At 29.1% G+C, this 72,089-nt stretch overlaps 1 protein-coding gene and 1 pseudogene across 3 annotated transcripts; one reads left to right on the top strand and one right to left on the bottom strand.

Moving 5' to 3' along the window:
* Positions 1–21,605: 21,605 nt before the first annotated feature.
* Positions 21,606–42,420, top strand: LOC111299833 (transcription factor TGA1-like). Of its 3 annotated transcripts, none has more exons than XM_089747801.1 (9): positions 21,606–21,885; positions 24,378–24,546; positions 24,642–24,716; positions 25,498–25,557; positions 25,647–25,724; positions 25,815–25,878; positions 39,813–40,084; positions 41,103–41,330; positions 41,878–42,420. In XM_089747801.1, the coding sequence occupies exons 2-9, from the start codon at positions 24,388–24,390 to the stop codon at positions 42,028–42,030; spliced, it is 1,089 nt and encodes a 362-aa protein (XP_089603927.1). In that variant the 5' UTR covers positions 21,606–21,885; positions 24,378–24,387; the 3' UTR covers positions 42,031–42,420. The 3 variants fall into 3 exon arrangements, with proteins under 3 accessions (XP_089603927.1, XP_089603925.1, XP_089603926.1); XM_089747799.1 differs by lacking the exon at positions 21,606–21,885 and adding an exon at positions 22,252–23,393 and having other exon boundaries at positions 39,792–40,084; XM_089747800.1 differs by lacking the exon at positions 21,606–21,885 and adding an exon at positions 22,257–23,393.
* A 5,784-nt stretch (positions 42,421–48,204) lies between these two features.
* Positions 48,205–56,883, bottom strand: LOC111299834 (alanine--glyoxylate aminotransferase 2 homolog 1, mitochondrial-like; annotated as a pseudogene).
* Between the last annotated feature and the right edge of the window lie 15,206 nt (positions 56,884–72,089).

The following is a 72,089-nucleotide window of genomic DNA, read 5'->3' on the forward strand; positions in this document are numbered from 1 at the left end:
ACAATTCAGTGTGGGAACAAATCGAAGTCAATCATAGACAAACTCATCCCTAGGTTAGTAACTTTTAAAGTCTCGACTCTTTTCTCGTATAAGGATGATAAAGCTGTACCCTAGAGATATGGTTGTGACATTGTAGTTCAGGGGCAAAAAGAAGATATCTCCAAAGCTAACGCTTTCAATATAACTAGTGTAGGAGGCATTACCTGAAGTGGGAGGTGCTACACTCTAGAAATGTTAGAGAAGGCTAGAAAGAAAAAGGCTAAAGAAAGAGAAAGATAGAATAATCTTGAAGTAAAACTTGAAGAAGATCGTCTGAAGCTAGTATCAGAAAAAGAGGTTTATGAATTCTTGAAGCTGGTAAAACATAGTGAGTATTCAGTTGTGGAACAGTTGAATAAAATGCCAGCTCAAATCTCATTATTATCACTGTTGTTGAACTCAAAGCCACACCGAAACACCCTGTTGAAAGTGTTGAATTAGGCATACGTGGCACATAATGTATCTGTTGAATATGTGAACCACATGGCTGGAAATCTAGTCATGCCAAATCATATTTCATTCAGCGATGATGAGATTCCCTTGGAGGAAAAAGGAAATGCCAAGGCTCTGCATATCACAGTCAAGTGCAAGAGCCATATCATAGCTAAGGTCCTTATCGATAATGGTTTTGCTATCAATGTCATGCCTATGTCAACTTTGGCAAGGCTACCCATTGATTACTCTCATATGAAGGACAGTCAGATGATTATGAGAGCCTTTGATGGGACCAGAAGAGAAGTCTTAGGGGATATCGAGATGCCCTTACAAATTGGGCCATGCACTTTCAATGTAAAGTTTCAAGTGATGGATATCTCTCCATCCTACAGCTGTCTATTGAGAAGACCATAGATTCATATGACAGGAACTGTACCCTCTACCTTGCATCGAAAGATCAAGTTTAATGTAAAAGGTCAACTAGTAGTGGTAGTTGGAGAGGAAGACATGCTAGTGACCCAACCATTGAACACTTCATATGTAGAGGCTGTCGAAAAAGCATTGGAATGCTCCTATCGATCTTTTAAATTAGTTAATTCTGTAGGTAAAAGATTTTAAAATCAACTTTTTTCAAGGATAGTGATGAGCTAGGTCATCAACAAGGGCTGGTATCTAGGACTAGGGCTGGACAAGAACTTACAGAGAATAAAAAAACCTCCGACGATGATAGATAATAGTAACAGGGTAGGCCTAGGCTATGAGATGGCAGAATGGGAGGTAAAAAAAAAGCCATCAGGAAAGATAGCAAGACTGATGGTTATCCCACACTTGTATGAGACTTTCAGACCTGGAGGATTCATGTACCTAGATACGAAAAAAAGTATAGAAAACGTTTTTGCCCAGCTAACCATTAATGCTGTTAAAGATGAAGTGGGACTTAATCAAGAGGAGTGGATTCGCCTTTGTCCGCTAGATTATGAGCTGAACAATTAGAGTGCCATCGAGATGCCTGTGACTTTTGAGACTAATACAATGTAATTGTAACATCCTAATAGCTATTACCCAAGGCATTGGGGTGATTTTTCTTGTTTGGGCCATTTATCTTTTATTATTTTAAATAAAAAATAAAAAAAGATGTATTTTCATTCATTTCTTCTTGTGTCTTTATTATTTTCATCTTTCCAAGCACATCTTGCCAACATATCACATTTCATCCAATTTCAGGTCTTTAAATGAACATGAAGATAATCATGATAATAATCAATAGGTTAGCTTTGATAATTCAGTTAACACTGATAAACTTGACAATGAAGAGAATTCTGAGGAATATGTTATGCCTCCAGACCTAATGAGATTGATTGAACAAAAAAATAGGCCAATTGAGCCTTACCAAGAGATAGTTGACTTAGTGAATTTGAGAGATGAAAGGAATAAAAAAGATGTTAGAATAGGCACTTCACTTTCATCAGGAGATAGATGATGATTGGCAGACTTATTTTGAAAATTTGTAGATGTATTTGCTTGGTCTTACTAGGATATGCCAGAGCTGAGCACAGAGATAGTGAAGCACAGATTATCCCTAAAGTCAGAATGTAAGCCAGTTCAGCAGAAACTGAGACGGATGAAGCTCGAAATGCTACTAAAGATTAAAAAAGAGGTGAAGAAACAATTTGATGTAGATTTTCTACAAGTGGCTAAGTATCCAGAGTGGGTAGCCAATATAGTCCTAGTTTCTAAGAAGGATGGAAATGTATGAATGTGTGTAGACTATCGGGACTTGAATAAGGCTAGCCCAAAAGATAACTTTTTTTTGTTTCATATCGACACACTGGTAGATAATACAGCTAAGCATTCGATTTTCTCTTTTATGAATGGTTTCTCAGGATATAATCAGATAAAAATGGCTGCAGATGATATGAAAAAGACCATTTTCGTGATTATGTAGAGAACTTTTTGTTACAAGGTCATACCTTTTGGGTTAAAGAATGCTGGTGTAACATATCAAAGGGTTATGGTAACACTCTTTTATGACATGATGTATAAAGAGATCGAGGTGTATGTAGACAATATGATTGTAAAGTCTTATGAGGATGAAGATCATGTCACCAGCCTCAGAAAGTTATTTGAGAGGTTGAGAAAATTTTAGCTCAAATTAAATCCAGCTAAGTGCATCTTAGGGGTAAAGTCAAGGAAGTTCTAGGCTTTGTGGTCAGTGAAAGAGGAATTGAAGTCAATCCAGATAAGATACGGGCCATTCAAAATTTGTCACCTCCTGGCACACCAAAAGAAGTTTGAAGTTTTTTGGAGAGCGTGAACTACATTTCTCGATTTATCTCTCAGCTTACTTACAAATGTGATCTTATATTTAAGCTTCTTCGTAAAAATAATCCTGAAAAATGAAATGAAGAATGTCAAGAGGCGTTTGATAAAATTAAGCAATACTTGTCAAACCCTTCAGTGTCGGTGCCACCTGTTCCAGGAAAACCTTTAATTCTGTACTTAACAGTATGTGAAAATTCAATGGGATGTGTGCTGGGGCAACAAGACAAGTCTAGCCGAAAGGAGAGAGCTATTTACTATCTGAGCAAAAAGTTCACGGAGTACGAATCCAAGTATTCTTCATTGGGGAAAATGTGTTGTGCATTAGCGTGGACTGCCAAAAGACTTAGACAGTATATGCTCTATCATATCACATGGCTTATAGTAAAATTAGATCTAATTAAGTATATCTTTGAGAAGCCTTCTTTGTCTGAAAGAATTACTAGATGGCAAGTAATGCTCTCGAAATATGATATTATATATGTGAGCTAAAAAACAATAAAAAGAAGTGCTATAGCGAAATTTCTTACAGACTGTACTACTGAAAAATATGAGCCAATAAAGTTAGAATTCCTTGATGAAGACCTAATGACTATTTCTCAACTAAAAAAAGAAGAGCATGGAGAAAAATGCTGGAAAATGTATTTTGATGGAGCTGTCAATGCCTTCGGACATGAAATTGGACCAATTCTGATCTCCCAGAAGAATAATACTACCCTGTAACAGCAAGGTTAAATTTTAACTACATAAATAATATTGCTGAATATGAGGCATGTGTCATGAGTTTGCAAGCTACTATAGATAGAGGAGTGAGAGCATTAAAAGTGTTCGAAGACTCAGCTCTAGTTATATACCAATTGAAAAGGGAATGGGAAACAAGAGACTCAAAACTTGTTTCATATCATAAGTATATTCTAGAGTTGATGAAATAATTTGAAGATATTCAGTTTGACCACTTACCTCGAGAAGAGAATTTGATTGCTGATGCATTAGTTACTCTGGCTGTAACGATTCGAATTAATGATAATACTGACATTCAGCCCATAAAGTTAGATGTTAAAGACATACCAGTTTATTGCTCTAATGTAGAAGAAAAAAAGATGGAAAACCCTGGTATCATGACATTCTATAGTATATTAAGGATAAACAGTACTCAGTTCAAGTAACAGAAAATGATAAAAGGGTCATTCGAAGATTAGCTATGAGCTTTTTCCTATATGGGGATGTTATGTACAAAAGAAGCTGGGATCAAGTATTATTGAGGTGCATAAGTAAGACTGAAGTGAGAAAAATCATTGAAAAAGTGCATGACAGAATATGTGAGGCACATACTAGTTGACATATGATGACGAGACAGATCATGAGAGTAGGGTATTACTGGTTGACGATGGAGAGTGATTGTATCGACTATGCTCGTAAATGCCATAAATGCCAAATATATGCTAATAAGATCCATGCTTCACTTTTTACTTTACATGTTATGGCACCATCATGACCATTCTCAATATGAAGCATGGATGTCATTGGTCCAATCACCCCAAAGGCTTCTAACGGGTACAGATTCATTTTTATGATGATAGATTACTTCACAAAATAGATAGAGGCAGCATCATATGCAAGTGTGACACGATCTGTAGTTTGCAAGTTCATAAAGAGAGATATTATCTGTAGATATAGACTTTTTAAAAGAATTATTTTAGATAATGCCAAGAATCTGAATAGTAAGATAATGTAAGAAATATGTGCTCAATACAAGATCAAGCATAATAACTCGACACCATACCATCCGAAAATGAATAGGGCAGTTGAGGCAGCCAATAAGAACATAAAAAAAATTCTAAAAAAGATGATCGAGACTTATAAAGATTGGCATGAGAAGTTGCCATTTGCACTGCATGCATATCGAATGTCAATTCATACCTCTACTGAGACAATCCCATTTTTTTTGGTTTATGGGATGGAAGTTGTGCTACCAGTAAAAGTAGAGATTCCCTCCCTAAGGGTTCTAAAAGAAGTTAAGTTGGAAGAAGCTGAATGGATTCGAGAACGTTATGAACAGTTAAATTTCATAAAAAAAAAGAGATTGACTGCATTGTGCCATGGTCAGCTATATCAAAGAAGAATGATGAGAGCTCATGATAAGAAGATTCGACCCCGTTGCTTTTGAGAAAGAGAGTTGGTTTTGAAAAGAATTCTTCCAATCCAGCACAATAGTAGAGAAAAATATAATCTGAATTGGGAATGACCGTATGTGGTGAGATGGGCTTTTTTGGGTGGAGCGCTGATACTGACTGAGATGGATGAAAATGATTTACCTTATCCTATAAATTATGATGCTGTGAAGAAATACTATGCTTGAAGAAAAAAATGAAAAAATAAAAAAATAAAAAAATAAAAAATGAAAAAAAAAAGAAAAAGTGAATGAAAAAGGAAGACTCAAGGCGAAAACCCTAAAAGGGCGGTTTGAGTCATAGGGAGTTTGTCTAAGTTGAAAACCTGAAAAGGTAGCCTAGATAAGGAGAATATGGCATTGAGTTTGGAGGTTCGTTGGCATGGAGACTAGCAAATTCGGAGGAGCTCTAAGTTGTTAAATACATCAGAGGGTTGGGTTTTCAGAAAAACCTTGAGATATGTTAGCATGATCATTGGATTGTTCATTTTTGAGCTTTGTCCCCACACTTATCCTTGTAATTCTTTCTTGGCCAAAGTTTGCCAACATTTTGCTAATAAAAGACATTTTATTTCACTCTTTGTGTCTTTTTTCTGGTGACTGTTTCTCAACCATTCATATTCTTTTCTTCTTAATACACTACAATGGAAGAAATGTGCAAATGCATTCTTATTTTTTGAGTTTGAAATAATGATTGATGAATGAATAACAGCATGAAAGATTTTTACATTACATTGAATAAGTCAAAAGTGATAAAGGCAAAATAGAGATGTTCAGTTCTTGATGAGGACATTGAATTTGGAAAGAGATTTCTTATAGAAAGAATATGAGCGGAAGAGGTGATTGAGAGCTGCACTGGTTCGATCTTAGAAAAGCAGCGTAATCCAGTTTTTGAAGAATCAAAGGGTTCAGGGCCCAAGAAAAAAGCTTAAGAAGCTTGAGTACCACAAACTAAATAGGAGTTAATTAGCCAACATTTGCATAACATGCATGAAATTTCATGTACATTGCATAGCATATACTACATAAATTCAAGAAGTGGGGGTATTCCAAAATCTCACATAGAGGGGATAGATGTGAAGACATTTTCAAAATTGAAAAAAAAAGCTTGTCAGGTAAGTTCTTAATCCTTGAAATAGGATGTCTATTGATATCGAGGTTGATTTATAAGGCCTTTGGGCATAATCTCCTGAAATTCCTTCAAACACAATTTTCAACTCCTTTGGACATGATTGTAAATGAGCAATTTACTTTCCAAAGTTTCATTGCCTCTATTTAGATGAGCAATTTACTTTCCAAAAGTCGTGGTGCCTCTGTTTAGAGGAGCAATTTACTTTTCAAAAGTTGAGGTGCCTCTGATTAGAGGAGCCATTTATTTTTCCAAAGTCGTTAAGCCTTTGCTTAGAGGAGTTTTAATCAAATCTTAAAAAAAAAAAATATCGAGTTAAGTCTTGATTGGGTGTCTACATCTTTGTGCAATTTTTGTTTCACAGAAAATGTGCAAAGAGGGGCAGCTATAGACACCCAATTTGGTCCAGGCCCGGATCAATTGGGCCTGGCCCAAATAGGTAAGTTTATTTTCCTTTTTATTTTTTATTTTTTGTATTTTTACACTTTTATTTTATTTTTATTTTTATTATTGTTTTTATATATATTTTTCTTTTATTTTTATCTTATGTATTTATTATTTATTTATTTATTACTACTATTTATTAATATATATATCCTTATTATTATTATTATTATTTTTTATGTTAATATTTGTATGTATATTTATTAGATTATATGTTATAATTTATCTGTTATTTAATTTTAATTTATCTATTAATTTTTTTATTTATTCGACTGAAGATTGGATTGAGATTCAATCAGAGTTCATGTTGGATTTAATGATTGAATCTCGATCCAAAGAGGAGTTGAGATTGATCAAAAACTCTTCTGATCAATTCCTATAAAAGGGATCATCAGGAACATAAGGGAACACAGAAAAAAATAGATACAGAGAAGAAACATAAGCTAAAAATGGGTTTTAGTGTGTTAGAATCCCGAGCCGAGTCTCCGAGCTGTTTTTCTTCCTCAAGCCGAGCTAAGCCGTTCCCATGTTTTTTTTTTCTTTTTTTTAATTAATTAATTAATTATTTATTATTATATTAGGATTGTTTAATATTTTTATTTTTTTTATTTTCGTTTTTCTATTTTTATTTTTATTATTTATTTATTATTTATTATTATATTAGGATTGTTTAATATTTTTATTTTTATTTATTTATTTTCTTTAAATAAAGTTAAAAAAACATTTTTCCGTAAAAATAAATTTTAAAAAAAAAGGTTTTGAGGAAAAGTTGAAAGTATCAATTTTTCTTAGAAATAAATTTTCAAAAAAGATTTTTTTTGAGAAAAAGTTGAAAGTATCAATTTTTCTCGAAATTAAAATTTTTCAAAAAATATTTTTGAGGAAAAGTTGAAAGTATCAATTGTTCTTAAAAATAAATTGTCAAAAAAAAATTTGAGAAAAAGTTGAAAGTATCAATTTTTCTTGAAATTAAAATTTTCAAAAAAATATTTTTAGGAAAAAGTTGAAAGTATCAATTTTTCTTAAGAATAAACTTTCAAAAAAAGGTTTTTTTTTTTTTGAGGAAAAGTTAAAAGTATCAATTTTCTTCGAAATTAAAGTTTTCAAAAGAAAATATTTTTGGAAAAAAGTTGAAAGTATCAATTTTCCTTTGTACAAAAGCAATCATTTTTTTCTTTGTTATATTTCTTTTGAATTTTCTTTAATGTTAAATCATCTGACGATGAAGCCTCTACAAATTAAAACAGTATTTTTTTTTTGCATATTCTTGAGGTGAGGGAATTTTTTCAATTTTCTGCTAAAAGTATTAGAGTCAATTGAAAATAATTTTCGACAACTAATTACTTGGTAAAATTTTAAGGCTTATTGGATAACACAAAATTAAGCTGGTACCATCTTTTGATGTGCGTTGTGAGGGTGCTATAACCTTCCTCACACGTAACCAAACTCTCGAACCCTATTCTGGTTAGTAGACCCGAACCTATTTTTTAGGGACCCTTAAACTTAGGTGTTCTTTGAAAGGATAGATTCCTTAGTTGGCCAATCGCACCTAGATAAAAAAGATTGGTAGTGACTCCTTAAGTCAATGTCTAGCGATAGATCCTCGGATCTAGACGTTATGACAAATAAGTTAACTAACAATATTAATCTTAGGTACCAAAGTAGACGACGGAATGAAAGTGGAAGTACCAAAATAAAAATTTTATATTTTTAAGTATTAAATTAATAAAAAAAATATAGTACACGGATTATTTTTTATATTTTTCATTTTTATAATTTCCCCTTTAAATAACTAGTAAATCTTATCGGTTGATTTTCAATTTTAACTATTTTCCCTTTCAAGTGGCTAATAGGAAAACACCTCAATTTCAACAAAAAAAAAAGTAGCATTAGAACAATTTAGAAGTACCGTCAAAGAGAATCTAAAAATTTTATTTTGTGATTTTGTTGGGAAGTTGAATATTCTTCATAAAATTGTGATGCCAACACTAGCCATCCTTAGTGGCAAGCCACTTTAGATTGCACTTGAGAAAATAATACCACAAATATGGAAAAGCAAATGTTTGGGTGACGTTATTTTCTCATTGTCCACACAACTATACAGAGAATATGAAAAAGAAAATCACTTAGGAATCAGCCAATCATTGGATTTCCACCGCCCAACTATAATCCCATCTTTATACGCATCATTCCCACCTACACCTAAATATATGTACGTATGAATTATGATAATAATAGTTTAATTATTTAAGCTTATCCTCTCTTCAACCATTTCAGTCTTTTCTTATCCATACTTCATATTAATATCTATATTAATATTCTTATAATTATCTAGCCATGTATATATTAATTGTCGTATGCTTGACCTATATATAGTTGAATAGAACGGCGTTAAATGTCATTTCCAGAACTAATACCATGAAAAATGGGAGGGGAATTGACCTAACAAAGTGGGCAACAAATTAAAGTAATTGGAAACATATATATGGATAAGAGAAAAAATTTGAATTCAAGTTCTCATGAAACTTCAATTGTATTTTATTTTTGGTAGAGAAAAATCGCAGCTTAAGGATTGGGAAAGGAAAATTGCAACCGCTCTACGTTCTAATATATATATATATATATATATATATATATATATATATAGAAAAAGGATTAACTTACATAAAAATTTTTATACCTTTTTAATTATTAATTTCAATAAATCCAAAAGGTGAGAGAGAAAAATAAAAAAAATGTTTTATTTTCATCTTTGGATCAATTAAAATAAAAAATTAAAAACTATAAAATTTTTTTTATGTAAATTAATTCATCCCCATATATATGTTCACTTGAATTTACCTTTAACCAGTAACAAACTTGGATCTTATAATCAGAAAAGAAAACAAAAAGAAAAAAAAGGGTAAAGGAGTATGAATGCAATTAATAAAATATTAAGTTAAGAGAGAGAAGTTGGATGTGTTAAGATCAGCTTTGTCCCAAAAAAGACGTGAACGGGCGATGTGATTAATTAGGTCAGATCACCAAACTACCAATTAAATGGAATGAACAGAAGAACTTATTATTTATTTATACATATAATTTTGTCTCTAACTAATAGCATTGGCCTGAGGATTAGGAGTAGCCTCCACTAAGGCGATTAGTTCTTTTTTCTTTCCTTTTCATTTAATTAATTTTTATTTAATAAAGGTTTTGGACACTCAATTATATTTGAATCATAATTTAGGTTTACGAGTAAGGCATACTGTTGAAACTAATTTTTGTGTTCAAAATTACTTTTGACCTAATTCAATATTAAATAACAAAAAATTTTGACTTTCCAATGTAAAAGCCTAGTTTTGCAACCCAAATTCAAATGCTAATCACTAATTATCCTAAATTTTTAATATTTTAATATTTTAATATTTTAATATTTTATACATTTTTTTAGATATTTTAATTAGAAAAATACTCACAATATTTTTTTACAGCAATACTAAACACATAAAAGTTTTAATCACACTTTTTTTATCATATTTTTTAAACATACTTTTTTCATCTCAAACTTTTTTCAACCGTAAAGCTAAATCAAGCCATATGTATAAATTATAAAATGTTAATTAAAATTTTAAAATACATTGTTTAAAAACTTTGAATCAAGTAGTCATGTTTTTTTAAAATAATTTAATAAAAGTTTAAATATCATATATAAATATATAAAATCCAAAGCTTTTGGCAAAAAAGGAAAAAATCTAATGTGGATATTCTATTTCTTTGACACATATACAATCATGAATAAATGTTATGTGTTATCAAATAAATGTATTTTTAGTTTAAAAAAATTCATATACTTGATTTGATTCATTGTTAATGTACAAAAAAGTAAATTTATTTCATTTTATTCTCTTTTAAATATTCATTACTCTTACCTTATAAAAATAAATTCAATTCAATGTGTAATCAAAGTTAATTGTAATTTACCTTAAATTACTCTCAATTAAATTTTATTCTTAATTTTTCACACCAACTTCAACATTATAAATAGGAATATGTTTTTGTCTATTAGAGATAATAGTAGTGGACGTTTGTTCTATAATTTTATTATGTTTTGTTTTTCATTTTTTATTTGTTCCATTGATCTGTTTCTTTTTCTTCCATTTGTTTTATTTTTCTTTATTTCCAAGTGAGATTTCTTTTATTGTTTTTTAATATTAAAATTCACTTAAAAAAGAAAAAGAAAAAAATGCTAATATGCTTTTGCATTTAGTTTTTGGAACAATATTAATATAATATACAAATATGTTGATATGTCTTAGAAATTAATCTAAGCATTTCATACAAATATGTTAATATGATTTTAAGTTTATATTTTAATGAAGTAATTTATAATTTTTATGTGCAAATGTATATATGTATGCTATGTGATTAATATTGATTACAAAGTTTTACCAGCTTTTCTAATTGGTAACAAGTTTTTGCCAGGACCATGTCTGGTCTTAAATACCATAGTCAAGGATCATTACCATGAAGAAATTAGGATATGGCACATAAGGGAATGTCCAAACAAATAAGCTTACTAATTAGCTTGTATAGGATTAATAATTTCTAAATTTCAGCTATTCCAATACCAAATGAAATTCAATTATCATATACATGTCAATGAAAACAAAATTTTAATTCATTATCTAAGTTATAAATGTATTGATTTCTTAAATATTATTATATGTAATGAGAATTATGCTGATTGATTTGCTTGGTCATTTATTTTGAAAATTCAAAACAAAATTGAAGTCTATGTTAATCACTTAACACACAATCCCCATCAATTACGATTATAATTTTCTTTTAAATTTGAGAAATGCGTTAATTTTGAGAAATGCGTTATAATTTTAAATGAATTGGTGCAAATTAAGCTAAATTATCCTAAATTATAGATCAAAACTAAACTAATGATACATTATAATCAAAAAATTTCTTAATGATTCAAATAATTAATAAACACTACAATTACGGTCATTAAACATTTTTTTAATGATTCAAAAATTTTAATAATTACTATAATTTCAGCAGTAGTTGGAGTTACAAAATAAACAATAACAAAATCAGTTGGCATATAATCTTAATAAATACTTTCCTTTTTAAGATAAACCTTAAATTGTATCCAAATCATTAAATCTATGATTGTAAGATTTTGAATAATCACAGATATAAAAATAATCATAGATAAAAATCATTTAGCAAATATTTTATATAAAAAAATCATTTAGATGAATAATCATTTAGCAAATACCTTAAATAAACATACATTATGATCACTTGGCATATGATCTTAATAAATACTTCCCTTTTTAAGATAAACCAATTGGCAATCAATGAGTTTAATGATTTAAGAATTTCTAAAGAAATATATTTAATAAATTAATAAATATTACAATTACAATCATATAAAAGTTGATTCTCTAATCAATCATTTGATACAATTATATTTTAAATAAGGTATCCATATGAGTAATTGATATTAACCAAGTTAATGAAATAAAAGTTTTCATTCTCAATCAACCAACCATTATTTGGTTATTATTCACTCACAATTTTTATTATTTCAATATTAACTTTCATAATTTAAAGTTGCCTTATTAGTTAACCAATAACACACTTTTTGTATAAGTAGCTCTTGTTTTTAATGTTAACAAGCAATGCATCTTTAACCACATTTTACTAATTTTATATTTTTTTATCATCACTCAACTCCATTTCAATTTTTGCCTCAATTTTCACTTTACATCATTTCTTGATTTGTGTTGCTTAAAGGCTATTCTCTCTTTATACTTATATTTTATATCTTTTTAACCATGATATTAGCTTTTTTTAAATACTTTTATTTATTGTTTCTTAAGTATCATTTTGCCTTTTTATTGCAAAAGTATAATTGGTTTTATTTGATCTAATTCATATTTATAAATATTATTATTTTTACTGGATTTATATAATTTATTTAATAAATTATTTGTAGTTTACTAGTAACTAAATAAGGTTTATCTATGTAATATGGACATAAGATTAAATTAGAAAACGGAGAAGGGCAATTTTAACATAAAAGTCAATTGAAAATAGATTTTCAAAGTCACATTCTACCATTGATATTGGAAGTTGCTCTAAATATCAATTAAGAAACACTTAAGCAACACAAAACATCAATAACATTTTAGGCAATAGTTATATCCTCTCGATAGAGAACATTCATCCAAATTATAGTCTTTACCCACAAAGTAGCGTAATCAATACAAGCGGCTATTCTCCAAAACGAACCCAACTCAGAAAATCTCCATTTACTCCTATTATTCATGCAGAAATGACAATTGTGTTTTCTTGGACAAGTGCAAATGGAAATGGTTCTATTAGCACAGGGATAAATTCTGATGGGGTAGCTGTATTTTGGAAGAGAATAATACTTTAAAAAAGTGTGCATTTTTTTTAAAGTGGATTTTTTTTTTCAAATTGAAAATATATACATATACAGATTTAATTTAATATTTAATATTTTATTTTTTGTAATTTTTTAAAACTAAGTCAAAGAGCATTATTATAGATAAAATACTATTTCAGTGTAAAATACTTTTTTATAATGTCCTTTAATTCAATAAGACATCATTTTAATTCATAAATTTTTTTATTAAAAAATTTATACAAATATGTGTCAATCTTTCATTTTTTTTTCTTCTTATTTATTTATTTTTAGTATGCATTGTTTATATATAAATATCTTCTAACTATTTTTGTGCAATCAAAAAGAAAAATAGAAAGGAAAATTTTATATTTATCTTTTTTTATTAATTATTGTATTTATTACTATATTTAAAAACATTATGTGATAAAGTCTTTTATTATCTAAATTGGCATTATTCAATCGGAGTTGAAAAAAGTATTAAAAACTAAAATAAACTATTCATGATATAAATTATTTTTAACATTATTTTTGTAATATACAAATCTGCGTTTACAACAAAAGAATTTGCTATTATGAAAAAAAAAATACTATTAATGATGTCAATTAAAGTTGTATTATTTATTATATGAATTGTAACTTAGAATAGTTTAAGATAAATAAAAAAATAATTTTTATTCAAATTAGTTAAAAAAAAATAAAGGTTGACTATTAACAAAATTAAAACTAGTTATGCAAAAAAATTTAAATTAGTAGTAATTACTCATTTAATATTTTGTCAACCACTCCCATAACAAAGGGAAGTAATGGAAATGGAATCAATGAAAATTTTAATATTTATATATATATATATATATAGTTTTCAAATTATTATACCATATCTTTGGAAAATTATTTTTCAGATAAAATGTTTTTGTGTTTATGAATTTTGTAACTGAATTTTCATTTATATATTCATTTGGGTTGATAAATATATGGAAGTAAGTTATTGTTATAAATCTAACATATAAGTTTATTTTTTAAAAAGAATAAATAACTTATCTTAAATTGAAATAAATATAAAAAATGCAAAATTAATAAAGCAATCTTGAGTTAATTTAAATTTTTTCTATAAGATATATTCACTTTCTTCCTTTAACAATATTGTGCATTGAATATTTTGAAAGTTTTATTTTCTTAGATATCACTTGGATATATGTATATATAAAATTTCTATTTTTTATTAAGCATATTATTTATATGTATAATCTTATATATAAAAATAATAACCCAAGCATTGCACATGCTACAAACTAATTTTTCTTAAATTATAATGCATTAAGTTAAAAATAAAACATAAAATGAATAAATAACAATTTTAATATGAGAATCAATTTAATTTAATAGAAATAATATATATATATATATATATATTTATATATGAAACAATAGTATACAATGTATATATAAGTATATATTAAAGGGATTTTGAAACTTTGGGGGAAGGGAATGGCCCTTTTAATGCTAATGACAATCCACCATTGATGAGATGGATGAAGTATTAATTAATAGGATTTATATTTAATGCATTATGAATTTGAAAATCTTATACACTATCAATGCATTATATGTTACCGCTTTATTAATTTATAAATTTTAAAATTTTAAAATCTTAAAAATAAATTGAAAAAGAAATTCAGTAATTACTTTTGCCTTTAGCTAAAATAAATAGTTTTTAGTATTTATTATTGGCTCAAGTGTAAATAATAATCCAAGAGAGAATGGATTGGATTGTTTTAAAATTTTTTCCCAAAATTGAATATCAACTAAATTGAATGAAAAATTAAAATCAATATAATTTTTAATAAAAATTTGATGAAATAACAATTAATGAATTTGAAACAAATATAAACAATAATGAAAAATAAAAGGAATAGGGATAAAGAAATCAAACACAATAATTTATAGAAGTCTTGTCTTTTTCTAAAGGCACATACTTTTTCTCCCTAAGCTATCCTAGCCAAGCACAACCAATCCACCATATCTTAATCTTACAAATAACCTATCCAAGACAAAGAGTACAATAAACTAAAAATCCATAATGATTTTTTCTAAAATCTTCACAAAATCACTCAAGGTTTTCACTCCCCTTAAACTAACAATCTCAAATGAGATAAAAGTGTTTTAGAAACTAAATAACTTCACAAAAGTTAGGTACTTGCTAATTGAAGTATAAGAAAATTGTGTGAATGATAAATAAGAGAGTTCAAATACAAAGGATAAGAAATTAAGTTATAAACTTCTGATGCTCTTGAATTCTTGAGAAAATAAAAATATGGCTCTTTGATGCTTGTTCTCTTATCTTTATGGGTATTGAAAGAGTCCTTTCTATAAATGAAATGAGTTTGTAGCCATTGGAAAAGATTGAAAAATGAAAATGCACATTTTTTTTCTTTCAAAGTAGTCGTTAAAAGCTATCTAGGCATAACCGATTGGTATGGTCATTATAAGATTGATTGATTCTTGAATTTTATTCAATTTTTTTACCATTACAAACTAGAGGATTGATTGGTTCTTGAATTTCATTAAAAATTTTGACCATTTCAGGCTAGTGGATTGATTTATTTTCATAAGAATTGATCTATTTTCAGAATGAATCAATCTATTTGCATAAGGGATCAATCTTTTTCAGAATGGATCAACCATTTTCATAAGGTATTGATTGGTTTTTACTAATCTTTAATTAGGGGTTATTCTAGATGAATAGTGCAATCGACTGCTTTAAACTAAATCATATTTTACAGTTCACTTACTAATTTGATTATATTTTAAGTTATATAACTCCAAACCAAGATCTGTTTGGAGATTTATAAACTAGACTTAAAAAGCTTTTTATTCTAATAAAATTCATCATTCGGTTCTATGCATAAAAATTCTAGTGAATTTTTAAATGTACACCTTATTTAGTTGTTAGATAATAAGCATAGCCTCTAGTAAAAATTTAAAATCTTTTTTTAAAAAATTTAAATTTTGATTTGTTTAATCCATTAGAAGTAGAATAAAAAATCTTTTCAACCATATAAAATTTGAATATTAAATCTTTATAAAGTAATATAAAAAAATAAAACAAAATCAATGTTGAAAAATCGTATTTTTGCAAAACATCTTTATCAAGTTAATCTATTCTTTAAAATCAATATTATCAAAATTATATTGAGTCAAAAATGAATAAATTAACTTAAAACATAATAATTGGACTTTCTTTTAAACTCAAATAAATAATCTTTAAAAATATTTTTAGTTTGAGAAATATTAAAAATATAAAGAAATGTTTGTTTAAATTTAAGAACATTTTTCATATAATGGTTAATCTTGGAAACTTGTATGTTTTACATAAATATTAAGACCAACCTTCCAAAACATTTTTCCAATATATTTTTCTTTTTAAATATTATTTTAAAAAATATATTATTTATTTAGTACAAAAAATAATAAAATTTAAGAACATGTACTGTAGACACCCAATTTGGTCTAGGCTCGGATCAATTGGGCCTGGTCCAAATAGATAAAATAGGCCCATTTTTGCTTTTATTTTATTAGTATTATTTTTTTTTTATTTTTAAATATATTTATTATTTATCTACTAATATATTTATTTTTATCTATTAACATATTATTTTTTTGGTATCATTTATCTATTAATATATATTTGTTTTCTTTATATTATTTATCTTTTTTTTTCTCTTTAACTTTATCTTTTCTTGATAATTTTCGGCTGGGATTAGGATTAGAAAATTGGGATGCATTCTGCTGTGAATAAGGGCAGTAGAGAATCATAGTTGGATTAAACCATTAAACACCTAATTAGAAAGGGAATTTGGATTGGTCAGAGATTCCGAGATTGAATCCCTATAAATAGATCCACAGAAAATGAACAGAGACACACAAAGAGAGAGAGAGAGAGGAAGCATAAGCTAAAAAAGGGTTTTGGTGCATTAGAATAGCTTTAGGAATTGATGGAAATTTTTTTTTCGAATTTTTGGCATTTTTTTCTGAAAAATTTTTGAAAATTTTTCAGAATCTGACGAAATTTGTTGGCAAACTTTGAATTTTTTGACGAATTTTTCGGTCAAATTTGAAGATTTCAATAACTTTTTTCATATTCCAATAGAAATTCAATCGAAATTTGAGATTGTTTAGAGAGAGAAGGAGAGAAAAAGGGGAGAAAAGAGAGAAAGAAAGAAGCGATCTGTTGAAAAATAAAGGTTAGAGCCTTTTTATGCTTGCTGAAAATGATATCGTTTTGGCGTTACTATTCCCAGAGGATCCGTGCGTTTTGAAATCGGGCGACCTGACCCGAGCGTCAACCCGCGTATGACCCGAGTGCTAATCGACCCCTGGAGCCGAGCCAAGTCTTCGAGTCGCCCTTTCTATCTTGAACCGAGTCGTTCAAAATGTTTTTTTTCTTATTTATTTATTTATTATTATTATTATTATTTATTGATTAGATTAGAATTATTTAGTATTTCTTATTTTATTTTTTTTATTTTATTTTCTTTAAATAAAATTCCAAAAAAAATATTTTTAAGGAAAAGTTAAAAGTATCAATTTTTCTTAAAAATAAGTTTTCTAAAAACTATTTTTTAGGAAAAGTTGAAAGTGTCAATTTTCTTTGAAAATAAGTCTTCAAAAAAATATTTTCGAGGAAAAATTGAAAGTATTAATTTTTCTTGTACAAAAGCAATGAGTTTTTGAAGAGAAAATGATTTATATCTAAAGCTGAATCATTTTTTTTTTCATTTTTGCTTCTTGAATTTTCTTTAATGATAAATAATTTGACGATAGAGTCTCTGCAAGTGAAATAGTAGTCTCATTACATACTCTTAAAGTGCGAGAATTTTTTTAATTTTCTGCTAAAAGTATTAGAGTCAATTGAGAATAATTTTCAATAATTAATTACTTGATAAATTTTTAAGGCTTATTGGATAACATAAAATTAAGCTGGTACCATCTTTCGATGGGAGTTGTGAGGGTGCTACAACCTTCTTCACACGTAACTGTACTCCCGAACTCTGTTTTAATTAGTAGACCTGAACCTATTCTTTTAGGAACCCTTAGGCTTAGGTATTCCTTAAAATGATAGATTCCTTAGGTGGCCAATCGTACCTAGATAAAAAAGATTGGTGGCGACTCCTAAAGTTAATGTCTAGTGATAGATCCTCGGATCTAGACGTTATGACATGTGCTAAATAAATCTTTTTCAAAATCTTAATCAAGATTATTTAACTTAATGTTTTGTTATTTCAAAATAATGATAAATTTAAGACTAATATTTATCTTTAAATATTTTTTTAAATTTATGAATTAATGAAGTGGTAACTTATGATGCATTAATAGTATATAAAGGCTAAAATGCTAAAAAAGCCCTTGAACTATTTTATTTTTTTTAAATAAGCTTTTTTATGTTTTAATTGTATTTAAAGAAATTTTTATATTTTGATTTGTATCCAAATAAGCCATTATTTCAAACAAAAAAGTAATTTATGTTAAAGGTTTATTTAAGTACAAATTAAGAGTTTATTTTGATACAAATTAAAAATTAAGAGTCAATTTGAATATAATAAAAAATAAAAATTTATCTAAATAAAATTATAATGTTAAAAGGTTTTTTTTATCTTATTTTAGTCTATTTAAAATATATATAGATAGTGTACTAAATATAAATCATAATTAAGAAATTAATATCAAAATTAGTAGCCCTATTACATTATTGTGAAAATTAAAGAAAGGACATTACTTTTTGATTTGAAATATTGTCTAATAACTTTTGTATACTGTTTTTAGATTTTAGCTTTGATAAGAAATTGACAACATTCAGATTTCAATTCCTGTTCATATAGAAATGTTATGGGCTTTCACATAAAAATGGTGCATGATGATGTATAAATTCCTTTATGGTACAGCACGAAGTGAAATTCAGAATCTTAAAAAAGACAAGACTTGACGTAGCAAGAAAAAAGAAAAAGAACCCAATACTATTAAGACAGGGCATATTTGATACTACAAAGATTTTTGTTTTCTTATTCAATTAAAGAACTTTAAATTTTCTTATTTGAATATTGGATTATACATATAACTTTGATTTTTTGAGCAAATTTCGAATTTTATTTTCTAAATTAAATAACCTTTTCAAATTTTCAAAAATTTCATTCCTACCCCTATAAAATCTCAATATGTCAAATAAATCCCTAATAATCTTAACGATTTGATATTTATAAAAAAAATTTCAAAATTAAGTATTCAAATTTTGTTCTCGTTAACTATTTTGTATTATTGACTAAAATTGTTAATGTGAAAAATATTGATCTAAAAATATATCATGTGTCAAGATATTATTGTTTGTGTTTTGATCACATCAGCTTATAATTAATAAAATTAGTGTGTAAAATAAAATATTTGATGAAAATAAAATTATATTTAATCATAATTTTTTATAATATAAAATCATAGAAAATTTTTATAATTCAAAAACTAAACCACGTTAATCTTTTTTATTAAACTCAAAAAAATCAGAAGTGAAAAACAGCAAGTATCCCCAAATCCCAATCCCAATCCAATAGCCGTTAGCCCGTTACCACGCCACTGCATTAGCAAAAGAACGAGGAGAGAATTCTTTCTCCACTTCTTAAAAATTGGGGAAAGGTTTCACTTCTTTTTATCTAAGGTGATAAGTGTATTTTTTAATTAAATTTATAATAAATATTTATTTAAATTATTTTTATCTCTTTAATTAATTTTTATTTATTTTTACATTTAATTTAAAATTATTAAATTTTAACCATATATTTAATTGGAAGTGCATTTATTAACCTTAGATAAAGGAGTAAAAACTTTTATTAATATTTAAATAGTGGAGATGATCTTTTTCCAAAAGAATAAATTTAAATGAAACAAAAGTTTAAAACCCTCAATCCCATGCACTTGATAGGCGGGTTTACACATGCACACGTTAACTCCTTCGCCCACTAAACGTATTTGCTAGTAAGTGGTGATCATCCAAAAAATTATAATGATTTATACATATTGTTTAGATCATCGAGTTTAATAAGTACCTAATAATTTTATTGACAATTATATTTGATCATCGAGTGTGATTAAATTATTATATTAAATAATTTATCTATTAATAATTATAATTGTTAATTTAATAATTTAACTGTATATTTCAATGAAGTAAAAAAAATATTACTAATATTTTATAAATTATTATCTTTCAATAAATTGAAATCATTAACTCATGCAACTATTATAATTTGAATAATTATTTTGGTACTTTTAAATAAAATAATGTTTAATTTTTAGTAATATTAATAATCTTTAATTCTTAAAATTTAATGATTGTTAATCAAATAAAAGTGATTTTAAATCACAAGTGATAAGATTGACTTAGCAATAAAATCACCATAGCAATTAAATTATCATAATGATTATAAAAATTTATCAAATGCTATCTAAATGTGTTGATTCGATTAATTTGATTAATTTTAAATCATATTAATTAAAATTGAATTAGTTGAATTATAATATTTTATTTTTGTTAATAGAACTTAATTTATTAATTTTAAAAATTTAATCTACCAAATTTAATTTAGTTAAGTTTTAAATTAATCAAATAATAAAACACATTTAAGTTAAATTATGTTTTAAACTCTTAATTTCTCATATTTAAAACAAACTGAATAAAATCATCCAACCAAATATTCAAATTTTAAAATATTAAAGTAAACAATGAATAATTTATTAAATGAATTGGTTTATTTTATCTATTTTTAATTTTTTATTTGGGGTTTAGTTAATCAAAAATTGAAATTTTTATAAAATTATTTTTAATAATTGATTTAAATTAATTCAATATTCGATTGATTCAAATTAAATAGATTCGATTAATTAATTAAGTTAAAATCAAAATTTGAATATCTTTACTTTTTTAGTTTCTTCACCTTCCCTTCTCACACTTTTAAACAGTATTTGAATTTCTATCCGAACTTCCTTTAAGAAAAATTTTAAGATAAAAATTTAATAATAATTTAAGTATATTTAAGCATTTGATATTTTATTATAATTAATTAAGTTTTTAATCTATTATTATGAATTAATTAAATTTTTAAATATTTATTTTTACTCGAATGAATCCTCAAATATATATTTTACTAATTAAACCATCGATTGTTTGAAAATAGTTAATCATTTTTTTTAAAGTTTTTAATCTATTATTATGAATTAATTAAATTTTTAAATATTTATTTTTACTCGAATGAATCCTCAAATAAATGTTTATGAATTTAATTAATTAAAAAATAAATTAGATTATTTTTTAATTTTAATTTAGGAATTTAGTTGACTCTTTTGCCAATAATTTTCCACCGGAAAACTAACATGAGTTAACACGCAAGAACGGTGTACGCAGGTGGAGGAGGGAAAGGTGCGTAGAATAATAAGCCTACTGGCGGTAGTGGAAAGATGACAAATTTTTCTTAAAATGAATATTATATTTTTTATTTTCTAAAATAAATTGTTAATGGTAACGCTGTCGACTCACTATAAAATTAGATCACGACAACACAAGGACGAATACAACAAGTAATAATTAAAAAAAATAAAATGGAAATTAGACGAAAGAAAACAAAATAGTAGTAGAAAAAATTAATATAATCATTAATAAAATTTAAAAAAATTAAGGAAAAAATGGGGAACAGTTTGAAGGGGGTGTTTTAAGGTGTCGTGTTCCCAGTAGGATTGTTGTTGGGAATAATGGGATTGAGGGGTTTGGGAGAGTAGGCGCTTGTTGGATTTTTCAACTGGGTTTTTTTGCTGCTTCTGCTTTTTGCTGTTTTTGGAGCTCAAATTTTAGCGGGAAACTTGTTCTAACGACCCTCTAAACCAAAGGTAGGTTTTTTTTTTTTTTTTTAAGAAAAATTTTGGTGGGTGTTTGGTTGCCGGGAAAGTTGGGGAAAACCAACAGAAAACAAAATACTCAAAAAACGTGTTTTTGAAGCTGGTTAAGTTGTTTAAAACAGAGGGTTCTTCCTTTCTATAGTTTTTAGTATCGTTGTTATTCTTTGAATTAAAAGTTGTTTTGGTAATTTGACTTTTCCTCTGTATTTTTTTTTCTCATAAGATGGAAATTAATAAAGTATTAAAATTTCTTTTTTTTTTTTTTTTTTCAGTTGAAACAAGTTATTGAGGTAGCTTTTCTTTTTTCCTTCTTGTCCGTATCTTTTTTTTTTTTTTTTTCTGGCTAATTTGATTAGTTCCGGGCATAGCATTTGATTGTTAGTTATGCATCTTTTGCTCTCTTTTCTCTTCTTGGCTGAAATGCTTTTGGTTTTCTTTTTTTTTTTTTTTTTCCTGAATTCTTGAATTTTTTTCAGAGGTGAAACCAGATGGAATAAAATATCGATTAGGCTTCTTATCATATTTATTTTGTGAGTTTGATTTTTTTTTTTATTTGTTGCTATTGAATGTCTCGAGTAGATATTTTCAAATCTTTTTTATCCAGATTCATATGTATGGCCTTATTTTAGTTTACTTTTAGTTCATCTCCCCTGTTTTAGTTGACCGGAGGCGATTTAATAGGACCTGCAATTGTTTCAATGCCATCCAATCTAATTCTGAAGCAGAAGTAACAGTTTTTCTGCAAGTTTTATAAATGGTTTGTGCATATTGGAAAGGTCCTATGCAAGAATATCTTGCTATATATAATGGTAATGAAGAATTTTAGGAGTACAAATAGGTCCACCATGAAGGCAAGGGAAAAGTGAACAGTGAGCTCCAATAATGGCAAGAGTTGACAGCTTAAGACTGAGAGCTGGATAGAGGCGTATGATATGAAAAGAGGGATGTCATGATTGGTGTTCAATCTTTTCTTACACTTGGATACAACTAAATTGTGTTTTCCGAGAAAGCACTAAATTCAAGTTGATTTTGCGTCATTGATTGCCCTTCAGCGGAATTATAAACAACATGGGCTGGGGAAGTTTTAAAAATATCACTGCTCATCCTTTATTCACTGATCACTATACTCTATGACTGCAAACTGCATTCACTGAGTGTTGCCTATGCTAATGTCACCATAGATTTATCTTCCTTAATTGCTAAGCTTCTATAACGTCTGTATCGAAGAGGCTAACTAAAGTTTCATGGTGTTAGGTAACTTGATAGGTTATTATCAAGTTACTTTACAGCAGCAGTTATTGACACAACTGAATTAGACTAGGGAGGGAATGGGAACTTTATTTTAGAATATCAAAAGTAAGTCAAAGGGGGAAAACAGAAAGAAGATTAGACAAACCTGTATATGTGGATACGCTGTTGCAGATAGGAAATGGTTATAAGAGAATAGGATTGTTTGCTTGTGGAAGTACAAGGATCATGATTGTTGAAGCTGTTATCTGGTAGTATCTTTAACTCCTTTTTCATTGGTTCAGATATTAGGAGCTACTTTTTGCCTTTTTACTCTTGCATATGTTTTCCTGAAGTACTAGCCAATAAAATTTTTTTAACGCAGTGCTTGTTTGAGTTCCATGATAGAATAAGGAATTTACTGTTATTATTCTCTTTTTAAGATGTTTCTTTAATTCTTAAACTAAACTTCCATGTTGCATTTGAGAGGTCACTGAGGCTGATTCTACTCTCTTTGATGGTCGCATGCCAAGTCCATCCTGAATGCTCAGTCTTTCTGTACTGTGATCGGGCCATGTTTAACAAAATTTGCTTGCAATTGTAATCTTGAAAATTGACCCTCTCTTTCTCATATAAAACCAATAAAATGGTTAAATCACAAATAATTCATTTATTTTAAATGAGATTTGTGTTGGAAATATATATTTTTTGCATACGTAAATATGGATAATTTTATTAGAAAGAAACGCTCATTATCTCTCCTGGAATTCTTTTATTTTGCTTTCTCATGGAGATAAATGGTTCTTGTGATCTAGTTATCAGCATGATGTTTAGGAAATCAAAAACACGATTAATTTAAACTCACTTTGAACATGCCTTTTCTTCCTTAGTTAAACGTCTTAGAGTTATTTGTAGATGATTCTCAATTTAGAATGTCAGTTATCTGATTGGAATTGTCTTAAATATGCAGAAAACATAATAACCAATGAATATTGTCTAATAAATCAGATATAAAAATTTCCATAGATTCCATTTATTTGTGCTGCATCTTTGTCAATTTTAGTATTCCTGAAGGGTTGTCAATTAAATTTTATAATCATCTTCTCTGGTGCTTGTCACATGTTTGCTGTTATACCTGTTCTTCTTACTCGTAGAGCAAAGCTTATACGTGTCCATGTGTTGTTTCCTTCTGAACTCTATATGATCTCAAATGCCTCTATCAATTTAACTTATGGAAAAGCTGCCTCCATTTTCAGTTCAAGAAGCATGAACTCTCCATCCACCCAGTTTGTACCTTCAAGAAGGATGGTTATCTATGAGCCTATCCACCAGATTGGGACGTGTGGAGAAAATTTTAAGAGTAGTGTTAATCCACATACATCTTCATCACTGATTGTCGAAGCAGATTACAAGATGGAGAATGAGGTGAAAATTTTGGAGATATTATTCTTTGCTTTGTTGTTAAAAAAATATTTATCTGATTTTGGAGATAAGTAACCTTTGTTATTTGAATTTTCCAGTCTGAGACTGGGTCACATGAAATGCTCGCACCTTCTAATAAGTATGACCAAGAAGCAACTAAACCTATTGATAAGGTAAGTTTGAATTGTACATGGTGCTTAATTTTTATTTCTTTTCTCATTTTAGTGGATTAAATATTGTTCTGGATCATGATGTACGATATTGGATAGATTGTATCTATTGGTTTTTTGAAAGATTCTATTTTGGAATTTAAAAAGATGGTATTACTTTCAGTTCTAGACTTTTAGGTTCCATTCCATTCCCCTGATCATTTCGTAGGGCATGCAGATTTCAGCCATCCTATGCACATTCTTTATCTTGCAAACAAGCAAGCTATATTCTTGCCGTCACAGATTTCTAATGTACTTTTTCCCATTTTTCTTCCTTCCGAATCATATTCTTGTGTTTCCTAAAAGAGTAGTGGCTTCTAGTATTTAGAAATCTTGCAGTTCTGAGATTTGGTCAATGTGTGGAAGCTTTTAATTTTTTTAAGACGAGTCTTGGAAAGCAATTGTGGTGTTTTTCCATTAGTTCATGCTAATGGCATGGATGTTTTGTAATTTTCTAATGTTAGCCTGGAGATATTTTTATTTTCCACTAGCTAGCCGCCTACTCTTTTGTTAATTTCTAGGCTTGTATGCGGCTGTGCGTAGCTCAATGATCTCCCCTTCTTCATTAACATGCATATTATCTGATCAATCTAATTTAAATGGAAAAATTATGTGTACCTCAACCTCAAAGCAGTTCGATTCGTAGCTGCTAAGTGTCGTATTAATTGTTTTAAGTTTGTTGATGATCTGTTTACCTTAAATAGGGGTCTAATCTGTTTGTGCATTTTACCTTTGATACCTATAGATACAAAGACGGCTTGCACAAAACCGTGAGGCTGCTCGTAAAAGCCGTTTGCGGAAAAAGGTAAGATGGATATGGATGTGTGCTGAAACAGATGGCCAGAAGGCTACATGTGAATTGTTGTAATAACTTGATTTGGCATTGCCTTTCAGGCATATGTTCAACAGTTAGAACATAGTCGTTTAAAGTTGATTCAATTGGAGCAAGAGCTTGAACGAACGAGCCAACAGGTTTGAAGAAGATTAATATCATTCTATTTTTTCTTTTTTTGTGATTTTAAAAATGTTTAAAACCACTTAAGCAATAAACCTTTATTGCAGGGTCTTTATATGGGTGGTGGGTTAGAAGGTGGTCATCTTGGATTCTCTGGAGGAGCAAACTCAGGTTTGTTGTCAAAACACTAGCAGTTACTGTTATTACTTTTGAACTCCTCCTTCGAAATATTGCTTTGTCTTGTTGAAATTATATAAGAATTTTTAGTTGTGCCAGTATCTGACATTTCATACCGTATGAATGCTTGTACTTTGAGACTTACAATTCATGTCTTGTTTCTATTTTATGTGGTTAGATTGATGTTCAGATTAAGTGTTACATGTTTTCTGAAATAAAGCATGAATTTTGTATTTGAAAATTATTGCTTACCAATTATTTGGGAAAAACCTTTTTAATCAAAATTTATTGGAACATATTCTCAACACACAGAATAATGCCCAAGTTGAAGTCATATATTGCTAATATTGTTCTGTGATATCCTTCTATTGGATACTTTTTTTTTGCCCCCATCTATTCTTTGTATTCTTGCTCCTCTAAACATTATATATTTCCTAATCTGCTAATCTTCTATGAGCACCAATATGTGCACCCGAAAGCATTAAACCCCCTGCACCTTAGTGAAGAATAACTTCACAAGAAACCAACATGAGCAAGCCATTTCTTGTCTTCTGAGAAAAGGCATTTAAACTTTTTCTCGAATTGCAGTTGACTTTATTTCCTCACGAGTAAAAATCTCGACAGATTTCACTTTGTTTATTGGAAGTTACAAGTTTTTCAAGAGAAGTTACATATTGTTTATAATAAGACCCTAACTTCATTTAGGGGTTAATTTCACACCTCTAGAGAGAAGCTGCTTAAAATTTTCTCATCTTATCGTATTTCTGAAGCCCACTTTTCTGATATTGATAAACTTTAGCTGTCTTTAACTCTTCATGAGTGTGTAGTTCTTTTCACATATATTGATTTGACACCTTATGAAAAAATCTGTTTCAACTTTTCTCAGCTCGTCACATCTTTGGAGCCCACTGGGGTGCACGGGGTCTGTGTCACAGTCTTGGAGTTGAGTTAAAAATCTTATATTGATTGTATATTAGAGTTGATTATCGGATATAAAGATTTACACATTTTTTTTCTTATGAGATTTTTTTGTGGGATAAAATCATGTGATCAGAGGGGTCATGTGGATAATAAATCAAAAATGTGTGAATCGTGATAGGTAGGCTATTCAGAGATGTCGAATTAGTGTATGCCTGGATCTTAGAGGTTCGTGTGCTTGGAGGTTGAGTCTCGACCCGTAACAAGTGGTATCAAAACCAGCTCTGGGAGTACTAACGATGTGCCATCAAAGATGATGGCCCCTCATTGGAGTAGGGGGGAAGTCATGGTTCTGGAGTAGAGTTAGGAATCCCACATCGGTTGTATACTAGAGTTGGTCATGGGATATAAGAGTTCACACATTGCCCCTTTTGTGAGAGACCAGAAGGGCTAGAGTGGACAATACCTCACAATGGTGTGAACTGTGATAGGTAGGCTGATTTGGGATGCTGGATGAGTACATACTTAGATCCTAGAACCATGCGAATCCAGAGGTTGAGTCTCGACCTATGACAGTTTGCCTATCTTTTGCTACATCTTTTCACATATGCTTGAAAATTATATAGCTTATTGTTTGAATAAGCTATTAGAAACTACATTCTTTATTTTGTAGACAACATATTATTATTATTATTATTATTTATTTATTCTCTTTTTTTCTTTTTCTGCTAGCGGCTCTGACAGCCGCCTATAACTACATTGCCAGCAGCCTTGACAACACCGACAATCGTTCTGATAGCCTGTGGCTGCCTTAATCCTAGGTGACCAAAATCCCAGATTTTTTGGGATTTTGATCTTTTTTCTGCTTTATAAATAGAGCAATGAATCCGAAAATGAAAGAAAAAGGAGGAGACCCTGCCAAAAAAATAGTTTCTAGAATAAAAAAAAATTTTCTTTATGCCCTAAAAAAAAAAAACACAGTTCTCCCCATAAAGAGGAGCCTCAGTGCCAAAAGCCACCTACACCAAAGAAAAAAAAGATAGTTAGTGTGGGTTTTCAAAAATTACAAAAAAAAAAGAGAGAGAACTCAAGAACTTTAAACCCTGCTCTACGCTGATCGGGGTGGTTTCTCACAAAAAGGAGGCTGGATCTAGAACAAGGAGGTTGAGTAAAATTTTTAAGGTTTTTTTTTTACGTTTTTTGATCATTGGCGTTCATTGACAACGACCATCGGTAGTGACCACAGGTGGTGGCTGACAGGAGTCTGGCATCGGATTCTGGCAATGCCAGAGAGTGTTATTTTTTAGAGTTGAAAATTGTTTTTTGGAAGAAGGTTGAAATGAATTAAAAAAAAAAGTTGACTTTATATAAAAAGCCAAAGCCCAAAACGACATCATTTTGGACCACGAAGGATTCACGCGTGGACCCGAATTTGACCCCGGATCCATTCAACCTGACCCATTACTCGCTTTTGCCTTAGCCCAAGATCGGTTCAGTTGAACCGGTATCAAACCGCTAGTGAATCGGTTTGGATCGGTCAGAACTGTTGAACCGCCAAATCAATCAGACGTGATCGAGTTACCGAATCGGCCTAGACCTGCATTGACCAGACTGTTGATCGATCTGATTCATGTTAAAAAAATTTTTTTATTGAATTAAAAATTTTTTTTTTTTGTTATTTAAAATTTTATTATTAATATTTAAGCATGTTAAAATATATTTAAATTCGTTAGAATAAATTTTTATTGTTTTATGATAATAATTAATAAAAATAAATAATGAAATATATAGAAAAAATTTGTGATAATTTTGTTATTTTTTAAAATAAACTTTATAATAATAAAATAATAAATAATGTAAGAAAAAAGAAAATTTTTATCTGATGATGAAATTCAAAAGTACTCCAAATAGTGATACTTACGAAATTTTTAGGTAAAAATATTTTTTTTAAATACTATCAATGTATTGAAGTATTTATAAAATTTTTTTGATACAATAAAAATTTTCCTTTTATAAAAACTAGTAAACAAAAATTAACTAATAAATTAAAAATAAGGTGATAAAAAAATGAGAAAAAGAAAATTTTATCTAATGATAGGATTTTAAGAATATTTCGAGTAGAGATGCTTTAAGAAATCCCTAGGTGAGAAGATTTTTTAAATATTACCAGTGTATTGAAATATTTATAGAAAATCTTCAATAAAATAAAATTTTTTTCTTAAAAAATCCAAAATAATAATAATAAATAATAAAAATCAATAATAAAATGTGTGCATTAACATATTAGCATTTTTGCATTGCATGCACAACATAATTTTTACAAAAAATAAATCTGAATCTTCGAGGATGAGATTCTAAAGTATTCCGAGAAGCGATGCTTAAAATCTTTAGGTGAGAAAATGTTATTCTAATGTTACTGACGTACTGGAACATTTTAAGAATTATTTCGATAAAAAAGTTTTAATTTATTTTTCTTCAATAAAATTTGAACACTAAATAAGAAAAAATCAAATAACAAAAAAATTTCAACAAACAAAGAAAATCATGAATTTTGTTTTTCAAATACTTAAAATAAGACTGATTTTATTAAAATCAATGGATAACACATAGTTAAGTGGTACCGTTTTTAAACGGGCGCTGTGGGGGTGCTAATCCTTCCCCACATGTAACCGACTCCTGAATCTAGACTATTTCACAGACCATAAAATTATCTTTTAAATAAATTTTAATTAATTTTAAAATCTTATTAAACGGATAAATTTTAATAGGTGGCCAATCGCACCTAGCCAAAAAAGATTGGTGATGACTTCATATTTTCTTTTTTTCAAATTCGTTGAGCAGACATAAAACCGTTATGACAACTTGGCGACTCCACTAGGGACGTCATTTATTTTCGAGAGCTAGGTCAAAATTAACTACATGTTATCCTTGAATTTTGATTTAAACAGTCTTAATCGGTTTCTTAGATTTTTGTTTTTCACTTTCAATAAAAAAAAGGGTAAAAAATAAAACAAAAAGAAAAAATTCACACACATTTCTTTTACTATGCCTCTTATGCTTTATTTTTTTGTATATATTACTCTTGATAGATTAGGAAACATGTACACATACAATGACATGATACACCTCAATGCATGAGCTCTATACCTAGGCTTTGTCCCTTATAGGAGGAAGTAAAATATCTATGCCCTCGTGAGGTGATAACCTCCGCAATGGCAAGCGAAGTACTTTCACTCAAATTGAACTTTTTTCGTTCGTAGCCTATAATGGGTGAGGATCGAGGTACCTTACTAGTCCAGTGTGGACGACAGTAAAGAACAATTTGAGAACATTTAGATGCATGACAACCTGAACCAAGCATGTAATAAGCCATAAGAAACTAACCTTAGGTAGAGCCATGCCCACCCTCATGTAGAAAATAGCTAGGTCTAGAATGTGTAAGAATAAAAGTTGTGTGTAATACAAAACAAAACAAAAAAAAATATTTTTTAATCTCAAACCGCATCTTCACACTAACTCAATTTTGTTTACATTAATCATATCATACAATTATGCATCAAGATATTTGCTCTAGGACATCTTTCTCCTAAGAAACCTTCATAGATCCTAAAGAACTATAGATTGCTCAAATCTCATGTAACAAAAGTTGTATGGAATTAATGAGAATTTCTAGTGTTGAAATTTGTCCAAAAGCAAATATCTTCCACTTGCATTCATACATTATGTGCACCATTTTTTTTAAAAAAATCAAAAATCAAAAAAATCAAAAATCAAAAAATCAAAAAAATCAAAAATAAAAAAAATAATTCTGATTTTAAAAATTTATGATAATAAAAGTTCAAAAACAGCTCGCCCACTAAAAATTTTGACTTAACCTACTTGTCATTCATACAAAGCTCAAACAAGAATCATGGAACAAGAACAGGCTAGTCAATTTGAGAGGATGGAGAAAGCTCAAGAAGAACTCAAAAAAGATATTGATAAGATAATGGACATGCTCAAGAAACTTGATAAGAGAAAAGTAGTGGAAGGAAATTTAAGCTTTCAAGGTAATTGCCAGACATGGTGGATCCTGTTTACCCACCAGGGTTTGAGCCACGATTGACCCGACCTTCTCAAAGAACCAGAGTACAAATTTTTACTCCCGGTGAATATTCCAATCTTTATCTAGAAATGACATTCACACCTGCTCTTGGACAATTCTAAAATATTGTCAATCCTGTTATGATGGAAAAATCACCCGAGCCAATTATGGTTCTTGATTTGGATGCTCATAAAGAGAAAAAAAAGATAGGGATAAAGACACTTGAAAAAGTAAAAGATGCTAGTGCCCAACAAAAGATGAAATTATTAGAAGAAAGACTTATAGCCGTGGAGTGAATGAATTTTTATGGCTCCACAGATGCAACCGAGCTTTGTTTGGTCCCTGACGTTATCATTTCACCTAAATTTAAGGTCCTTAAATTTAAAAAATACGATGGCACAAAATACCTAATGACTTATGTTATCATGTATTATCGTAAGATGATGACACATGCTCGTGACGAGAAGTTGTTAATACACATATTTCAAGATAACCTTACGAGATTTATAGCTAGATGGTATGTTCAACTAGATAGGACTCGTATTCATTTTGGTAAAAGCTCATAAGGGCATTTCTTACATAATATCAGCATGTTATGAATCTAGCTCCAAATCATCTATCTTTATAGGGTATGAAAAAGAAAGCAACTGAGAGCTTCAAAAAATATGCACAGAGATGGAGGAATATGGTCGCACAAGTACAACTTCCCCTCACTAAGAAAATAATAATTATCTTGTTTGTAAATACTCTAAAAACATTATACTATGAGAGATTGATAGGTAATATAACCAAAAACTTTACAGATATGATGATATCATGTATTGTCATAAGATGATGACACATGCTAGTGATGAGAAGTTGTTAATATATGTATTTCAAGATAACCTTACGAGATCTGTAGCTAGATGGTATGTTCAACTAGACAGGACTCGTATTCATTTTGGTAAGAGTTCACAAGGGCATTTCTTACAAAATATCAGCATGTCATGAATCTAGCTCCAAATCAGCTATCTTTATAGGGTATGAAAAAAAAAACAACTGAGAGCTTCAAAAAATATGATGGAAGAATATGATCCTACAAGTACAACCTCTTCTCACTAAGAAAAAATAACTATCTTATTTGTAAATACTCTAAAAGTATCATACTATGAGAGATTGATAAGTAATGCAACCAAGAACTTTACCGATATGGTGATATCAGGTGAGATTATTGAGAATGTCATAAAAAATGACAAGCTCGATGCAGGAGAGATAAGCGAAGCAAAAAAAGGTGAAGTCCCCTAAAAGAAAGAAAATGAAACCCAAGCAATAAACTATGTGGGGCAACAGTTCGAAAGTTTCACTTTATACCCTACACCAATGTACCAAACCCATTATCCTCCCATAAATAACGTTAAATCCATCCCTTATTCTTGTCAACTATATCAACTACTACAACAACCAGTTTATCCACCCTAATTTTAGTCATCTTTTTAGACTTTCAACTATTCATACAACCATTTTACTGCATCTTTCATATCAGAACAAAGATCCAATCTAAGTAATGATCCGAGAGGCCTAAGAAATACCTAAAAAAGAATCACTTTGGATCTGATTCCCATATCTTACACAGAATTGTTACCTCAACTTATCCAGAATCAACTTTTGGAACCTTTGCATCTAGAGCCCTTTTAACGACATTACCCAAAATGGTATGATCCTAATACAATATGTGATTACCATAATGAAAATTAGGGTCACTCAACAGAGAACTGTCTCGCATTGAAATATAAGGTTAGAGATCTCATTAAAGTTGGAAAAATAGAATTTGAAACTGACAATGATTATCGTATTGCTGAAAACTCTCTACCTTAATATATTGGAAAAGAGATGAACCAAAAGTGTTAAGGCATTGATGCGATAGACATATAAGGAATTGGAGAATGATTCTACGGTTGTTTTTTGGAAATGATGGTTACTTCATTTGGTATTATAAAGAGGTGGATTGATTCAAAATAAAAAGTATGCCCCTTTTGGTTTCTTTTTCACTTCGGTATTAGACATGCATATGAACTTCATGACTTGTATGAAAGTTAAATTTGAATGCTAATTAAGAGAATCTTTTTTTTCTTTTTTGGCTCAAGTTTTTAAAAAATAAAAAAATTCTTTTTCTCGTCATAATAAAAAGTCTTAAAAAAATTGGTGGTCGTTATTATGAACCTATCCAAATAAAATATTCCCATGTCCTAAAACTCACTTGAAAAAAACCTTAATGCTTCAAAGGATACAAGTCTGAACTTTGAGATACTTCTCGTCAAGACAACAAACACTGAAATGATCAATTTGAAAAAACCTTCTAAGTTCCTTGAAAATAAGACTAATATGATGCTTTTTTTTTTTTTTATCTAGATGATTGGTGAGTTGATATGTGTCAAGACTATGCTTCAAACAAAAAGTCATAGCCACGAATACACAACACACCTTTTTATCTAAAGGGCATGTTGACAAAAGAGAATGATTGTCCCAAAATTACCAAGTTCATGCCACTATCTAATTTGGTGATGATGTGCACAATTGGGACCTAAATAAACCCTTTCAACTTGATATAAAACAAAGATTGGTTGTCATATGAGTTGTAAAAAAAAAAACAAAAAAATAAAAAATATTGATGGTTACATCATGCACTTTGGATATTCAAACGATCCAAAAAAAAAAAGAAAAAAAAGAAAAAAAAGGTGATAAAAATAAATTTTAGGAATCACTCTTCAGTATAAGTAACTAGGCTTGAGATGATAAATGACCATTTTTTTCATCCTTTCATAAAAAAAATTATCCATTTGTTACCCATTTGAGCCTAGTGAATTCTTTCTAAATGAACCTTCATCAAGAATCATTTTGCACATTAAGAGAAAAATACAAATGAAGATTCATATGATGAAGTCATTCTTCGACAACAAAGGAAGAATGCCTTAAGTTGTAAGGGTAAATGTCAAACAAATTGAGTTTTAAAAATATACAAAAAAAAAAAAAACAAAAGAAAACAAAGAGAAGAAAGAAAAAGAGAAAAAGAGAATGAGATGATTGGATGTTATGATTGAAGAAATAAAAAGAAAGAATGTCCAAAAGACAACCCTTCACATGATATGAAATGATCTTTAGTCTGATCACCTTCAAATACATGTTTTAGGCCTATTTATCCATTCCTTCAGAATCTCAAACCCTGGCCTATATTACATACCTTGAAAAGTCTATTTTGATTAAACATGGACACTTAAACTGAAAAATTTATTCCTTGCAGAATCTTCATGACCAATTTTATTTTTATCTATTTTATTTACAAGTTTTTCTTTTTCACAAAAGTACTTAAGTGCACGATGAAATCATCAAAAAAAAGAAAAAAAGAAAAAATAAGAGAAAAGTAAAAAATAAAAGCTCTAAGGTGAAAAAAAAAGAAGAAGGCAGTCTAGAGTAAGAATGAGATTGCAACATAAAAACTCATTGCAACCGATGATTGAGATAGAAAATCTTGGCCTTTTCCCAATATGATCTTGAATTTACCACAGCTAGTCTTGACATATATTAAAATATCACATTATGATACTAAAAAGAGTGTAAAATCTGATTTAACCACAAAAGAACCTTCCAAAAGAATTTGTTGTTAAGCCTGGATAAAAATTTAATTTTTCATATCAAGTTGTGAAGTCTTTTTGACAATTAATCATCCAAGTCATTTGAGAAAATTGCCATTCTGTTTAGATATGTGCATAATAATTATCATCATTTTTTTAGAGACTTAAGGTCACATTGTTTCATAGAGGTTGACTAAGGCAAATTTTTTTTGTTTTGAAAATTTTGACATTAAAATAAAATGTTTTTAAGGAAGAAAAATAAAATGAAGAAAAATTTTTTGAGGAAAATAAATGGGCAATATAGGAATACAAAAGTATGTTTAATCGGTTGCGTTTTACCATGGTTCAATGGCTCATTTTTTTCAATTCATCAAGTTTGAATTGGTCATATGCATGTTCGATTTGAAGATGAAAAAATGAAAAAAAAATTGAGAAATCCAAATTGAGAAGAAAAAAAGTGAAATTGATGAAAAATGTACAGCAAAGAAAGGATTTGGAATTGAGATAGAAGATTTAGGATTGAAAAAAAAAGAAAACTTTGAAGAAAAGAAGATTTTGGGCAGTAGCATATCTTGACCTTTTTTTAAAAAAAAATTGAGCATTTGAACCTTTTGACATTGCATTTGCATCATTAGCTTGTCCTTCATTGTAAAGCATATGTGTATTGGTATGTTTGGAAAGGATATTTGCATTTCATGTGCATCATTTTAAGAAAAGACATTTGTATTTCATTTTAAGAAAAGAGATTTGCATTTGCATCATCATTTTAAGAGAAGACGTTTGCATCATAATGGTATTCACCAATTTTGGAAGCATTAAAGAAGAAAAAAAAAGGGCAAAAACATATTCAAAAGATTAAAAAATTTAAAGAATTTCAATGAGATGGCATAAAATGAGATCTTTAAGACCAATTTAGTTGGCAAAAAAGTTGTTAACTCAGTGAAATTGGCAGTATTCAAGAAAAATATTATGATAAATTATTCTTGGTGATGATATTCGAGTATTAAAGTATGAATTTCATTTTCTTGGTGGTGATATCCAATACATTTTCAAAATTACTTGGTGGTGATATCCAAGTTTAAAGTTTGAATTTGCATATTTTCGGGGGTGATATTTGTACATAAAAAAAAAATTCATTTACATTTTCTCGGTGGTGATATCCGAGTGTCAAGATCTGAATTATATTTTTTCAGTGGTGATAACCAAATGTCAAGGTTTGAATTGCATTTTTTCCCGATGGTGATATCTGAATGTCAAGATTTGAATTGTATTTTTTCGGTGGTGATATCTGAATGTCAAGGTTACCAAGGTTTGAATTACATTTTTTCCTAGTGGTGATATATGAATGTCGAGGTTTGAATTGCATTTTCTCGGTGGTGATATCCGAGTATCGAGGTTTGAATTTTATTTTCTCAATGGTGATATCTGAATGTCAAGGTTTGAATTCATTTCCTCGAGGTGATATCCGAGTATTAAAGAGTGATTTATATTTTTTTGATGGTGATATTTGAGTTTCCTTCGATGGCGATATATGAAGTCATTTGCATATTCTCGGTAGTAATATCCGAGTGTTAATGTTTGAATTGCATTTTCTCGATGGTGATATCCGAGTGTCAAGATTTGAATTACATATTCTCGGTGGCGATATCCGAAGCCATTTGCATATTCTCAGTGGTGATATCCGAGTGTCAAGGTTTGAATTGCATATTCTCAATGGCGATATCTAAAGTCATTTGCCTTTTCTCACTGGTGATATCCGAGTGTCAAGGTTTGAATCGCATTTTCTCGATGACGATATTCGAAGTCATTTACATTTCTCGATGGTGATATCTGAGTGTCAAGGTTTGAATCGCATATTCTTGGTGGTGATATCCGAAGTCAATTTACCTTTTCTTGGTGGTGATATCTGAGTGTCAAGGTTTGAATTGCATTTTTCAGTGGGGATATCCGAAGTCATTTGCATATTCTCAGTGGTGATATCAGAGTGTTAAAGCTTGAATTACATTTTTTCAATGATGATATCTGAGTTTCTTTCGGTGATGGTATCCGAAGTCATTCACATATTCTCGGTGGTGATATTCAAGTGTTAAAAAATCATTTGGAGTTTTTCAATGGTGATATCCGAAGTCATTAACATCTTCTCAGTGGTGATATCTAAGATTAAGTCCCCTTTTATGGTAATATTCGAAGTTATGTTTCAAAAAAAAATTTTAAAGTTATTGAGCCCCTGCTTAGAGGAGCTTTCCCAAGATGATGAATTTTAAACTTTTGAGCCTCTGGTTAGAAGAGCTTTTCCAAGATGAAAATTTTAAAGTTGTTGAGCTTCTGCTGAGAGGAGCTTTTTTAAGATAAATTTATAAAGTTGTTAAGCCTTTACTGAGAGGAGCTTTTTCAAGATGGATTTTTAAAGTTATTGAGCCTCTACTGAGAAAAGTTTTTCCAAGATGAATTTTAAAGTTGTGTGAGCCTCTGTTGAGATGAACTTTTTTAAGATGAAATTTTAAAGTTATTGAGCCTCTACTGAGAGGAGCTTTTCTAAGATAAATTTTAAAGTTGTTGAGCTTTTTTTTTTCAAGATAAATTTTTAAAGTTGTTGAGCCTCTGCTGAGAGGAGCTTTTTCAAGATGGATTTTTAAAATTGTTAAGCCTCTGCTTATAGGAGCTTTTTTTAACGATGAATTTTTAAAGTTATTGAGCCTTTACTTAGAAGAGTTTTTTCAAGATGAATTTTTAAAGTTGTTGAGCTTCTGCTTAGATGAGCCTTTTCCAAGATGAATTTTAAAAGTTGTTAAGCCTTTGATTGGAGGAGCTTTTTAAATTAAAAAAAAAGGTTTTATGCTTAATGTTTCTTCTTTTCGAATAAAATGGTTGTCTATTTGTCTGTCTTATTCTTAATTCTCAAAAATAGGCAAAGAGGGACAGCTGTAAACAACATTTTTTTATTATTATATTTATTTATTTATTTTCTTTTTTTTTCTTTTTCTGGTAATGGCTCTGACAGTCGCCTATAGTTGCATTACCAGTAGTCCTGACAGCCATCGACAGCTGTTCTAATAGTCGATGGCAGCCTTAATCCTAGGCCACCAAAATCTCAGATTTTCTAGGATTTTGGTCTTCTTTTCACTCTATAAATAGAGCAATGAATCCGAAAATGAAAGAAAAGGGAGGAGACCCTGCAAAAAAAAAAGTTTCCAGAATAAAAAAATTTTCTTTCTACCCAAAAAAAAAACCAAAATAAAAAAACACAATCATCCCCGTAGGAAAGAGCCTCAACGCCAAAAGCCACCTGCACCAAAGAAAAAAAAGATAGTTAGTGTGGGTTTTCAAAAATTACAAGAAAAAAGAAAGAGAACTTAAAAACTTTAAACCTTGATCTACGCCGATTGGGGTGGTTTCTCACAAAAGGGAGATTGGATCTAGAATGAAGAGGTCGAGTAGAATTTTTGAGGTTTTTCTTGACGGTTTTCGATCACTAATGACCATCAACAGCGACCGCTGGCGGTGGCTGACAGGGCAGTCTGGCGCCGGATTCTGGGAAGGCTAGAAAGTATTTTTTTTTTTTTTGAGTTGAGAATTTTTTTTGGAAGAAGGTTGAAATGAATTAAAAAAAAGTTGACTTTATATAAAAAGCCAAAGCCCAAAATGACACCATTTTGGAGCAGGAAGGATCCGCGCGTGGACCCAGATCCGACCCGAGATCCTTGTAACCTGACCCGTTACCCGCTTCTACCTCAGCCCAAGACTGGTCCAGTTGAACCGGTATCGAACCACTAGTGAACTGGTTTAGACTGGTCAAAACTGTTGAACTACCGCACCAAGTCGTCGAACCGGCCTAAACTCATATTTGACCAAACTGTTGACCTGTCCAGTCCAAGTAAAATTTTTTTTTTGTTGAATTTTTTTAAAAAGTTTTATTTTTGTTATTTTAAATTTTATTATTAATATTTAAGCATGTTAAAATATATTTAAATTCACTAAAATAAATTTTTGTTGTTTGATAATAATAAGTAATGAAATATATAGAAAAAATTTGTGATAATTTCGTTATTTTTTAAAAATAAACTTTATAATAATAATAAAATAATAAATAATGTAAGGAAAAAGAAAATTTTTATTTGATGATGAGATTCAAAGGTACTCTGAGTAGCGATACCTACAAAATTTTTAGGTAAGAAGATTTTTTTTTAAATACTACCAGTGTATTGGAGTATTTATAAAAAATTTTTGATACAATAAAAATTTTCTTTTTATAAAAACTAGTAAACAAAAATTAACTAATAAATTAAAAATAAGGTGATAAAAAAATGAGAAAAAAAATTTTATCCAATGACGAGATTCTAAGAGTATTCTAAGTAAAGATGCTTTAAAAAATTCTTAGGTGAGAAGATTTTTTAAATATTACTAGTGTATTGAAATATTTATAAAAAACTTCAATATAATAAAAATTCCTCTTTTCTTCAAAAATTCAAATAAATAATAATAATAATCAATAATAAAATATGTGCATGAACATATTAGCATTTTTGCATTGCATGCACAACATGATTTTTACAAAAAATAAATCCGAATCTTCGAGGATGAGATTCTAAGGTATTTCGAGAAATGATGTCAATGAAATCTCTAGGTGAGAAAATGTTTTTAATGTTACAAACGTATTGGAACATTTTAAGCATTATTTCGATAAAAAGATTTTAATTTATTTTTCTCAAATAAAATTTGAACACTAAATAACAAAAAATCAAATAACAAAAAAATTTCAACAAACAAAGAAAATCAAGAAAATTATTTTTCAAACACTGAAAATAAGATTGCTTTTATTTAATCAATGGATAACATATAGTTAAGTGGTACTGTTTTTAAATGGGCGTTGTGAGGGTGTTAATCTTTCCTCATGTGTAACCGACTTTTGAATCCAGACTGTTTCGCAAACCATAAAATTATCTTTTTAATAAATTTTAATTAATTTTAAAATCTTATTAAACGGATAAATTTTAATATGTGGCAAATCGCACATAGCAAAAAAAGATTGGTGACGATTCCATATTTTTCTATTTTTCAAATTTGTCGGATGGACACACAAAACCGTTACGACATATTTGTGTGCTAGAAAGGCATTTTAAGGCTGTTGATATTGATAGTGTAATTGTCACACCATCTTGAAAGTTTTTTGTATGATATAAAGCTTTATTGACAACTCTCTAATGTGTTAAATGTGATCTTTGTTCTATAATTATCTATGGTGCCTTTTTCTTCTCATTACAAGTTAATCTTTATTCTTTGATGTTTTCAATGATTAGCCCATTTTAGGGATTCTGCAGGGGTTGCTGCATTTGAGATGGAATACGGACATTGGATGGAAGAACAAAACAGACAAATATGTGAACTCAGGACCGCTTTGAATGCCCATATAAGCGATATAGAGCTTGGCATACTTGTGGAAAGTGGCCTGGGCCACTATTCTGAACTTTTCCGCCTGAAATCAACTGCTGCAAAGGCTGATGTTTTCTATGTGATGTCTGGCATGTGGAAAACATCAGGCGAGCAATTTTTCTCATGGATTGGAGGGTTTCGCCCTTCAGAACTTCTTAAGGTGATGCATACTTTAGTTTAATTAACTGTAGATCATGCATTCCTTTTTTCATATAGGTCTTTTGAGGGAAGAACCTATAGCAGAGGATCTAACTGCAAATTCTTTCTGCACGGTGGCACTGATGAAATTTAAATGAATGACTATATTATTTTGATTTTTGACTTATTTATATGTGGATGTATGTGCAAATAATGTCTATAGATAATAATGTCAAACTTTTGGATTTTTTTTTTTGCTTAATAAAAAACGGTTTCAAGTTTTTTTATTATTATTTTTGAATCTCAAAAGTTGTGGAAACAATGCTTACTAAACTAATATATTCTCTCTGTTTATCTTGCTTTTTCTTCAGTCAATAGGTCTATCTTGACTTGATCAATATAGAGCCCTTTCTCTCTCCTCAATTGTTCATATCATTTTTGGTTAGAGAATTGCAACTATATCTATTCCTTGCAATGCGTTTAACATTTGCTGTTATATTGACTCATCAAGGGGTTATTATGTTCTTCTGAATGCTTTTCTGTTGATCCAGACAGATCTCTTTTAGTTATTAACATGTTCATCCTGCAATCAATATTTTAGTTATCCTAAAAGAGACTGCTAAGTCCATACTAGAAACCCCCTCCCCTCCCCTTGGTGCATATACAAACAATAAACAGTTATGTACAATGATTTTCTATGACAATCTTTTGTAATTACTCCCTTTTAGGGTTTTGCAGTGTTATTTATCTCCAACAAAATATTAGTTTCCTGGCATAAACACTAACTTGGCCAATTGTAACTCTAATATTGCTTCTGTTTGGTCTTTCTTTGCTCGTGATTACAGCATCATTGGGCACATTGATTAATCAATGCTTCTTTAACGAAGTAACTCTGTCCTTTAATCAATGCTTCTTTAGCAAAGTAACTCTGTACTTCCATGTTACTTGAAAGACATAATTTCTTGTATTTTTCATTGGAATTCTTGTCCAAGTTCTATTGCTAAATGTAGAATAATATTTGCTTATTATGTTGATTGCAGGTGCTTGTGACTCAGCTTGACTCCTTGACAGAACATCAATTCTTGGAAGTTTGTAACCTGAAACAATCATGTCAGCAGGCAGAAGACGCGCTTTCGCAAGGTATGGAGAAACTCCAGGAAACTGTGTCTGCAACTGTAGCAGCTGGTCAGCTGGGCGAAGGTATTTACATTCCTCAGGTGGCTACTGCAATGGAAAAGTTAGAAGCTCTAGTCAGCTTTGTGAACCAGGTAATAATTGCATCATCCCATGGTGACTCACAAGGGTTTATCAGCAAGAACATTTCACAGATAGTTTTTTCTCTGCGTTTGCTCTCCTTTTCATAGTCCTTATAGTGTACCCATCAATTGGTTCTCCATCCATTCGTTTGAAGTGAAATTATAATAGCTAACTCAAGGGTTTTTAATCGTACTTGTTTCTTTTGCATTTCAAAATGATGTCTAACAATATATGCTGCACCCGCTATGACGAGTATCTTATTTCGGAAAACCTAGGGATTCCCAGACCTATGGGTCCCAAACTGTGCTGGTCTTGGTCAATGGATTTATTGTTGTGAACTAGGTTGGTGACAACCATTTCAGTTCAATTAGAGAAGGTAATCGGAGTCACAAAGTATGTGCACAACATGGTCCTATTTTCTAAAACTGAGTTTAGAAGAATTTATTACTTTAAAATCTACATAATAAATTTTATTAATGTTTTGATAACCAAAAAAAAAAAGGCATCTGCGTGATGTTTTCAAGTTTCAACTAATGTCTGATATTTTTCTATATGCAGGCGGACCACCTTCAGCAGGAAACACTGAATCAGATGTCTCGCATCCTAACAACTCGCCAGGCAGCTCGAGGCTTACTTGCTTTGGGAGAATACTTCCAACGTCTTCGGGCTCTAAGTACACTATGGGCTACCCGTCCTCGTGAGCCTGCCTAGCCTTGGAAGATCCTACATGAATGATGGTAGATGATCACTGCAAGAACAGTGTTCCTGCATACAGAACAAAGTTGCCTTTTGGTAGATGTCATTATAAACATAATTAGCATCAATTATGCTGCCGATATTTTTTGAAGCAGCTTTTGGAAACCTGAGATCTGAGATGTTGTACATGTAAGTAGTTATTTTACCTAGGGGAAGGTTGTGATTAAATCAATTTTCTATGATGTGTTGTGCATTATATATACTCTTGAAAGGAGATACATATATAGGTTCTACATTTGAGTTTACATACCAGTTGAAACTTCCATGTAAATTCTGTTAGTGTTCCTTTATGTATCTTGAACATGGCCAATATATATTTGTGAAAAGTTGCTCATTTATGGAACATTCAGAGTATCTTATCAAAGCTTCACTTAGTATTAATCCTTGGGTTCATAAAACACTGCTTCCAAACTGAAAAGCAAAAATTTTTGTTTTCATCGTAGCGCTTGCTTGCAGGTTCATGGCCAAGGATTCTCTCCGGTAGCCCCCCAGCTTTAGTGCCTTGTATAGACGGCATTGCCAGCTTGTTGAAGATTGACACAGATCATTTGGAACCTTGCCATGACTCTCAGAAGTTAATTTGTTTGATCACCAAAAGAATCAGAAAAGCTCTTTTTCTAAGTATTTTTCCTTTATCAGATTGCTTTCGTTAAAGCTGCAATTTGGTGTATCCTTTGTAATTTTAATCAGTCGTGACTTATAAAATTCATAAGCAATTCATTCATTGGTTAGTTGCTATTTTTATAGAAAAACATTGGATGTTGATTTATTGCTAACTTTTTTGTCTGCAAAAAGTGTAAAGTTTACGAGTAAATTGACAATAGCTCTTTTATAATTATCTTCTCCTTCAAGTTAATAAAAAATTTGATGTTTTCAAATGGATCAAATTTAATCTCCTAGTTTGTTTTTTCAATCAAAGAGACGTTAAAACTAAATCGAAAATTTTTATTTTTATTACGGAGCCCAATGGTCTGAAATCTAAACAATTCAATTTTCTTTTTCACAATGATCATGTTTGTACCAGTTTGAACATTTCAAAACAGGGGACTGTAATTGCAAAGTGGGTGGATTTTAGTATTGAAATTGTTCAATTCTTCAAGTTTCCAATCAAAATCAAAATCATTTGAAAGTTTTGTGTAGTTTTTTATTTTAATTTTAATTTATCTTCTATTTCCAATCCTTATCCATTTAGTCTATGTTTAATACATAAAATGATGGATATGATAAAATGATAATAATCCTATATTATATTTGATTTGTAGTTAAAAAAGATGATAAAAATTAGAAAAAAAATTAATTATCTTCTTGGTATAGGATGATTTAATCTTTTCAAAATAAAAAAGATTATTTTTAATTTATAAGATTAAACTTATATGTTCTGTTATACTATTAAAAGTTATATTAATAATTTAAATTATATAAATTTAAAAAAAAAATAATTTTGACTAATAAATAAATTTTCTTATCTTAATCTTTACACACATCAAATATAAAAACAAGATGAAATTATTTAATCTAATTTTATTCATAATATCATTTTATTCTATCTTATTATAATCTTATATATCAAATATATCCTTAATTTATATGTGAAGATATTATAAATATAAATCCTTTGGAATCTGTAACCAGCATGCATGCCATATAAATTAATAACCAATTGACAAACTTTATATGGTTAAATACTTAATTTAAAATTTAATGTTTTGATATTTTTTTTATTAAAATTATAATTTTTATTTTGATTCAATTAAGAATCAATCGTTTATAAATTTGGTCAACATAAAACTTTTTAATGGCGATAAATTTCACAAGCCGTTAAATCCTATAATAGTTATATTTAGCCGTTAAAATGCTATCATCTCTTTCTTTCTCTCACTAACAACGCCACCCAAAAATAATACCCTATATTTTTTCTTCCCAAACTTCTCTCTGTAAACAAAAAAAAAAAAAAAAGGAATTTCAAAAGGCATAGCAAGAGTGCGGTGGTGGAACTGGGGTGGTGCGGGACACTCAGGGCGAATGGAGATGTCTTTAAAAGAAAGTGTTGAAGAAATATGAGAAAATGAGAGCAAAAGATGGGTTGCTTTTGGAAACAAAGATAAATTTTGGTTTTTTGAGTTTGTTATTTTTTTGGATTTAGATTTGTTTTTTAAAGATTGATTATTAATGTACTATAATTTCATTCTGGATTTGGAGTTTTTTTTTTAAAATTTTATTGAATTTTTCAGTGTTGGGATGTTGAGAAAGTATGCAAAGAAAATGATAGAATTTGTGAGTTAATTTTTTTCTTTTAATCACCTTTTATAATTTTAATTGAAAAATATAATTTTATCCTTTTTCATCATCCCACTTTATTAAAATGCAGGTATAAGTCACTGTAGTTAGGGAGTGTTATATTAAGGAAATTTGTAAATATTTAATCCTTAATTGAATTAATGATAAAGTTTGTGAACTAATATTTTTCTTTTAATCATTTTTTATTTTTATTTTAGTTGAAAATATAATTTTATCAATTTTTATCATCCCACCCTATTAAAATGTGGGTATAAGTCACTCCAATTGCGAAGTTCTATATTGAACAAATTCGTAAACATTTAATTTTTAATTGAATAAAAATAAAGATGATAATTTTAATTAAAAAACATATAAATATTAAATCCAAAATTAATCATTTATTTTTAGTTGTAATCATCAAGAGTAGAGACCAAAATTGTTAATATTGTACCAAAAATTTTGATTTTCTTTAAAAATATAGTATATATTGGTACTTGTTGTTTCAACATATTATTTAAAATTTTTGATTTAATACAAATATATTTATAAATGTACATGAATTTATATATTATAATACTATTAATAATTTACAAAACCAATATGCAATATTTTAAAAAATTAAATAAATAAGTTTAAAAGTATTAAAAAAATATCTTAAATTTTTTATAATATTTTTAAGCACTTAATTTAATCATATGATAGTTAAATAAGTATTTTTTTACATAAATATTAAGATAAAAACAAAGAGATTAAAAATTAACCGTGACTTTATAATTGTTAAACTTTAAAAAGAAAATATAATTGCTAACTTGAAAGAAATTGAAATTCTTATAAACTTTGATAAAAAAAATAAAATATATACAAAAATTTACAATAAAAAATAAAAAACTCAACTTTTAATGGTTATTTTATCAATTAATTTTATTTTTATTAAGTTAAAAATAATCAAACAATAAAAAATAAATTAAAAATTACAAAATATATTTCAATTTTACATATAAATCGAAATAAATTAATTCATTAAAATTCATTAGAATTAGTCAAAATCAATGAAAATAACTGATATTACTAGGTACTAAATTCAATATAAAAAATTATTTTTAAATATATTATATTTTAATATAAATAAAGTATACTAATCGGTACAGCCGATGCGAAAATAAAATTAACATCTATAATAAGCATATCGTCGACGTGATAGAATTGAGATTCTCTCTCCTCTTAATATACATTTTCCAAACCAACATCAGAGGACCTTTTGCCATCATCACTTGTTAGGAAGTCAAAATTACTTAGTTTTTTTAAAAAAAAATTCATTTGCAATTCTTTCGCTATACTTTCGTAAATAATCGGTCACAATAAAAAATTTATATAAAAATTTAATTAATCAATCACAATAAAAATTTATATAAGAATTCACATTATTTTCACTATAATTTTGTAATTAATCAGAGTCAAATTCTGTCATCAATCTGTATACTTTGATAAAATTTGAGATCTAATACATTTATTATAACATAAAATGTGATTCTTTTACTAAATTGGTATGATAATTCTAGTCTAATAATTAATTTTGTTAAAATTTTTTCATCAGATTTGTTAACATGTTAGTTAATTTATTGACGTGTTTTTTGATTTTGCTGATATAACTTTTGATTTGTTAATGTGACATTTTGATTGATTGTTAATAAAATTTATGATGATGTGGATTTGTTGGAATGTCACGTGGTATATAAATAAATTTAAGTGAATTTTTTTCAGAATTTTTAAAAATATATTATAATTAAAAAATTAATTGCTTAAAAAATATAGTAAAAAATTAAAAACTCAAATGAACCTCAAAACTCCAAAAGCAATTCACCGCTAATATCTCACCGAACCTCAACTACCTAGTAAAATTTCAAGGCTATATTCTTCATAATTTGGATTAAAAAGACATGTTCCTTTTGTTGAAAAGATGGAAAAGGAAACGATCTTTGAGGACTAAAAGATAATATCGAAACACATGTCTCATACCTCTTACAACATTGAAAGCAGCTTTTCTTTTTTTTCTCTGTAACTCATGATGTTAGGGAATAAAGGGATTGCTTCCTTGAAGAGCGAGCTCCATTCTCATCATTCCTTTGTTTCGTCTTATGGCTTGCTTTTGCTTGGATGCATCAAATGCTTTGTTCCGAGGTTGCAAAACTCATTCAAAAGCTCATTCAATTAGTACTTTGAACTCCTGAGTGGAAACTGCCCTTGAAGATGTAGATTTGCAGCTTTTCCCATAATTCCGTCTTGGATCATTTGTTGTTGCTGTTGAACATTTGCAGGCTTTCCAAAGAAACCATCTTTAGAACTTAAGCGATGAATCCCATATCATCTTGCTGATCATGATTACTGTGACTGGCTAGGATCTTGGGAAAGCTAAGATTTGAAGCTCGGGTTCAAGGGGTTTTAGGATATATTTTTCAAATCTAAACTGAGAAAACTTAAGGGAGAGTGAGAGGAAGGCCGGAGAAAGTTTGGCGGCTATCAGAGGTGACGGTAACGATGGATTTAGGCTTTTAAGATTTGATTTCTTTTGGTTTTTTTGGAAGAAGAGAGATTTTTGAAAAAAATTTAAGCTGATAGATATGCAGAGGAGATTAAGAGCAGCTTTCGGGTAAATTTTAGTGACATTCCAACGCAGGTGAACGATGATTGATGACAGTCGGTGTGACAACCGATCGCCGAAATATGGGTTTGTATGGTTGTATGCTTGAATGAATTTTGGATTTGGCGGCTTGAATTCTGTTTTTTTTTTCAATTATTAGTTTAAAAAATTAACATTAATTATTAAGAATTTTTTTCTTAAAAAAAATTTTAAAACTGTAAAGATGATGTGAATTAAAAATCATGCCTTGTCATTTAATTCACGATAGTATCCTTTAAATCTCATTCAATTAAAATATTATGTCATTTTAGCTAATGAACACAACAGTTGGTCAAATATTATGTTAGCATATTTAATAAAAAAATTCGATAAAATTAATGATTAAATTATAATTATTAAATCAAAATAATATGAAGATTAATTTTATATGAATTTCGGTAGATAGATTAAATTTTTAAATTTATCAAAATACGAAAACTTCTAACATAATTTAACCATTAATCAATCTTAATAAAAAATTACATAAAAATTTAATTAACCAGTCACAAAAAAAAAAAGTTACATAAAAATTCACAACTTATAAAAAAAAAATTCATACAAAATTTTGATAAACCTTACATAATTTTAACATATAATTGATTAATTGTAATCCTACAATTGTAGCTAATAACCTCCTTTTCCCTTCTTTAGAAAGTTATATAACATTTTGCCAAGAATGGAAACTATCTTGCTGACTGGAAGAGGTGAATCTAATATGATAATCTTGAAGAATTGTAATTCCATCTTATTATTAAAATTGCGATTGATATTTTTACTATTTGTCGTTCGATTTTTGCTCTCTTTTTTTTTTTTATCTTTTACTTTTTGTAATTTTTTTTGGTAAAAAGAGGCAAAGGCAATCAGAAAAAAAAAAAAAAAATCAACAGAGGGCAAACTACTTCTCTCTAAAAATTAAAGAAAACGCATGGAATATATTACATGGTACAATTCTGTGTTAATTTTTTGTCATCTTTTCTTGGTTACTCGGTGAACAATATGGAACCCAAACTACAGTGACTAGTTCATTGAGAAACAACAAGAATCGTATCAACACATCCAAATGCAAAGAAAATGTGGTTTATATTATTAAAGAGAAGATAATGCTGAATTTTGATACCAAAGGATTGAGAAGTTCTATACCCATTTTTGATTTTTGGTTTTGATAGAATTAACGCTCACAACTTTGACATTGAATAATCCAAAGCATCAACAAGAAAATCTGCGCAAATACAAAACACCTACTTTATTGTGCCATGATGCCATAAAAAGGATTTAAAAAGATTGGAAAACCATATTGTTGAGTGTCTGTCACGATTAGGTTGTGCAATCAATACAGTAAGAGAAAGAAGAAATACCGGTATCATCTTTGGTAAAACACATCGGTGCCTTTATTCTGAAAACATTTCCCTATAATCCACCTTTTCCCAATTAGAACTCCAAGTTCTTAGTCAGAAAAGAGAACAGTTAGCATAAATTTAGAAGATAATGTAAAAAGCCTTTGTTTTTTAAATTTTTATTCGAAAGATTGTGCATTGATACCTCTCATTTTCTCGAATAGGATGGCAGTTTCTGCCTTGGCTGGTGTCTTCTCCTGCCTGTCAGTAACAAGTTCTACACCCACCATTAAGCCCCTGCTCTGACATCTGCCATGACTGAAAAAAAAAAAAGGAAATTAGTAAATACGAGAATTCGATTCATTTGATTCCATTAACTTGACATTGTAAAAGAGCATGGACAAATTTAAACTTACGTTCGAAGTCCTAAAAACAATTTTGTTATACTAGGAAGGACCATTTTAATGTACCTATAAGCCTATATGACCACAGAGAAGAAGAATTCCTAGTGTTCAATAATTGAACAATTTTCTGTTCAATGCAATTCAAATTGAAAAATAATGGTTAATGAAAATATGCATGGGCAAATTAAACCATATTTAGGAATAGTGGCAAAGCAAAGGGGCTTTTATAAGTGAATCACTATAATGTCTGTCGTGTAGAGATCTCAAGTGTCCGGTCAAGTGAGAACCAACATCAGCTCAATGTGCTTGGCGCTTCTCCTTGTCTAGAACTCCAAGCACTGCAAGTGCAGCAGCACAACATACAGGATTTCCACCAAAAGTGTGAAACTGAATTTCTTGACCCATCACATTAGCTATTTCTGGTGTTGTCAGCATCGCCCCTAATGGTAATCCATTGCCGATGCCCTGACAAATGCAATATGTTGAATTTAAAAGGATGCTATCATTTCTAATAATAATAACTGAAGATAGCTAAACTAAATGAAACTTACTTCAAAGAGAGAAAGAGGAGAAGGGAAGAGGGGAAGACAGAAGCTCATAACAAATAAGGGTATAATTTATGTGCCAATAATGTTCACATAATTTAAAATAACAAAGTTTGATGATTAAAGACCTTTGCCATGGTAATTATGTCAGGAATGACACCTTGAGTCTCAAAACCCCAATAATGGCTTCCTGTGCGACCAGATCCAGTTTGCACTTCGTCCACGATGTAGACACCGCCAGCCTTGTTTATAATGTCATAAACCTGTTTCAAATATCCTGGGGATAGTTCTAGTGCTCCTCCAACTCCCTAATTTTAATTAAATTTTAAAAAAGTTCAGTATCTAGCTTTAAAGTGATTAAAAAAGAAAAAAAAAAAAAAAAGCACCTGAAGGAGACAACGGTGGATTTAACCTGAATGGTTTGTTCTACAAATCCTGCAACATTTCCTAAGTACCATAATCATTGTGATCTTGTACATCTTTGGCATGGTAAGTAGCATCAGAGCCAAGGATTCCACGAAAAGGATCTGGATTTACAACATGATGGATTAATTTCACCCTACACCGTGCCATTATAACATTCAGAAATCAGCAGTTTAGTTTGAATGATAGTATCTTAATCAAAGAGCTATTATATGGATGCAATTATAATGGTTGCATAGCTAAAATTGTTAACATGAGGTGTGAGGTATGTGTTCAGAGGCTAGGAAAGTAAGGCTAGATATCCCCTTTTCACATAAATACTGTCTGTTTTCTTACGAATGATACTCCCCAGGAAAACCACACAAAATGAAGAACAAAAGAATAAATTCTCAAATTTTATTGTACTTTTAAAATAAGTATAAACTTCAGCCGGAGGATGAGTGTTCATCTATGACAGCGCCTTTTAGTCATTTAATTTCACAAGAATAGGAGGAAATATGGTCATTTAACTCCAATTTCAAATGATCTACAACAGAGATCTCATATATCAGTTGAATATTTCAATTCCTTAATCTTTTTATGGAACATGTTTTTGGCAATGTTGGTTAAGTGCAAAAAGGGATCTACAAAATCATCTACCCACGAAATGCCTTAATGGGCAAGGAGGAGCTTGATTTTATATTAGGCAAAAGAGCTTTAGCAGGTAGCATATTGCATCGAATTGTGTAACAGATAATAGAAAATACCTAATAGTTATTTTAGATTCTGAAAGGATGGAATCCCTTTTACTTGAAGCCATAGTGATACAATATCTGCTTCAAACTAGGGCCATCTGATCAAAATTTCTAGTTCACTTTTGGTTTTAAAAGAATAGTCTTAGGGTGTGCTCAGTACATTGTTGATTAAAAAGCACGGGACATAAATTATTCTGACACTATGTTTAGTAGTTACTTAGAGAGGAGGATCTGATGATTCCTAAGATGGGATCACTCAATACTTTAGTGCATGTACACACTCATCTGAAAAAGGAAAAAGAAAAGGAAAAGCTATATAAACATCTAATACACGCATTTCACACTCATCTGATACATACATTTCAAAATTCTATTATAGCCCATAATGATTTTTGTACTTTTCACTGTCCAAAAAGAATTATTCCAATCCCATGAGTAAGATTGTTAGATGGATACCCACCAATAAACATTGTTTCACTGCTTCCTATTAACCTCAAAATAGTGAGTTTTCCTTTAAAAAATATACATTTAGTATACAATCATTAAAAAAGAGGCAATTTTGACCGGTGGCAAAAATTTTTCTCCTAATCATGCTTGCCTCAAACATATTATGTTATTTCCTATGCTTATACTGGTTCAATTTTTTTTTTTTTTTGTTGGAGCCATAGCGATTCTTTTAATCAAGAAGGAATACATTTAGATATATTATCCAAATTATTAATTCCATCTATAAATCTTTTACTTTAAAATTCAAATGATTTTGAGGATTGGTATCAATTTTTAACAAATGCAACTTTTTCAGTGAGTATAGCTTGTTTTGGAATATTTACAGCATTCCTTTTATATAAGTCTTTTTATTCATCTTTACAAGATTTGAACTTACTAAATTCGTTTGCAAAAAAGGATCCTAAAAGCATTTTCTTGGATAAAAAATATATTTAATATACAATTGGTCATATAATCGTGGTTACATAAATATGTTTTATTCAATATCCTTAATAAAAGATATAAGAGGATTGGCCGAACTAACTCATTTTTTTGATAGACGAGTAATCGATAGAATTACAAATGGAGTAGGTATTACAAGGTTTTTTGGTAGGAGAAAGTATAAAACATGTAGGGGGGAGAGTGTTGCTAAATTTCTACCGTCAAATATTTCATATGGGGTTATATAAGTCGAACCAAAACAAAATATTTTTTTTTGGTAGGTGTGATCTGTTGGACATAGATCCAATTTTTCAATTTTTTTGATTCCTTAGAGTTTGTTTGTTTGATCCTATAAACATGAGAATTGTGTATTTTTTTTTCTTATTTTATGGCTTGGAACTTACTCCTTGCTTTTTCAAATTATATCAAGATTTCACCCCTACAATTACTTATTTGTTGGGACAATAATCCATGGGAAGGATTAATTTGAGAATGCGGAATTATCACACTGACTCACTTTCTTCTTTCCCCTTCTTAGTTCAAGAGAAATCTTTTTCATTGTTTAAAGGAGTTTTGTAACAAATGAGGTATTTTGTCATTGACATGAAACCTGCCTCCCCTAATTCTAATAAGTATCATTATTATTGGGAATTTTAAATTGAAAAAAATACATTTCTAGCTAAAAAATTTATTTTTGACTTCGTTTAGATGTATAGGTAAATGAAAATTTATAATAATGAATAATTTAATAATAATTTAATAATAATTTATTAAAAAAAGGAATACATGGAATTAGAATAATTAGAATAATCTAAATATGATAGAATATAATAAATAAAAAAGGAGTCAAAGTGATATAATGCAAAAAAAAGAATCAATTTTTTTATTCTATCTAAAATAAAATAGGAGATTATATGAAAAATGTAACCGATTCTTTCCTTTCCTTGGGTCACTGGCCATCCGCCGAGAGTTTTGGATTTAATACCGATATTTTAGCAACAAATCCAATAAATCCAAGTGTAGTCCTTGGTGTATTGATCTTTTTTGGAAAGGGAATGTGTGGGAGTTGTTTATTTCAAGAATAGGCTGGATTCACCCAATTGCACTTTTTTTCATTATAACTAGGAAAGAAAAGAGTGCATGATCCCGCAAATTACTTCTAAATAAATTTTAAAATCATATTTAAGAACCATAGCATTTCATCATTCATTGGTACATCTGTTGGGAATATTGACTTAAATCCCATAAGAGATTTGTTTGGGATTTGTTTGAGATTTGTTTGAGATTTGTCAGATATTGTTTGATGGATAAGAAGACTTGCAAAAGAAGAATTCTAAGAGAAAGAGGATTCTTAATAGGTAAGTTTGACTTGCAAGAGAAGAATTCTAAAAGAAAAGGGATTCTTAATAGGCAAGTTTGACTTACAACAGAAGAATTCTAAGAGGAGTGGGATTCTTAATGGGCAAGTTTGTATGGTTATAAATAGGTGAAGTCTCTATAGGGTTAGGTATGAGAAAAAGATGTAAGAGAGTTGTAGGGTTTTATGGGATAGACACCCCATAGGAGTATTGGGGCTCTACGTCTTATGGGTGTGTATGTTTGTTTGTGAGTGGACTAGAGGAGACTGAAAAGGTCCACATAGGTATGATGTATGGGCGCATATGGGTATGTGTTTGGTTATGTTGAAAGGGTGCACAAGGGTTTATGTTTGTTTGGGTAGAGAATACTTCATAGGACTAGAGGAGATTGAGAGTGTCTTATGAGTATTTGATTGTTGAGTGAGGTTGATGATTTGATGTAAGTTTGTAATTCTCTACAACTAATGGATCTTTTTTCTCATCCGTGGATGTAGGTCAGTTGGACCGAACCACGTTAAATTGTTGTCTCTTGTGTGTTTGATTTATTGTTTGATTTCGCTTTCGCTGGTGTGATTGGATTGGAGGCTTTTAGCCCAACAAATGATATCAGAGCTGTGGTGTTCCCCAACAAGTGGTATCAGAGCTGAAGGTTCGAAACGTGAGAAGAGTTAAAGATTCAAGATGTGGAAAGAGCCGATGTTTCGAGACATGAGAATAGTTGATAGTTTGAGATATGGGAAGTGCATGGTTTGAGACATGGGAAGAAGCAAGTCCAGAGGAGCTCGATTCAAGAAAAGAGTTTGAGTTCAAGTTTTGAAGATTGAGGATTGGTTTGTATGAAGCGTGAAGACACAAGAGAAGAGAAGATGATTGTAAGACTTCTATTGCAGGTGGAGCCAAGCATGTCTAGCATGAAGACAGATTATTGATGGAATTTGAGTCAAGGTGGAGATTGTTGGGAATATTGACTCAAATCCCATAAGAGATTTGTTTGGGATTTGTTTGAGATTTGTTTGAGATTTGTCAGATATTGCTTGATGGATAAGAAGACTTACAAAAGAAGAATTCTAAGAGAAAGAGGATTCTTAATAGGTAAGTTTGACTTGCAAGAGAAGAATTCTAAAAGAAAAGGGATTCTTAATAGGCAAGTTTGACTTATAAGAGAAGAATTCTAAGAGGAGTGGGATTCTTAATGGGCAAGTTTGTATGGTTATAAATAGGTGAAGTCTCTACAGGGTTAGGTATGAGAAAAAGATGTAAGAGAGTTGTAGGGTTTTATGGGATAGACACCCCATAAGAGTATTGGGGCTTTACGTCTTATGGGTGTGTATGTTTGTTTGTGAGTGGATTAGAGGAGACTAAGAAGGTCCACATAGGTATGATGTATGGGAGCATATGGGTATGTGTTTGGTTATGTTGAAAGGGTGCACAAGGGTTTGTGTTTGTTTGGGTAGAGAATACTTCATAGGACTAGAGGAGATTGAGAGTGTCTTATGAGTATTTGATTGTTGAGTGAGGTTGATGATTTGATGTAAGTTTGTAATTCTCTACAACTAGTGGATCTTTTTTCTCATCCGTGGATGTAGGTCAGTTGGACCGAACCACGTTAAATTGTTATCTTTTGTGTGTTTGATTTATTGTTTGATTTCGCTTTCGCTGGTGTGATTGGATTGGAGGCTTTTAGCCCAACAAATGATATCAGAGCTGTGGTGTTCCCCAACAACATCGACTTTGATTCTCTATTAACCAAAAACCCGAGACCATTAACATGGTTAAGGCCAAACTATTTGAAGTTCAGATGCAGTAGGGTACTTTTTCTACTACTATATTAATTAATACAAAAATATTTTAAAATAAATAGTGAAAAATGTTATTTCGATATAAAACACTCATGTCGATAAAACAATTTAAGCCCCTTTTTCCAATGTTGAATCGATGACCTATGCATAAAGAGAGAAGAATTCTTTGAATTTGAAGTAAAAAAAGAGAAACAACTTTGTTGACAACTTACAATTATATATTATACAATTCTAAGTACAATTATACAATTATAAATTATATGTAAATTTTTTATTTATTATACTTTTTAGTTTAATTTTTTGATATATTTTCTATTTTGGTTAGAAGAATCCTCTGAATATTCTAGTCTTGGATTAGCGATCAGTGTCGATATTTTAGAATATGAATCGAGAATAGAGGGAAAGGGTAAGCTCATTACATTAGAAAAAAAAGAGATATGGGAATTAAGTCTCAATAAATAAGAAATAATTGAGCGAGAACCAAATGAATCAAAATATTCATGTTTGGTTCGAGAAGGGATCATGAAATTTTTGAAATAAAAAAAAAATGAATGTAGAGATAATCTACTTTCATTAAGTGATGATGCCCAATGCAAAAAAATCCATGTTAGGTCTTTGAAATTGGTCGAATCATTTTGATAATAATCAGTTTGATCTGTTTTACCAAGAATGTCTACGGTTCGAGTCCGTATAGCCCTATATTTTATATTTTATTAATTTAAAGTATTTATTAAATCCTAACCACTTTTTTTATCTTATACCATCATCTTCAACTTCTAGCACGCCAAACCCACACTTCAACATCATATTGAGCTTGCAAGCAATTGGAACACTGGAATAGTGAAGTTACCTAATGACTGAATCAAAGCGCAGCACTTCAAGAAGGAAAAGTTAAAGAATAAGTTGAATGGCTGCTAAAACTGAAAATTTAGTTTTGAACATGGAAGTATGATATTAGTTGTGAACCAATTAACAATATCATGACATGTATAACGATTATATAAGACATGATCCGTATACAAAGCTCTTGTATTGAGTACTTCCATGTATTTAGGTTGTGAGTCCAATAGTACTAGAACTGCCACCATGATATGCATTCTTCAAGTAAATCGTACCGAGATTACCAGTGTGTAGTCTGGCCATCAGCATTGCTAACTCATTCGCTTCACTCCCAGAACTGATAAAATATACAACCAGAAAAGAAGGTTCATATTGTTAGGATATGATTTTTTTTTAATAAATATTCACATTCCTAAAACAATTCATCCTGAGGCATTTAGCAATCAATTAACCAGGCCTTTCTTTTCCAGTTATTTTCCCGATGAATACCACTAGCAAAACATTCTGTTTTTCAATAAACAGAGTCTATTAATAGCAGTGGTTGATTCAATTGATATTGCTTTTCTTAAAATGAAGAAGAAACACAATAAAGAAAAGTATTTGCGATCATGCTTTAACTACTTGCATTTTGCTTCGGTAAATTTTATTACTACTAAGTAAAAACAAATAAAAGAACAAACAAACAAATTTTAATTAAAATGATCAAATGATATAAACATAATGCTTTCATTTTCATATTACTCTAAAATTATGATTTTGTTACAATTGCCTTTTTTTTCTTCAAACCTGCAACCAAACAGAAACATTAAAAACCTAGTGATTCTTCAACTGAATAGAAAAAATAATAAAAAATTGAAAAAAACAAATCAGCGAAAGAATAAGATTTACACCTTGAGATTTCCAGCCATTTTGGAAGCCTAAGCCTCAGCAAAAGCAGCAATCGCGTAATGGAGATAATTAATGGTAGTGTGCTGAAGAAGTTTACTTTGCTCCACAATTGCATTCAAAACCTCCGGATGCCAATGTCCACACCATACCTTTATAATTCCAGCAAATGCATCCAAATATCTCCTCCGGCTTTCATCAAACAAATATTGCATTGTCCCTTCAGCAATATTCAACTGAACACAATTTTTTTTCAAAAAAAAATTATTATGAATAAACAAAATAGAGAAATTATATAATCTGGAAAAACAAATGAAAATTTTTTTTACCGGCTTTTGGTAGTAGTAGAAGAGAGAGGGAACCAAGAACTTCTTCCGCTTTTCAAGGATTTCATCGACCGACGGTCCATTGTACAGTTTCGGTTGGTATTCGAACCATGGAAGCTGACATGGCGCACTGTCGGATGTTGTAGCGGTGGTGGTAGAAGAAGAAGTAACCGATACAGAAGGAACTGCGGGGGAGAGTATACGGTTACAATTGAAGTTTAAGTTTGCTTTGGCTTCTTCAACGCGTCTCTTCAAGATTCTTCTCTGCAGCATCGCCATGTCTTACAAAAATTTCACAGATTCTTTGTCTTCAAAAAAATTATTTTGAGAAAATGGAAGTGAAGAGATTTATGGAGTGATTTGAGTGTCATTGATTTGAGTTTTTACATTTAAGTGAAGAGATTTACTAGAAAAAAAATACATTGGAGCTTAGCACGGGTTATGGGAATTATGGGTAATCGCTGAGGCGGTGTTTTCTTATTTTTTAGCTTATTTTGTAAAGTGCGTCCTGAACTGTGCTTCGGAGCTGAATCCAGTTAATATGATATCAAGTTCAAGTTCGTTAGACTCGAAATTTTGAGTTTGGAAGTTACGCTCAAGCTCACGGGGTTTATTTTCTATTCTTGAGCTTTGCTAGCTTGATTTCAAGTTATAAACTCGATAAAATATAATATTAATATTAAATATCATACTTTTTTTTTCATTTATTTATATATATTAAAAAATAAAAATTTAATAAAATTCAATTAAATTTATGGACTTTTTAAATTAAATATTAAATGTCATAACGATTTTTTATTTGGGAGAACTCGATTGCTAGACTTGGTGAAAATTTTTGGAGTCGCCACCAATATTTTTATAAGGTGTGATTGGCCATCCACAATATTATTTTTTAGTAAAAATATTAAAATTAATTAAAACTTACTAAAAAAAATTTAGGTTTGTGAAATCAAGATTAGGTTCGAGAGTACGGTTACGAATGAAGAAGGTATTAACACCCTCACATTGTCCGTTCGAAGAAAGGTATCATTTAAACATGTGTAATCTTATAATTTTTATAACTTGGTCTTTTTTTATTTAAGTTTAATTTCTTAAAATTTATTTTAAAACATTTTTCTCTGTTTTGAAATTAATAATATTATTATTTCGTATTCTATAAATTCTCCAACGCTTTGGTGGAATTTATAGAAAATCACAATTTAGTAAATATTTCGAAAATATTGATCATTCACAAAATTCTCGAAATTTTATCATAAGATATTTTGTTTATTTGTTTTAAAAGAGACTTTGGGAACATCCCGATTCTTTGGTGAGTTCCCAAAATTTATTAAATAAATTTTAAGATTATCTCGACTCTTCGATGAAATCCTAAAAAATTTTAAACAAGTTTTAAGATTATCTCAATTTTGGCAAGATCCTAAATAAAATCATTTTTTTATAGTTAAAAGAATTAATTAATTAATCTTTATTATGATTATTTTTAAAAATTTTATTATTTATTCTTTAATTATTTTTTTTTTATAAAAAGAAATTTAGATTATCCTGACTCACCAGTGAAATCTAAATATTAATCTCTTGTTTGAAGAAAATCGAACATTTTCAATTTCCATATATATATTTAAAAAATTCAAGATATCAATTATTATTAATTTCATTCTTTATTATTCTTTATTATTGTTTTATATTGTTTAAATCAATCTTTTTTTTAATAAAAATAATTTTGGATTATCCTAACTCCATGCTGAAATCCCAAAAATTATTTTTACTTGCAATAATTAAAGAAAATTAAACTTTTTTAGCTTTCTCTAAAAATTACATTTAAAAGATTCATTTAAACAATTTATTTTTTATTTTATTTTTTTGTTTTTAAATATTTTTTATTTTTTAGCAAAAATTATTTTTTTTAAATTATCCTAACACTTTGGTGAAATTTAAATAGCATTTTTGCTTGTAATAGAATTTATTTCCTTTAAATAGTTATTATTATTAAATTTTTTTATTTATATTTTGTTAGGTCTTTATTTTATTTTAGTTTCATTTTTTATTCTATTTATTTATTTGTTTTTTTTAATTATTACCAGTAATAATATAAATTAGCAATAATAAGAAGAATAATAATAACGTCATAAAAAATAACATAAAAAATAAAAATAAAAAGAAAAAGAAAAAGAAAAAGAAAAAGAAAAAATAAAAAGAAAAAGAAAAGAAAAAACCTACGAAACTTGTTGGGTCGACGCGCGGATCCTGCGTGGGTTGGGTTCGATCCAGACATTCAAAACGATATCGTTTTAAGGGGCCTATAAAAGGTTTGTTTTTAGTTTTTTCTTTATTTTCTCCTTTCTCCTTTTTCTCTCTACCTAGAGCTCCTTTCTCTAAAAAACCCAGCCCATATACCGGCCATCATGGAACCAGTTTTTGGTCAGTTGCAGTTGTGCTCCGATGGCTGAAAACTTCAACAGCGTCCAAAAATTCAAAGATCCCTAGATTTCGGTGGTTGAAAAATTCAAACTTTTCAAGATTTCAGTGTCGAAAAATTCAATAGTCGTCAAAAATTCAATAGTCGTCAAAAATTCAAACTTTTCCAGTTTCCAGCAACCCAAAAAAATTTTAAAAAATTTTAAAAAATTTCCCAGTGATCATTTTCGCTTTCTAAACACCTTTCTAAGCCCAGATTTTTTTTAAAAAAAAATCTATAACTTCCTAGATCGAGAATTTCATTCTCGGAAAATTTTTTTTTGTGTGTTTGCTATTGTTTTTTTTTTTAATTATGTGTGTTCCCTCTTATTGTTCTTCTTCTTTTTTTTTTTTTTTGTACGTTCCTTGCAAAGATTAACTCTAAGCTTCTGGGATTCAAGATCCTAGATCTTTTGGTATCTTTTTGTGGAAACTTTGGATGTCTATCCGATGACTTTTGGTTACCGGATTTCAAGCTGTCATGTTAGGCAGTATCAGGAAGAAATTTTGACCACTTTGGCAGCTTGATTTCGGTTACTAGAGTTGAAATCAAAGAATTTTTCTTTTTACTTTTTTTTCCTTTTGTTTTAAAGATTAATAATAATAATAAACAAAATTATATAATAATAAAAAAAGAAGAACAAAATTGGTGTCTACGTTAAATTACTCAAATTCAATTATATTTGTCATTCAAATCATTTAAATTTTAATTCAATTAAACAATAAATGAGTGAGTTTAATTTTTTGTAAATCAAACTTGAGTAATTTATAAATAATTTAATTCGTTTAATCTAAAGTAGAATAAATTGAAAGTGATGCGGATACTCGTTTCTTAATTTGATTAGGATTATGCCTTGTTTATCATTGTAATTACTCTGAAAAGCAAATGGGTATCTTTGGGAAGTAAGAATTCTGGAATTTGGACTGACCGACTGTTTTTGAGATTTGTTCTTAAATTATTTTCAGATCAGGAAATAATTGAAATGGATCGGAGCTGGCAACGATTAATTAAAGCTGGACAGGACAAATTACAAATCTGTATTGATTTGGGAGGATAATTTTAGGCGTTATTGATCATATGCACTGTCATGACGGTTTAGGACACCTTTAGAAAAATTTTAAAAAAAATAGTCAGTTGTTAATTATTTTGATTATGTATGATTGGTTACTTATTAAAATTTATTTTTAATAAAATTTAAAATTTAAAATTAATTAAAAAATAATTTTAAAGTCTACAAAACAATTTAAATTCAAAAATCAGTTATGTATGAAAAAAAATTAACATTTTCACAGTGTCTATTTAAAATGATACTGATTAATTATATATTATTCATTAATCTTGATAAAAATGATCTTAATTTTAGATATTAAAAAAATAATTTCCTTAATTTATTATTAAAATTTTGTTTTTTTATTATTTTATTTATTTTTTAAGAGTCATTTCATTTTTATTCAAAAAATAAATTAGAATTTATTATTGAAATTTTTTAAAAATATTCCAATACATTGTTAATATCGAGAGAAATCTTCTGACTAAAGGATTTCTTAAACATCGCTACTTGAAATACTTTAGAATCTCATCTTCGGAGGCTCGCATTTATTTTTAAAAAATTAAAGGACAGTATTAATGTAAATAATAAAATATTAGAATTCATATTTTATTTATCTCTTTTTTAGAAATATTTTTTTATTAATTTTCTTTTTTATTTGTTAAAAGAAAATGAAAATTTTATCATATTGAAATTTTTTTGATAAATACCCCTATATGTTAGTAGTATTTGAAAAAAAAAATCTCTTCACCAAGAGATTTCTTAAGCATTACTATTTGGATTATCTTAAAATCTCATTATCCGATAAAAGTTTCCTTTCTATCATTTTTTATTGTTTATATTGAGGGAAATTAATTAATTAATTAAATTTATTATTCTTTAGATAAAATGGAAAATATTTATTATATTAAAAAATTTTTATAAATATTTTAATACGTTGATAGTATTTAAAAAAAAAAACTTCACTTATAGATTCCTTAGATATCACTACTTGGATTATCTTAAAATTTCATCATTGGATGAAAATTTTATTTCCTTCATTTTATTTATTTTTGTTTTTGTTTTTATTTTATTTAAAGAAATAGTGGAATTTAAAATTACCAAAAATTGAAATTTTATTTTCATTTTAAAAAATAATAATAGATTTTTATTTTGGAACATAAATAAAAAAAAGTAAAATAATAATAATAAAAAAGTAAAATAAAAAATAAAAAATAAATTAGACAAACAATCATAGAAATTTACAAGTCTTTTGGATGAATCAGTGCATTTCTTGAAATATGTGTTTTCAAGGAGTGTTTTTGAAAAGAAAAAGATAATGGGCTTTATCTAAAGAAAAAACAAGACAATTCATGGGAGCTGGCTTATCTAACGAAAAAACAAAACCCTAAACTTTCATTTCTATTAAAAAATGAATGAAAGTAATAAGGCTTTCTATTTAGTACATGCTCTTTTATTTTCTCTTTAGCTTTCTAGTGAGTTTTTAAATTTTTTTCTTTAGACGAAAGAAAAAATTATGTTCGTCCAAGCAACGAGCAAAATGCGTCCATCTTCTAGCGTTTATACTTTTTTATTTGGCTAAAATATAAAAAAAGTCTTTTAATTATTTTATTTTTTAAAAATAAACTATTATATTTGTATTATACTCAAATATGTCTTTATTCTTTAAAGTGTACTCAAATAAATTATTATTTCAAATAAAAAATTAATTTATGTTAAGAGTTTATTTAAATACAAATTAAAAGTTAATATCTTATTTAGATATAAATTAAAATTTAAAAGTTCATTTGGATGCAAATTAAAAATTAAAAATTTATTTAGATCCAATAAAATATATAAACTTATCTAAATAAAATGATAAAATTCAAGAAACTTTTTATTATTTTAGCCTATAATATTTATAAGTTTCACGCAAGAAAATTTCATATATGGGCTATGCTTGTCGGTTTCTCATGTCATCCAATGTGCAATTTTAATGATAGTGGATGTCTAATTTATTTTTTCATTCACCTTTTTGTTATTCTCTTCTTTTTTTAGTTTTCATATTTTATATTTTATATTATATAAATAATTAAAATTACCTTTGGTCTTGATTTTTTTTTTAAAGAACAAAGGATTTCATTTTCATAAAAAGAATCAATACAAAGAGCCCCATCCAAGGGTAAGTACAAGAAAAAAAAATGCAAACCCAAGCAATCTTAGAATGAATTTTTTGTTATTCCAATTATATTTCTTACTCTTCCTTTTCTTACTCGGTTCTTTCAGCTTTGGATCGATTATAAACTTTAAACAACAAATAGACTCATTGATAGAAACAGTATGTACAAGTTACAATGCTCATTTTTTATTATTAAATGCTATCCTTTTCTTGGTGAACAACATAGACATATTTGTAAACTCAGTAGCCAAGTAAAATTGAGAGAGTCACTTGCATCCTTTAAGTTCTCATTGTCACCAAAATCAACCTCCAAACTCTCACATTCAGCCTCCAACAAGGCAACATCATCATATCAATAATGTGGTCGTAATTGTGAAAATAAATTACACTCTATACAAGTTTAAATGGTCAAAATTGTGATGATTCTTTTTTTTTATATATATATATATTTTTTCTTCTTTAGAAATTATGATATGTACTTTTTGGCTAATTCTTAAATCCATCTTTATATATATATATATATATATATATATCTACTTATATGTAGACACCCATCTGTGTACGGTGTCTATTGAACTTATTATTATTATTATTATTATTATAATGTTATACTATATTATTATTATTATTATTATTATTGATTTATATGTTATACTATATTATTATTATTATTATTATTATTATTTCTATTTTATTTTTATTTTATTTTATTTTCTTTCCTAATCGGTGAAATTGAAACTGAAACTTGGAATTCAATGCAGTCAAAGGGAGGATTTTCAGGATCAATCCAAAAATCAGCAAGGAATCTAGACCAAATTTAGGATTTGGGCAAAATCCAATCCTAGAATTTAAGCCTGGGATTAATTCTGTCCATTTCCTAAAATTTTTTCTAAGGTTACCTATAAATTGAACTAACATTACAAAAGAACACACAAGGGGATTTTAGGTGAGAACGGGAGATTGGTGAAAAAAATCTAGTTGTTGCAACTCTTGATAGTAAGGAGTTTCTAGATTTTTTATCTTTGGGTATTTTGGATTCGTTTGAAATTTCTAGATTTAGATTTGGGTTTCTGGGTTTAGATTTAGGTTTCTGGGAGGTGTCTGAAAGGATCTGGGCAACATCTGGAGAATTTGGTAATTTTCTAGGATTTTTCTAGAAGAAACTAGGTTTTTGATGAACTATGAATATTTTGATGAGTTTTATAATGAAAGGTTGAATTTTTCGACCACATTCTAGCCAATTTTTTAGAAACCGATGGGTTTTCTAGTTTTCAATTAAATTTTTTGGTGACTTCTCCAAAAACCTATGAGTTTTTTAGTTTTCAGTGGGTGTTCTTGTCTATCTTAGAGAGAAAGCAGAGAAAATAAGGTCTAGAGAGAGAGAGAGTGTGTGCAGAGGCTTCTGAAGCAAAAATGCTAAGAAGTGCCTTTTATAGCAACCCAAAATGGTATCGTTTTGGATAGCCCAAGATCTGCGCATTGACCCGCTCACCCGCACGCCGACCTACACTCTGACCTGACTCGATCGTAGGTTTTTTTTTTCTTTTTTGATTTTATTTTAAGCTTATTTTATTTTATTTTTAATTTTTATTATTTTACTGATTTTATTTTTATTTGAGAAATTTTATTATTTTGTAAAAAATTTTTCTGTTGTTTTATTTTTTAAAATAACTAAGTTAAGAAAAAAACAAATATAAAAAATCTTTTCAACTAATAAAAAATGATAAAAAAATCTTTTCAAATAAGTTTATAGAATCTACCAAACTATTGGGAAGTTTCATAAACCAGTTTTCAAAAAACAAAAAAAAAAGTAAACAAAAATAAAAAAATAAAAAATAATTTTTATCCTCTAAACTATTGGAAGATTGTTTTAAATTAAATCCTACCAAACTATTAGGAGATTTAATGAAATTCTCAATTTTTTTTTACAAACTTTTTTACAATAAAATCTTACTAAACTATTGGGAGATCTACTTTAAAGTAAATACTACCAAACTATTGGGAGACTTTACTGACTTTTTTCGAATAAAATACTTTAATAAATCTAATGATGGAGCCTTTTCAGAATGAAAAACTAGTCTCTATGAATACTTCTAAAATGACAGAATTATTTTAAATTGCTACCAAACTATTGGGACAATTTTAAGACTAATTTTCAATAATTTGATAAATTACAAATATGATCAAGACTTGGATAATTTGAAATAAAATTGGTACCATCATTTGGATAAGTGTTGTGGTGATGCTATAACCTTTCCTGTGTATAATCATACTCTTGAATCTAAACTTTAATTTCATAAACTAAGATCTACTATTTAAAAATACCTAAATCGATCTTAGGACTCTTATTTAAATATGACAAATTCAATCAAGAGGTCAATCACACATAAATAGAAAAGATTGGTAATGACTCATCTTATCCATGTCTAATGGTAGGTCCACGGATCTATACGTTATAATAGTTTGATGATTCCATTGGGGACATCAAGAATTAAATCGGTAGATGATTTCTTATTATCCAAGCCTTGCCTAATAAATTCAAAATTTATTTATTTTATTTTTTTTCATTACTTATATTTGTTTTAGTTATCCATTTATTTATTGTATATATCTATCATACATTTGCATGGGCATAACATAAAGCTCTCTACTTGAGCTCTACCCTTAAGAGAAAGTGAAGTACCTATGCCCTCTTGAGATTTCATGTCTCTGCATAGGCCTGTGAAACACCTTTATTTAAATTGAACCCTTTTTGGCTAAAGTCTATGATGGGCGGGGATTGGGGTGCCTTACTAGTTTATAATGGATGATGATGTAATGAATAATTTAGGAACCTTTTAGAATTTATCTACACCACATGTAGTTAACTTTAAGAGCCTAACTATAGGTAGAGCCATGCCTCTCTTTTGTGTTAGAAAATCCTAAATAGGACCCATGATTGGATATTCATTTGTATGCTTATGTATTATCTTTTTGTATATTTTTTACTAACCCTATATGTTGATCTCTATATTTATGCTTGTTACTGACCCTTTTCTTTTATCATGCATTCATATTATTAGATTCATCATAAGGAATATTTGTCATGAAATATTTTTGATAAAGAAAATCTCAATTACATTCATAGAAAGCCTAGGCAAATCCTCTATTGATCTAAAAAGAGAATCTAAAGAGTTGAAGCTTGCAAACAAAAGGCTAAAAATGGAAATCCAAACACTGAAGCAAGAAAATAATGGGTGGAGGAATTTGTGCATTGACTTTAATACAATAAGGTCATCCATTAATTAAGAAGTGACCCAACTTTTGCAAGAAAATAGACAATTACAAGCAAAACTACAAGAAAGGGATACAATGCTTTTTGAAGCACAAAGCATGTCCAGATGGTAAATGGAGTAGTAGCAGGAGTCAAAGCACAAATCAAGGCTATGATTGAAGAATGTGAGCAAATGAAATAAGCATATATGAAGAAACATAACCAGTTAAAGTACTTTATTGACAAAATCATTGTGGCTGTTCACAAAGCCAACGACATGATAGAAATGATTGAAAAGTGAAAAACAAGGGTGCCAGCAGTGGGAACATATGGTAAAAAATTGATAGATTTCCTTAGTGAAATGCAAAGCCAGTATTGATAAGCCATGGGTTTCTTTTCCCAATAGTTCTAAACTTTTCATGGATGTAATGTTAGATTTGGTTAAAAATAACTTTTAATTCAATAAAGATTTTCTTTGATAACAATTGCTATGTGGTAAAATTTTCTTATTGGATTCATACACTTTTGTTTTAGTACTCATTCTCATGTATAATTTGAGAGTTTCATAGACATCATTTTTAAATTTGCATATCATGAAAAATTAAGGTTTAAGGATAGCTCAACACCAGTATTACACTTGGGCTAGAGCTAAGAAGATGGAGCAAGACAATACAGATTGGTTTGAGAGGTTAAAAAAGGCCCAAGAAGTAATCAAAGGAAAGTTAAGCAAGATCTTTGAAGCTTTAGAAAAGATACATAGAGGAAAAGCAGTAGAAGAAGACATATCACTTGAAGATACTGAGCCACTGTATCCTTCAAGTTTTGTTTCACATCGGGCCTAAACCATTTCAAGCTTTTTAGCCTTGAATTGATCCTTATTTTGAAATGACAAGACATTAAGCTAAATAAGCTTGATCAAGATTTTGAAAAAGATTTATTTAGTACATGTTCTTAAGTTTTATATTTTGGTACTAAATAAATAATATGATTTTCAAAGTTTAAACAAACCTTTCTTTATTTTCATATTTCTCAAACCAAATCTATCTTTAAAGATTATTTATTTAAGCTTAAATGAAAGTCCAATTGTTGTTTTTAAAGTGAATTTATTCATTTTGGACTTAATACAATTTTAATAATATTGGTTTTGAGAAATAGATTAACTTAAGAAAGTTGTTTTAAAGAACAAAGGTTTCCAACATTGAACTTGTTTTATTTTTTTTGTATTAATTCACAAAGTTTTAATATTTGAATTTTATATGGTTGGAAAGGTCTTTGAGTCTAATTTCTAATGGATTAAACAAAATCCAAATCCAAATTTTCTAAGAAAAGATTTTGAATTTTTACTAGACACTCTGTAGTTGTCTAAAAACTGCATTTGAAAATTCACTATAATTTGTACACAATGAATTAGGTGATTAATTTTATATGGATAAAAACCCCTTTAAGTCTAGTTTCAAAATCTTCAAATGGTTTGTGATTTGGGCTTGTATAACTCAAGATATGATTAAATTGGCGAGTAGAGTGCAAAATAAAATACAACAGAGCAGCTTGACAGGATCAATCCCCTAGGTTTCAGGATTGATTCCCTAGCTGAACCAATTGATCCCCTCAAGGAAAGGATCGATCAGGTCATGATTTTTAAAGGCAAATTGGTTCAAAACATGAACCAATCGATCCCCTCATTGAAGAGATCGATCGGGTCTTGGCCATAATACTCTAAGGGCTACTTTTTCATGCCTCCAACAGGCATTTCTTCACTCCAAGCTTCCCCAACGGCTAATTCTTCAATTTCTTTATATATTGGCCACTCCAACACATCAAGAAGGTTGATGAATTAAGATAGCAAGAGCCAACAAGCCATATTTTCATTCTTTTAAAGAATCAAGAGTTTTTAGAGGTTCAAAGTCTATATCTTTGTATTTATTGTATCCAAATTATATTTGTTGTTCATTCATCATTTAATTGTACTTAAAGTTAGCAAATACTTGGCCTTAGAGAGGTTGTTCTATTGTTTGAAAAATTACCTTTGATATACAAGGGTGGAAGAGAACAGGAGGTGAGATATCCTCTTGATATTGTAAGGGTAGAGGTTGTTATCTAAGCCTTGAGAAAAAGATAGAGATTTAGTACAAGATATGTTTGTATCTTGTAAGAATTTTTCTTCAATTAATGGATTGAAGCCTTGGTGTGGACAACCAAAAGAGAGGAAGTAGGTGCCTTGTGGAGAATGATCGAACCTCTATAAATTATTGTGTTTGATTTCTCTATCCCTATCTCCTTACAATTTATTGTTGTTTATATTTGATTTTAGGTTCTTTAATTGTTATTGTTTGCATTATATTTTCGTTAAAAGTGCTTATTATTTTAATTTCAATTTAATTATATTTTAATTTCAATTTAATTATATTGAAATTATTTGTTTGGGAAGAATTTGGAAAGATCCAATTCACCCTCTCTTGGATCACTATCTCATTTATAAAGCTAAAAAAGCTTTTAGCAACAACAAACCACGTTATCAAATTACAATCAAGGGAATGTTTAGTGTTATACCAATCTTATCTTCATTGAAAAAGTAGATGAGCTTATCCAAATGCCCAAAATAAATAAAACTAAAAAAGAAATGAAGTTACAGATGGCTACATCCCTAGAGGACTCTAAAACCAATCAGGCTATGAGCATGATCGACAAAAGATTGCATGCTATAGAAGGCATCAATTTTTATGGATCCATGGATGTTGCCAACCTCTTGGTTTCAAATGTTGTGATTCCTTTAAAATTCAAGATATTAGAATTTGAAAAGTATGACGGTACCAAGTGACTCATTACACATATCTCAATGTATTGTCATAAGATGACAGCACACGCCAGCAATGAGAAACTGCTCATGTATGTATTCCAAGATAGCTTAATCGAGTCTATGGTAAGATGATATGTTCAGTTGGATAGGACTCGCATAAAATCATGGAAGGATCTAATTCCATCCTTCATCAACCAATATCGTTACATCATAGATATAACCTCTGATCGCCTTTCATTGCAAAGAATGAAGAAAAAAACCTTTTAAGTCTTTCAAAGAATATGCCCAAATATGGTAAGATATCGCTGCCTAGGGAAGATCATAAAAAATGCCATCAAAAGTGATAAATTGGAAGAAGGAGAATCATTTGCTGCTAGAAAGATGCCCTAGAAAAAAAAATGAGACTCAAGCTATGAGTTTCAATAGGCAACAATTTAAAAACTACCCTAAGCCAACCTATCTTACATATCACTCTTTTATAAGTCATGTTTCTACTGTACTTTACCGATCAACTCCATGATCTTTTTATCCATCCCCTTTTAGGCCCTCAATTCATCCTATTACCCTGACAAATGGTGCGCAAGAATCATAGAATAGGGAAAAGCTTACATTTGACCCTATTCCTATGAGTTATACTAAACTATATCAAGAGCTTTACAAGAATCATTTGATTGCTTCCTGTTACTATAAAACAACTTGAACCTTCCTATCCCAAATGGTATAACTCCACTGCTCACTATGACTATCATTTTGGGGTGGTGAACCATTCCACTAAAAATTGTATTCCTTTGAAACGTATCGTAATCACTAGCATCATACATGTCATGTTACATTGATATTTCATTAAAAGTTAATAATTAAGTGACAAAAAATTTACTTAAACGTTGATGATCAAAATATTAAATTTTATAATGGGTGACCAAAATATAAAAAAAAAATCAAAGGTTAGAGAAAAGTATATCCTTCATTCATTCATCATCATCAATGTCAACGTCATCGTTGTCGTCATTGTTGTCATGTATATTTTAAATATTTATGATAAAGTTTTTTAATTTTAGAAGCATATTTATAATGTATCTATTTTTTAAAGATGATACTTTTTTTTAGGAGTAAAAGATATTTATTACTAAAGTGCAAAATTACAACCATGCTACAAAATCATTACTTCTAAGAACACCCAATTTGGCCAAAGAATCTGCAAAATGATTGGCCTCTCTACAAATATAGACAAAAGAAACCTTTCTCACCCTAGAGTAAAGGTTATACAACTTGTTGAGAAGATTATTGTATTTCCTGTTGCTTACTTTGTTGATCCATGCTCTAACCACTTGAGAATCACTTTCAATAATCAGTTCAGGAATGAAATCAAAAATTGAATTTACTACAATAGAAAGAGCTTATGTTACTGTCATTAACTCTGCTAGATTGGAATCTTTGACACCAATGCTTTTTGAAAACATGAGCAAAACTTCACCTTTGCAATTGCGAAGTACACCTCCTATTCCTACGGATCCTGATTTACCCGTTGCAGACCTATCCACATTGATTTTTCGGACACCAGTTGGAGGAGGAGACCAATGAATGTTGTTCCTTGGTTGTTTTCTATGAAGCAGTATGGTTAACTCTTTTATGTTGTGCATGAAATTCAGGTCTGAAAAATACTGATTTGGAAAATTTACCCCATCCACTAACCAAGCCTAGCCCATGTTAGACTAATATAATTAGATCAACTGAAATGTTTTTTGCTTAAATATTTTCTCATTTCCAACCAACCAAATCGACCATAGAATTGCATAAAACACTGTATCCCATATCGGTTTCTAGTTACTACTTACAATAAGGCTTTGTCTAAGACATAAACAGGGATTTAACTGAACCTGGGATAGACTAACTATTGTTCCATTATCGAATAAATTTGTACCAAATTTGTTATGCAAAGGGACAGTGCAGAAATAAATGATCGATAGTTTCTTTTTTCTCACAAAAAAAAACCCTTTGTTCACCACATTTACTAGACATCTTCTTCTGTGAAATAAATCAAAGATAGGAATACTTAAATAGGTTCTCAAATTTTACGAAAAAAAAATGAAACTTAGTCATCAATCTTTTATCACATGAAATGAATGTTATAAATTTTTATTTTATTTTGTTAAATGAAAGTAGGGTTTGTAAATTTACAATCTAGAGTCACTTAAAAAGAAAATACATAAGCTATATAAATTTTAAAAGAGAATAGAAAACAAATTTTAAAAGAGGATGAAATAATTTTCCACTTAAAAAAAATTGAGATTAAAATCACCTAAATTATCTGATGAACTCTTTAATCTCAACTATTACCCAAATACTGAATGCATTCAGGAAACTAAATAACAATAACAAATTACAAAAATCATTGTTTTATCATTAAACTTAAAGAATTAAACCATAGCTACAATTAACAAGAACAACCATAGGAAAATTATAAGAGTTTTCTTGGAGGAAAACATTCTAAAAATGAAGTTGATTGTTCAAGCACATAGGCATCCCAAAAAAGAAAATTTCTGGCCAAATATAAAATGCAAGGTTTCAATAATTATAAAATATTCTGCCCACGAAGGATCTACATTGCAAAGTCTTCATTATATTGTAAAGACATCAAGAAAGTCATTTCAAGTCCTACATCATAATTTAGTTTTTTTTTTTAGAAAAAAGAAACTAATTGTAGAAAATTAAAATTAGGATGCAGTTCATTATTGGAGATTTCTTTAAAATTTCGAATTAGAGTTCACTTTAATTGGCAAGTATTTTTAGGGTCTTTTTTTTAGGATTACATTAGTAATAATTATGTTTTTTTGTGAAAAAGCTTCTCCAGTTTTGGATATAGTTTTTACTAAGAACATGGAGCTGGCTGAAGGCAAACGCAATGGTGCATTAAGCTAGCTCTTATGAATAAAAAGCCTGAATATCATTAACTAAACTTAAATAAAGAGTATTTGAGTTGAAAACCCGAAATGGCAACTTAAATAAAGAAGCATTGAATGGAGTGGGACAATTCTTAGTAGTTGCTAGAAGATCTCTTTAGTTTTGGAAAAGCTTGTTTTGCTATATTCTTGAAAAGTCAGAAGCATAAATCAAGCATCCTTGATGAATTGGTTAATAATGATATGAATATTCATTACGCAATTACTTGTTTTTTCCCTGTTATAACCTGCTAGATAATGCATGGAACACTAATCCCTTTATTGAAATAAAATACATCTTTATTTATCTTTTCCTTTTATCCCTTTCATTAAAAAAGAAATGTACGATGTGTTGTAATTATCATGAAATTTAAAAGATGATAAGTGAATAACAAAGACCATGAAAGACACACATATTATTTTGAAGGAAATTTAAAATGTTGAGCAAAATAGTAAAGAGCAAGGGTCAAAGAGAAAATGGGCCTATAAGCTCATAAAAGCTAATAAACATTGAATGTAATAAATCATGGTTATCGATTAAGAGGAACCTTATTCGAATTTTACCATATATTGGAATGCACGAGATTCAAACAAAGGGAAATAAACATTGAGAAATTTCGAGAACTAGAGAAAAGTGACATAAAATAAGGAAAAAAATGATGGTCTTTTCATTGGCATCATGATCATCACTCATTGTACAACATTGCAAGAACATGAAAATTTCATTCATGCATGTATACGTGTGACATAGAAATATCAAAGTCTAGGACGAACCAAGACCAACAAAAGAAAGTATGTCAAATCAAGGAAACAATTACCTTCGATTAGAGAAATC

The sequence above is a fragment of the Durio zibethinus genome, chromosome 18, assembly GCF_047325235.1.
Source record: "Durio zibethinus cultivar Kanyao isolate XHJ-2024 chromosome 18, ASM4732523v1, whole genome shotgun sequence".
Classification (NCBI taxonomy): domain Eukaryota; kingdom Viridiplantae; phylum Streptophyta; class Magnoliopsida; order Malvales; family Malvaceae; genus Durio; species Durio zibethinus.

Coding starts and splice junctions, on each gene's coding strand:
- LOC111299833 (XM_089747799.1), top strand. CDS start 23,371: ATGATTGTTGAAGCTGTTATCTG. Junction 23,394..24,377: donor ATTGTTGAAGCTGTTATCTG/GTAGTATCTTTA, acceptor CTCCATTTTCAG/TTCAAGAAGCATGAACTCTC. Junction 24,717..25,497: donor CAACTAAACCTATTGATAAG/GTAAGTTTGAAT, acceptor TGATACCTATAG/ATACAAAGACGGCTTGCACA.